The following is a 72,089-nucleotide window of genomic DNA, read 5'->3' on the forward strand; positions in this document are numbered from 1 at the left end:
GCTACTCCGTAAGGAAGGGAACACACAAAAACTCACGCAAACACTAACAAATACAGAAACTGACAGATGCAGGAACACTCACACAGCACATGCACAGTATTAAAGTTAAGGCAAAGGTTCACAGGGTTTCGTTCAGGCCGGAGTCACGGAGAGATGACACGAAGGCCCTTGTATTCCGTGTTGCCGCGGCAGTTGAGTGCCATGGACCGATGACGTCGCGAAGTTTCAGTGGTGCATCAGCAGGCAGCCCCAAAGTTGTCTTCAAGGTTTGCCGTGGTGCGTCATTGCGGGGTGCGTCATGTACACACACAGTACATGTCCAATGTCCTCACAAACACTGCAAGCGTGACAATGAGTGGAGGCAACTCGGCGCGTCTTGTGCAAGTAGTGGTTTGGTAAAAGCGACGTTGAAGAGAATGTGGTGAACAATTGCTTCGTCGCAGGCCACACGGCATTAGGAAAGTGCAGGGGGGATCAATACTGTACAATTGCTGATATTTTTTTTTATCTTCCGTGTATATAGATAGTTGCAACTGCCATGCCACAGGGTACGCAAGCGTCGCGGAGTTACGTCTAGAGAAGGGATCGGGATGATGACGCTAGACTGGTCGTGGGCCGCACAAGCTGTTTCGCCGGCCGCCACACTCCCATTCAACCCCCAATGCCCAGGTAGCTACTGTAGCACTACGTCGTGAAACAAGCTGGCAGCCTGTGTATTTCATTCCGAACCATGCGCTACAGGCAAGAACTGTCATACAGCCGGCGCTGAAAATAAATAACGAAATACCAAAATAGGAGCCTAAAATAAACCTATACTAAGACAGAAATAAGACCTAACAATGTATTACCATATCAGCAAGACCTTAGATAACAATAGCTACACAGACACGACAATGGACTCACGCTTTCGGCTCCTGTTGAGTTTCAGACACATCTGTCAACAACCGATTCGTTAGAACTAGTGGCGTGGATTGTTAAAGACAATTTGAAGCACGAGGGTGCAGAGAACACCAGTGGCGTACTATTTACGTAGTTCTATGCCCTTCTTTTACTTTGTATTTCAAAACTGTGAATGGTACTGGCAATGTATCTTTATGCGAAATGCCCAAAGGAACGAGCAGTGAGTGTCGTTCGAACATCGAGAAACTATGGTGGTTGAGATCTTTACGGGTGCTAATAATAAGCCCTCTGGTCTGCACACAACAGGGCCTTTTTATTGTAGCAGACAACACGGAAAAACCCCGTGCTGTATGCTAAGATAAAAATTTAGTCCCTTAAAGATTTGCAAGCTGACTAGCGGTAGTACCCGGCGGTGCCCTGGTGGGCCATTATATTAATGACACTATTGGGTATAATGCGTTTTCATTTATTTGTTACTTGTAATATTTGGCTTGTTCATCGTGAAGTGGTACCCACTCAGGAGCTCCTGCCTGCTGTCAACACGGGGGCACCAACCGCAGGCGCTTCCTTGTAATGTGAACCGACTGGCACTCGTGTTTTACTGCAACTCTAGCTAAACAAATTGCACCGAGGTAGTGCGCTCGAGCGAATGAGTCAGTGAGTGAAAAACGTTTTATTGAGCCGGTGAAGTGGCAGTGGTTCCCAATTTCAGAAAGCTATGTGATGAGTTGGCGGCCTCCGCTCTGGAGGAAAAATTGTGTGCACATCCAGATCGCTGTTAGTCACCAGGCTCTCCATAGCTCGTGGGTGGAAAGAGTGGATGGAAGATGGTATTTTGCTTGCACTCTTAATAGGATATGAGGAAGAGTGCGAGCCTGCAAACAGAACTTGCATTCGGCAGGAGATTGCGCTGGGAACATACAATGGAGGCCGACTGGGTGAGGAAAGGCATTCTTACTCATGAAAAGTGCTATCGGTCGGTCGGTCGGTCGGTCGGTCGGTCGGTCGGTCGGTCAGTCAGTCAGTCAGTCAGTCAGTCAGACAGATAGACGGGCACTTCTCTTTATAGGTATAGATAAATACAGGACAATGTTAAATCGCGAATGCGATAGAATCGTATTTCTTACTTGTACTCGTTGAGATTGCGCCCCGGTGAGCCAAGTAAGCCAAGTAATGCCAAATTGGAAATAAAAGCGCATTTGTTATTCATTTTGTAGCATCGTTTTCGCTTCGTAATACCACTCTTATTAATAGCTTCGCAGGGAATCATGGGAGCAGCGCGGAGTGTCACTCATTTTTTCCGTGATATGCCCATAAAATAAAAAATAAATGCGGAGAATTAACGAGAAAATTGTCTTTGCCGCAATGTGTATTCTGCTGACGTAGCAGGACGCGAAGAAATCCCGAGGAGTGGGCCGTATGAAGTGTCACTGGAAAACAACGTACTTTGTAACTATACGGCTCACCAATTCCCTAATCACTGTGCCAAAGAGAAACCATACATCGTTCTCAATTTGGAGGTTGCTTTTAAGTCAGTCATACCTCGACGTCCGCCATTATCCTAATGATGTGTATTTATCGTTCGCTCACCTACAAATTCGTCTACAATTTGGTTACTGATAAAACAAGATATTTGAACTAAGCAGTGTATGGCGCTTAATAGTTGGTTGTTTCTTATTAGTTGCAGAAATATAAAGCCAGCCCCCGTTCCTGAAACTTAAAGGCCAGAAAACTCAAAATTGGTCAAAATGTAGCCAAGAGTCCCTCGTTTAATTTTGATTTTAAAGTTCAGAGGTGTAATGCAGCTTTACACGTCAGAGCTAGCTACACTCGTGCTATGGAGGCATGTCATTGCTCAAGGTTCGATGCAGTCTACACGATCTGAGAATCTTCGATGTCAGCAGAAATCTCGCACACAGGCTCATTAAATCTAATCAATTAAATCAATTTCTGCCTTTTCTTGAAAGTCGTGTCTATCAATAGTTCCTTGCTTTGTTGTGTTGGTATGTGCGCCCCGTCCTGCAGTGCCCACTCATTGGATGTATCACGATTTTTCTGCGTACATTGGCATCGGGATTTTGTTCTGAATGGAATTGCCATGTGTGTAGGCGTGTATAGTTTATTTTTTTTGTTCCCTAAAGTGTTGCACTTGTAATCACTGCTCTGTATTTCAACCACTCCTGCTATAGCCGTTAAAGGGCTGCAGTATGTGAAAATAAATAAATAAATAAATAAATAAATAAATAAATAAATAAATAAATAAATAAATAAATAAATAAATAAATAAATAAATAAATAAATAAATAAATAAATAAATAAATAAATAAATAAATAATTGTAGGGCATTCCCATCCTTCCTCCACTGTTACGAAAAAAGACATCCTCTTCAGCTTGAGCTGACTACGAGGCGTTGCGAAAGTGAGAACAAACATCAATTGCCTTGCGGAACTTAGAACACCATCGACGCAAAGGAGCCCAGTGCTTGCAAAGGTATGTGGGTTTCTCTGCCCGTTGTTGAGGAAGCCTTCCTGTATCTTGCACACAATATTATTTCCACTCAATTAGTTATTTTTGCGCAAGGTTTTATTTGGGAAATTTTATTCGCACCAGAGACCAGCAGCCCATTGTTTTGCGCTTACTGGTGGTGGTGGTGGTTTTTACGCTGCAGTCCTTAAAGGGGCACTGACACAAAAATTTAGCATCTTGTTTTTTTCGTTGCGATAAGTTGCTAGTGACCTACTTATAACCTGTAGAAACCTCATTTGCTTCAGCGTGCGACGGTTGTTTAATTAGAGGGATTTTAAATGCGGCCAGTCGCAGTTTCGGTTTCAGCGAGTGCCGCGAAACGATGGATTTTGTGGATTTTGTGTGAACAAAGCTGACCACGTGACCGTCGGAGGGATATCACAGAGCAGAGCCGCCGTAGCACTGTCGAATCCGCATCGACGGCAGTTTCTGCGAATGCCCCCACGTACTGATCTCGTGAGGCGCTTAATTAAAAAGCGACCGTGGATGTGACGCAGGCGCTGCGAGTGCAAATGCTACCGCGGCCTAAGAACGACGCGCGACGCTCGAGGCGGTGGGTGGCAAGACGCGCGCTGGGAGCAGCCGGCCGGTCTGCCTACAGGTCCGCCTACAGATGTGTTCGGCTCAGCACTGCGGCGGATATTCGAGTGCCGCTCTCGTAAGCGGTGCAGATGACAATTTTTAATGCAACCCGCCATCGCATCATTAACTCCTTTCTCATTTAAGCCACTATGGTCGGGACTTGGGCACAATTTCGTGCAGCGGTAACAAGCTATCACTCGAGCTACCTGCGCCGGCCTGGGCCACTTCGCGGCCGTGGCCGCCGCCTGCACAGCGACCGTGCGGCTAGCTCAGTGGGCTTTTCGTGCCTCCGGCGCGTTTTCGCATCCAATGGTAATAAACAGTAATAGAAACAGAGTGCCTGGAATCGCTGTAGAACTTTGGTCGCGGCCAGCTGCCCGATTAGCTGACGAAATCACGGCGCCTCCGCCGCCAACGATCGGGTCGTTCGTTCTCGAGAGCAGAAGCTCCGCCCTCCGGAACTCCGATTGGAGCGGCGAGCCGGGTGAGCCCGCGTAAAACGCCGGTAGTGCGGAAGCGGCAAACACAAACTCGTGACGTGTTTGGATGTTGTTTATTTACAATTGCGCGTGGTCCTCTGCTGGCTGCTCGGTTGCGTTTCGCACACTTCAAAATTGATTTTAAATATGTTCTAGGCTGTATTCGCCGCTGATATTTTGCAGATGATGTATATGTGTTCCCACCAATCTATCTCCGACGTTATCTCGCCTTTAAAATTTTGTGTCAGTGCCCCTTTAAACAAGTGCGCACGTCAATCAAATACTCATTAAGTTAGTGCTAATGCGGTATTAATGTCCACCTCAGACAGTCAAAATGTATAAAAAAAATCATGCACCCCTTCGTCTAACGACGACGATGGTTGAACGCGAAGCTTTGTGGTGATGGATCCTTTGGTTGGTCAATCCCGCACTGCGAGTATGTGCTTCTCTGGAGGTACGTACATCTTTTCAAGAATACCCATAGCAACTCTCGGGTGTGCAGTCCGTAGGCCTAACGTTTGCGCTTGGGGTGTTCGGCGCGAGTCGGTACCTGCTGCTTGGCGTTGCCGTGTCGACATGGAGCGATTGCATAGACGCCGGATTCATAACGCGAGGGACCGAGGTTCGATTCCGGCCACAAAAGTGCTTTTTTCTTTCTCTTCACCCACGATTGTTCATCATCATCGTCAGAGAAAGTTGGCTTTCATGCAGGTTGTATTCGCGTACAGCGGCATCACTGAGGACACCAAAGGCTCGCTTTAATAAATCCAAGTTTTATTTCAGTTTAAACATCAACGACCATGAGAGAGAGACTAAACATAAAAAAAGAGCCTAAAAGAGCCTTTAGGGTGGCCTCCTCATTCCAGGAGTCCATTGGCACGGGACGCGTCTTCTGCCCTCTCCACCAACTTGCGCTATACGTCGAGGGAAGAGCTGGCCAAGGCGCTCTCCCAAAGCTCATAAGTGTGGAAGGGATTTGGCGGGTCAAGTGGGCTTTGTGTACAGCCTCCGAGCATATGAACAGTGTTCCGAATTCCCCACAGAAGCGGCACAAACGGGAATACAGGGTGGGGGCTGTATAGTGGTTTCTGCTAGGGTACGAAGTATGCTATCGTGTCCCTTGGGTAGTTGTTTGTGTGGTGGGGCGCAAGTTTGTCTCTGTTTCCGATAGTGCGCGGTAACCTCAGGAAACGAGACTAGAGGAAGCGGACGCAGATCTTCGTCTTCAGGTACTCGGCCGGTCAATCCTCGAGCTGTGAAATGGGCAATCTCGTTCCCTGAGGCTCCAATGTGCGCAGGCGCCCAGGGTATCTTGGCGGGTCTTCCTAGTAGCTTCTGTTGCAGTATTTTACGCGCAGTTTTTTGTATTCTCCCGCAGGAAAAGTTGCGACAAGCCTGTTTAGAGTCGGTAATTACGGTCTCAACTTGAGTTTGGGTAAGCGCCAAGGCAATGGCCGCTTCCTCGGCGAGTAGAGGGTTGGCTCGGTCCAGTGATACGCTGGTGCAGTGCTCTTGGCCCATAATAGCTATTGCTACTGAGGCCACCTTCCGGGATAGAGGGCTGCGTCCATGTATGTCACGGCAGGATGCCTTCCATACTGCTTTGATATAGCACGGGCTCTTGCTTCTATCCGGTCGGCGTGATGCACTGGGTGCATGTTTCGCTGGAGTACAGGTACTTTAATGTGACGCCTGATATGCGGGATGTCTGTGACTTGGGGTGTTGGGTGTTGAAGCGGAATCGATAGCCCAAGTCTCGAAAGGATGGATCTTCCGGTTTCTGTAGTGCCTAATCTTGCCATCTCGTGGGATAGATGTGCCTCGATGAGTTCATCAGCTGTGTTGTTGAGTCCTAGACGAAGCAATTTGTCTGTCCTAGTGCTGACTGGTAGGCTCAGAGCCTGCTTGTAAGCTTTTCTTGTAATGTCATCCAGTTTCTTCAGTTCCGTTGTTGAGAGCAGATCATAGGGCATTGCGTAAGTGATCCGCGAGATGACGAAGGCCTGTACGAGTCGGAGTGTATCAGATTCGCCCATGCCCTTGTCTTAGTTATTATGCGCTTGAGCATGTGTGTGACTTGCTCCGTCATGGTCTTGGTCTAGATGATTGTTATGATATTTTTCTTGTCAGCCTAAAAGGTGACGCCCAGTATCTTGATGCTTTGAGCAGGGGTAATAATGTGCCCATCTATGTGTATGGCGATGGTGGGTGTCCCTGAAGGGTTCTGTTTGGTTGAAGACACGAGCGATATTTCGCATTTTTGAGGGGCGCAGCTCAGTACACATGACCTTGCATAGCCATTTACTACGTTCGCTGCTTCCTGTAGGCGCTCCTCCATTGCTCGAACTGAACCCGTGGTGGACCAGATGGTTATGTCGTCCGCGTAGAGGACATGATTTATACCCCGAATAGAATTAAGGAGTGCATGTAGTCCTATGAGAGAAATGTTAAAGAGGAGGGGAGATAGTACAGCCCCCTGGGGAGTTCGATGTCCTCCTATTTGAAAGGGGTCCGTGGTGTGGTGCCCTACTTTGAGTATGGCTTTCCGATCTGTGAGGAAAGACTTGATATACTGGTAGGTCTTGACTCCGCAGTCCAGGGTGTTCAGCTTCGCCAGAATGGCCATGTATTTCACATTGTCGAAAGCACCCTTTAAATCCAGCGACAATATAGCCGTCGGGGAGTTACGGGTTGCGGGTCTCACTGCTCCTTCTTTGAGCTGGAGCAGTATATCCTTCGTTGATAAATGGGGTCGGAAACCCACCATTTCTGGGGGCAGTTTTCCGGTATCTTCCAGAAAGGATTGAAGTCTTTTGAGTATGATGTGCTCCAGGAGTTTTCCTATGCATGAAGTAAGAGATATGGGTTGGAGGTTCTCTTTACTGCGTGGTTTTCCTGGTTTAGGGATCAGCCGAACCTCCGCGGCCTTCCATTCCTCAGGTATTGTTTCTTCCTTCCAGATATTGTTGAAGTAATTGGTGAGATCCAAGAGCGACGGGTCGTCAAGGTTAACAAGCGTCCTATTAGATATGTGATACATTCCTGGAGCTGTGTGCCTTCTGAAAGTCTGTATGGCTGCGGTGACTTTGTGCAGTTGGATGTCTTCGTCAAGCGCCGGGTTTGGTGCTCCTGAGTACGATGGTAGGGGTTCTGTTGGTTGCGTCTGAAGATACCTGCTCTTGAGGGCTGTGAGCAGGTCTTCCGTGTGTCCAGGAAATTAGTGTATGATTTTAGCCATGTTGTGCTGGGACTCTGTTTTGCTAGCTGAGGAGTTGATCAAGTAGCGGAGGAGCTTCCATGTTTTTGCAGTGGTGAGGGTGTTGCGCAGGCCATCGCATAGAGAAAGCCAGTTTTACCTACAGAGAGTTGACGTACTTCGCAGCTTCTTGTGTTAGCTGTGCGATCCGTTTTCTTAGCTTTCGATTATGTCTCTGCCGCTTCCATCTCCGATGCAATTTAGTCCTGGCTTCCCAAATGTGCAGTAAATGAGAGTCGATGCACGGTGTGGCTGGGGTTGTCTTTATTATCCTGATGGAGTTGTTTGGTCCAGTCCTGCAAAGAGATTTCGACTTGGGTTTCTTCGGCAGGTGAGCGGTTGCTCCGTTCCTCTCTGAGCTTCGTCCAGTCCGTGAGGCGAACCATACCTACTACTGCTTTGTAGTCCGATACTATTACAGTGGTAGATAGAATGGCGGGATCACTGCCTTGATATTCGCCCGTTTGGATCCATTAAACTTGAGGAACGTTTTTCGTAAAAGTCCATATTCTTGATTTTAAGGGCTCAAGGGAAAGCCGTTCGCTGGTTTCCATGTACAATGCCAATGGTGTAGCAGAGGACGCATGAAACACATAAAGACGCCCAGACAATATGCCGACAGATATGCCCAATGGTGACGGATATACTGAATTCCAATGACGCATGCCTGACTGCAGTTTGTAGAAAGCAATCCACTATTGAAGGGAAGCGGCGAGAGCGTGGCTTCTGCGCTCCGCGAAGCGCCGGCGAGAAGTCGCGAGAATCGGGAACACCCGGCACCTGCGCAATGGCCGCATGTGGCGGAGAAGCTGCTCTGTCGTCTGCTACGACGCTCCTCTGCGCCGCTAAGTTTACGAGAGCTGAGGAATCGTGTACTTGCAGGATATGAGCAGCCGGGCGAATCGCCGTAGCCAATGACAGAGCGGTTTTTCCTCCCTGGAGCGGTCAGTGCGCGTATGCCGGCTGTCTCCGATTCTCGTCACTTCTCGGCGCCGGCGCTTCGCGGAGAGCAGAAGCCACGCACTTGCCGTTTCCCTTTAATACTAAAGTGCACTGTACGTACATATGACTCATTTCGCGTGGAGGGCGTGCGCAGATACGGAAATATACATAGCGACAAATTCATGTCCAATTTATACCAATTTATGCAAGAAACTAGACCGCACACTAAAAAAGAACACCTATACGCATAAACTTTTGCAATTATTTCAAGAACAAGTGGTGGTGGCGGGGAAAGTTTTTTCTAATATTGGAACTTTGTCAGTGTTATAAATCTCCTGACGTACGCCGTGTACGTCAGGAGACGGGGCCGGAAACACAGTGTCTGATGCCTACAATTTGTGCATTTGTGAAGGATGCCCGAAACGTTATTTTCCCTATTTTCCCAGGGTATGCCTTTTTGAGACCCTAATATTCCAGTTCCTTCGGAAGCGTTCTATAGCTCTAGGCCTCCCTTAAAGTTTGTAAACTTGGCAACAGCGACCGGTGCTCCTCAATGCCAGTACACCGCAGACCATGGGAGGGAAGAACGCGGCCGAACAAGCGGAATGACAGGTAGCGAAATTCACCATCGTCGTCAATTCTCCTATTACACGGCAAGAGGAAAGAGCAGCGGCGCAACGGGTAGGTGACAGATCGAAGCCATTTAAAAGCGCATTGTCAAGGAAAACGTGTCAAGGGGAAAAATTACACAGCATTTTGAGAAGGCGTGAAGGAAGCAAAGCTTCTCCCGTGTTCAACTGGAAATTCGCATTCGCAACTGATAAGGAGAGCTCAGGTTCCCTTGTACTTTTAAGTACGGTAGTATTTTTGGGGGCTTCTTAAACTAAAAAAATGGTATGGGCACTTGTCTGTCTGTCTGTCGTCTATCGGTCCCTCGATTCAGCCTTCCGGCCAAAAGTTGAATGAATAGGTATAGGTGTATATAGGAAAAATATTTCCGAACCACCAAATCTGGAAACGCAATTTATACTTGTTAACGTTGTTAAGGAAAATAAAAACATAAAGCATATTTGAGGCAGCACATCAATACATAACTGGGGCTAGCAGTCTTCGTTTAATTCAAAATAAATGTTTGCTTGATATTTGCGATAGAAAGTAGAAAAAAAAAGACGCGTTGAAATCAATACTTTGACGCAAAAATACAAAGAGAGCAGGCGACGAGCCTGGACCACTTGGTGGCGTTCCAAGTTAAACAGTAACGAAATGTTCCGGTAGATGGCGCGTGAGCAGTGGAAAGCGCGAGAATAAATCGGGATCAGCAAATCTCGTCCGTGCTTATTGTAGGAAAAGGGAAACGGGAGGGGAAGAGCGTGGCACGAGGGCACAGGAGAGGAGAGGCATTTGCGTGCAGTGGCGGCAGATGACTATCGTCTTTCAATGACATTTTCAGCGAAGGGAGCAGATACGTGCCCAATTTTGTTTAGTTAAATAACGGCGCTCGGTAAAGTAAAGTTTTCCAGCCATTCGATGCGGACAACGCCGTGTTATGCCTCATAAAACATATAAGGCCTTCTCCTTAAAATCGTCGTACAGGCACTGCGGAAAAACAGCTTAAATTATGATAACCACACATTACGCAGTAACAGTGATGCCACGTTAGACACTCTGTATAAGGCGGGGGCTATAAGTAGACACCAGGCAATATATCAGTGGGTGCTTTTTAAAGACGATAGTCCTTCTTGGGCTACTTAAACCCAGAAATTTTGGTCTGTCTGTATGTCTGTATGTCTGTCTGTCCGTCTGTCTGTCTGTGACTCGATTCAGCCACCCGGTAAAAGCAAAACAATGCCTGCGCAATAGTCTTATATAGTCACAGCTAAATCTACCCGTCTATGTCCGGTGTAATGTTCATACTTGTCAACATTGTTGAAGAACAAGGCATTAGGCAAATATGAGACAACAAATCAATACAGAAGTGACATTTGCAGTGTTCCTTTATAAAAAATCAAACATGCTTGACTATTGCGAAATTAAATACTTCATCAACTGCAGAAAAAGAATTCACTCTGCCTTCGCCTGCTGTCGCCCGCGCCACTATAGCTTCTGGCGCCATTTTAAGAAATCAACCGGCAACAGTTACGCAAGGTTCCACTAGATAGGTTCCACGTTCTGCTTGCAACGCACGTGGAGTAGGGAAACGCGGTTCTATAAACGCTGAAGTAGAGCGCCTCGATTAACGCTCGTCTTCGCCGTACGGCAGCGTTCGCATCGAGACACCCGGTTTGGAGCAGTGGAACGCGGGAAATTTAAAATGATTTAAGCAAACCTTTGGCGTCTTTACCTTGGGAGGAGCGCGACGCAAGAGCAACATGAGAGGTTAGCGGGAAAGCGAAGGAAGGCATTTACTTCGCAAAAGCCGACAAAGACTATCGTCTTTTGACGGCATTTGCAACGAAAGGAGCAGATACGCGGCCAATTTTTTGTACTGCCCATGTACACCTGTGGCACCGACTCTGTCTTCACGCAAGTAATTTCGATAAAAACTGTTCTGTCGTCCTGACGCCATCACCGGAGCAGTGGGAGGCCGTGCTGACCAGCGCGGTCCAGGAGAACCAGCGTGGTCTTGTGACCCGGGCTCTTCGTGCTGCGGCAGGCCATGGCATCCCGGACCAGGGCCGCCAACCAAAGGGGCTGATCACCTCAAGACCAACGCAAGGGGATCATCCTCCGCTCCTTTACCATTTGTGGAAAATAAACGTTTATACTACTACTATTACTTTCATCAATGACCTCCATGGGGGTGCTAGACGGAACTAGACGGAACGTTCGTTCAAATTTGGGGAACTTTATTTGCCACGTGTGTCAATCAGCCTGTGGCGATTCATTATAATGCGCCCCCCCCCCCCCAGATTTGTGGTTCACGGACAATCGCCACATCACTCTCTGGAATGGTCTATGTAAAAGGTATAGTGCACAAGGCAGTAACCTGGGGAGTAAAGAGTTTAAAGCCTGGGGTCAAGATTTCCTTCATCTGCGACGGCACCCTTAAAGGGCGTACTAGTCTCCTGTCCAAAAAAAGTGTTCTATCTCTTCTAGGGTTTTTCCTTTTGTTTCGGGAAGAAAAGCCAAGATTAAAACAAAACCCAACAGCAGCACAGCACCAAACAGCCAGTAAGTGCCGGCCGTGGTTAGAAGATGCTGCAAAACGTAGAATTCTTTGATCAGTAGAAACGAATAGCCGAAGCTGAATGCTGTGCAGAAACCCGAGGCAAATCCCCTGACACCCAGCGGGAGAATCTCTCCAAGCAAAGTCCAGGGCACGGCCGCCAGGCCAATGCAAAAGGCCACGATGTATAATGTCATGGCCACGATCGGGAGCCAGCCGTATGATCTCCCGAAAGCCTCAGCGCTGTGTTCCTTCAAATAAAACGAGTATCCAAGGAGGAAGAGACTGAGTGCTGTAGCGAGCGTCGAGGATAGGATCAATATTTTACGGCCCAGGCGGTCCATAAAGACGGCGCATGCCGCCAAAGCGTAGACCTGAACTGCGCCGACTATAATCGCAGCATCTGTCGGAGACAGGGACGCGTTGGCGTCTTGAAGGATGTCGTTGGCAAAAACAACCAGAACTGCCATTCCGGCGGACTGGTGCACGAACATCACCAGCAGGGCACACAGAAAGGGCCGGTAGATGTGCGGCCTCACCAGGTCCCGGAACCGAAAGTCTTCGGTCTCGTAAATTCTACCCTCGATGGCGGCAAGCTCTTTTCTGCCCTCGGGTCCGTGGTAGAAGAGTACGGAATGTAACGCCGCTTCACGGCGGCCTATTTGCAGTAGCCAACGGGGGGATTCCTTTGGCCAGAACAGCATGATAGTCATCAACACGGTGGGTACCATCATTGCAACTGCGAGGAGCTGATAGTTTAGCCATTTTGCCAGAACGAAGGTAATTAAAACACCCACAAACATAGCTATGTGGCTTCCCGTATTGAGACGCCCGCGGATGTGCGCTGGAGAGATCTCGGAAATGAACAAAGGGACCGCAAGCGCCACCATGCCAACCCCGACCCCCGTCAGAGTCCTGCCGGCGAACAGAAGAAACTTGGAGCTGCCGAAAATGATGCAGAGCCAGCCGCTGAGAAACCAGGGGGACGACGCAAAGAGAGTCGCTCGACGGCCAATTATGTTCACAAGTTGCCCTGGAAGGAAGAGGAGACTGGGTATAAAAATCAATCAATCAATCAATCAATCAATCAATCAATCAATCAATCAATCAATCAATCAATCAATCAATCAATCAATCAATCAATCAATCAATCAATCAATCAATCAATCAAACTTGTTTTATAAGATTAGTAGTGTCACATTTGCACACGGGATAGAATAGAACGCGGAAAGGTTATGCAACCTTATATGCAACGTTGTATATCGCGATGTGTTTCAAAGGTTTAATTGAGGACATTAGTAAAACTGCTCATACTAATGCACCTAAACGGACAAACTGGGTTGGTCAAAGCAATAAAATCGCGAAATAACTCTTTTAACAGGGAGCAACGTTCAGGCTTTAGTTGTGAAAAGCTCGTACTATCGTGCTAAAACAAAGATAGTAGTGCCATAAAGAATTCTCATATTAGCTTACGTGTTAACCGCAATACATCTATAGCAACCCTAATTAATATACCAAATCTAAAAAAAACACCTGCCAGGAAAAAAACATGCAAATGTATAAGGCTAAGAAAGAAAGTCTAGCACAAAAATATATGTTTCGGAAGAAACAAGATAACCCAGGGCAACAAATTGAAATGCAGGAATATTAGAGCCAAATGTGTACAAGGATCGATGCATTCCAGAAAAGCATCATCACAGAATTTATGTATAAGTTAGGCATGCAACAAGTAATTAGGTACCTGAAAGGGTCCATGAAGACAAAATACAACCTTGACCTCTTTGAAGGAACAAGTCTCTGGTAACCCACTCAGCTCTATTTCAAATCAAATCAAATGAGATCAGATCAGATCAGATCAGATCAGATCAAATAACATAAAATCATATGAAATCAAATAAAGTCTTTATTTTCGACATGATCATCATCAACCACAACAACAACAACAGTTCTTGATGTTGGGGGCACAACGAAAAAGCCGTTGATCAGCTTGACGGGGGAAGTGCCTGCTTACATTTCGGCAAAAATAAAAAAAACACGTTTGTAATGTAAAGAACGCAATAAATATTTAAAAACTTTCAGATTTCGTGGTACAGTGACCTGAATGGACCAGCGCTAAAACGTAGTTATCAGTAGAGGCCGGATTCTTAGGCATTAATAAGCGCGTTTTAGGCGCCGAAAATAGGCACGCAGAACAACGTTTCAGGCCTCCAACGTTGTAAACATAGGCACCACAAACTGTAGATAAGAGTAAATAATTTTAAACGAGGACGTGCGCGACCAGTATCTACGACAGAAAAACCAAAAATACTATTGCTTATGATGACACAAAGGCGCCATCAGTTGTACGTAGCTGTTGAATTGTCTCATGAAACTGCTGGACTAATGTCGATCCATTGACTTAATTGAACAAGCGCGCTGCTCAGTCATGTTAAATGGCCACTGTCGCTTGTCGAGCGTCGAATACAGTGAAAATGGCATAAGAATACCTAAGATGTGGAGAGGTGGGAATACGAATTAGAAAAAAAGGTGTAGTTTATGTCTGCCTGGTTTAATTATTGCCGACACGACAAAAGCATGCACAAGTGTTAAACGGACGAGAGAGGATGATTTATCAAGAAATTAGCACCCTCTTACATGAGGAATACTAGGTACAACTGTGGAAATTTTCTCGTATACAATGATATTGTCCAAATTGAACAGGCAAAGACGTTTTAGCATGTTAGACCAGGGAAAACTAGTAAGCGTACAGGCTACGCTCGCGAAGGTCCCACTGATAACAAAAGACGAAGTTGAAAAGGCTCTCCAAGGGCATGAAAAGTGCAAAAGCTGCAGATGACAATGCCCATAACCATGGACCTTTTAAAGGAGGGAGGATTTATTGTACTGGAAAAGCTTGCTGCACTATTTTCAGAAGGGCCTAAAGACTCTAAAAGCGCCAATAGCATAGAAAAATTCCAACAATTAAGATTCATGAGAATGGGGACACCAAAGACCTTAAAAGCTACAGACCCAGCAGCCTACTTTCAGTTGTATACAAGCTGTTTACCAAAGTAAAGGTTAACCGAATAAGTAACAGCCTAAATTCCCTTCCTCACGGGTTGGCTTCCGTTATGGCTGCGTGCAAGAAGGTGCATATCCACAGGGGGGGTTGTTTACTCACATGCAAATACAGTGAGAAGGTTTGTGCTACGCTACCGCGAAACGGCGCAGGCAACGCTGTCCAGAGTACTCGAAGCCGGCTTTTGCGGCCCGAATTTCTATCGCAAACCATCGCTATCATCATCACCATCATCATCATCACCATCATCATCATCACCATCACCATCATCATCATCTTTATTTCTACGTGCCCACCAACAGCCAATGGCCTTAAGCGGTGGTGCACAGGATGAAACACAAAATTTGATGCAAACACAACAACTATACATGCGAACTGACTCTCAACTCGAATGGTTATGACATGATTACGGGGCTGAATGCTATAGACGGTATTCGTTGAAAAGTTTAGCGGACAATTTCTTCGCTTGGCAACACTGGAAACGGCCACAGACATGGCCGATGCACCTCGGACGGGTCTAGGTCTTTTCGGTACAGGGCGTTTCGGTACAGGGCGTTTCGGTACGATCTTTTCGGTGCACGGACTTTTCGGGACACGGGCGTTTCGGGACATGGGCGTTTCGGTACAAGACATTTCGGTACAGGGCGGTTCGCTACAAAAGCGAATTCCGGCGAGCGTTTGAGGCAGCTAAATTGGCGTGCGCTGTTGACATGGGAGTTGCAAACACGCAAATCGAACCTGTTTATTTCAACTGCTGTGGCTCGTGTTTCTGCGTTATTTTAGGCCAGTAAATATTTACGCGGGCTTGCCAAAAAATGCCTATTTCCGTAACAGTATCCGCAAAATGTATAGCTCGTTCACAACTTCGTTTTTTTTTAGCGATCTACTCTCACCAGTATTTTATAAAACACACCCGCGACAATATCATCATGAATTTTCTCTCGTCTTTTGTAAAACATCAGCGACCGTAACTATTTTTTTTTTCGCTTTACATAAACTGCAAAAACTCTTGCGTAATTAAGCGCCACCACACGGGCAAAGGAACCTGTGTTTTTCCAACGAAATGACGGAGATGTTGCAATATTTTGACATTCCATGTTTTTGGGCGTTGCTTTCTCCTGATAACGCAATTTCCATGCCGGGTCATTATCTATTCATTACCAAAGGCACCTGAATTGGCTTTGTCGCAAAGCGTGTTCCGCTGAACGATCCTGTGGACAAACACGAGAAGAAATGCAGACGAACGAGCGACATACATCCTCGCTGTAAAAATTACTCCATGGCTACCTATTCGTCAGAAATATCTGGGAAAATAGATAGTTGAATAAAGCAAGACCAGGGGCAGCTTTCTGGCTTACCGCAGTTCTTATAGAAGTGACTACTACGGAGTTACTGAGCGTAGTGCAATGAATTTTCGCACAGCTAATGCTGGAGGGGGGGAGCTTGCCATGTGCTTAGTTTAGAACGTTGTTTTACGTGGTCAGTATGAGGGCCATTAATACTGCCCTTTTGGGGTGCATGGGCAGTAACTGTTGACACTTACACAAAAGCTATTCGTAGTTTCATATCCAAGTCGACTACTTGGTCAGTGAAAAATAGAACTTTTCTCTCACGGACTCACTAGGTTCCTGAAAAGTTCAATATTTGAGCGGGAACGTGACGATAACGTTTAAGAGAGAGAGAGAGAGAGAGAGAGAGAGAGAGAGAGAGAGAGAGAGAGAGAGAGAGAGAGAGAGAGAAATCTTTAATGAGTCTGGCGATGTCAGCCGAGCTAAACCGCCTGGCTTGCTACGCCAGATGAATGCAAGAAAAAAAGAAACGTATGCACTTCTGGTAAGCAAAAACTACTAATTTAATCAGATTGCGAGCAACGTTATACAAGGGGTACATCTTCGTTTGGTGCTTAGATGGCAACTGCCTCTCCCTCCAGGCTCGGTGTGCGTTTTCCGCTGCGCGGCAAGCATTTCAGGGGTCGCATTCGGTGAAACATGAATCACACGATTGAGGAGTAATGGCCTTATATGCCCTCCAATTATGGGCTTTGTGGGCGACATCAATAACAACAGCGTGATTGTTCGTTGATTTTCCGCCTTGCACGTTTCTGCGCTCTTCGGGGTACGGGGCTTCCCGTCGCCAAAGTAAAATGAGCGACATGAAGACGGAAGTTTGAAGTATACAGAAAAAAATATGTACACCTATTTACATTAGTTAAAAATGGTAAAAATGGGTAACGCATTGGGATGGACTACCAGGGAACGAATCCCTCTTCGGCGAAGCCGATGGGGCAGCGCACCGTAGACAAAAATACAGAAGCACTCAAATGTTCGTCCCCTCGCGGGGAAAGATTTTTTTATCTACATTCTCGCGTTTCCCATCCTGTCGTCACCCACGTGATCTTTTTCGCCCTAGCGCGTTCAGAAAAATAAAAAATTGGGCCCATCTCCCCGCGAGGGGGACTCGAGTAAATGCGTCGCATAGGGGGTGGGTGTATTGCGTTAACGTTTAGTGTTTGGGGAGTTGGTGGTAGTGAATGCGTTGTATCAGCAGCTTCTTGGCGTAGTTTGAATGAGTCAAGGATATAAGGCGCGTTCGTAACCTCCCATTCTGTGTCGGCTTTGTGGCGCAGTGGGTAGAGCATTATGTACATCGCGTTCCGCCCGCAGGGTCGAGGGATCGAAACCAGGCGCCGGATAGTATTTTTTTTATATAGTGTAGGGGGAGGGGTGCGGACAACGACGGTGCGGACTACGACGGACGTCAACGCGGGTGACATCGTGAGTTACTGTAATGCTCTGCATTTAAAAAAAAAATCCTGCCTTAGCCTCTCGAATGGGTTGCCGTGGCTAGCCGGAGCTGCAGGGCGTGACTAGCGACACGAACCAAAGGCGAGTGCTTAGGCAAGCTCGGGTTCAAGCACGCGCCATGCACTGTCCTTCCCCACTTCCCATGCGTCGAGAGAAATTCTCGGAAGACAGGCGATTGACCGCCACGTCGAACGTACATCGGGATTCCGCAGCCCCTTCGGTCCAAAATCTTGGTCCAGAATAAAAAAATTACGCGTTAAGGGGTTTTCGCTGCATGAACATGTCAGTTTGTTTTTTATTTTGTTTTTGGAGAGGATCTCCAGGATCTATTTTTTTTAAAGGCGGCATGTGCTCTTATTGCGATTATTTAACGCCTACTTATGAATTCGCATACTTTCCAGGTGATTTCTCCGGTAAATATTTGTTGAGGATAGTTCCTCGAACCTCTTTCATTTCTTTACTTTTCTCATAAATGGTCTTTGAATTGATTTTTCAATTGCTTAGACATTACTTTAAAATTTTTCCTGAGTACCGTATTCTTTTTCCCGAAAGTACCGAATGTGAGCTCCAGAGATACCAACGTGCAGGGATCCAACGACACTCCTATTCGGGGACGCTACTTAGACGTGCATGATCGCTGCGGAAAATATTTCTTACGCACTGAGCTCTCTTGCGTGCAGTTAAAAAAATTAAACACCTATTGTTTAAATGAGAAAGAAATGGTTTAAGAGCGCAGTTAAAAACTTCGGGTTGTTCACTTACATCATTTCACGCAAGTTGAGTTGCAGCAGTTCATGATAGTCTGCAGCATGCCTGTTGCAGTCGGTACTTGTTCTTTTTACACCACGCGTTTTTTTACACCATAATGTAGCGCGGACAACTGCTTCTGCGAACATCATTTAGTCGGCGACCATATTATAGCAATTATACTCTGCGACAAAACGCTAAGAATTTCAAATGAGCAGTCCTTGCGAAGATGAATATGTGTATGTATGCTGCAGCAAACATTGCAGAGTGCATTGGACGTCATTACACAAGATTTCCAACTTTTCATTGCCAAACACAATAAACCCGCCGCAGTCCCTGCTAACTACGAAGTCGGGACGGAAGCGTGCGGCAAGATACAATAGGTGCCTTCCGTAATGCATTGCTAATAACGCCTTAAGTACTTGCGTTATCAGAAGAAAGCAACACACAAAAATGCGAAATGCAGAGAAATCGCAACTTCTTCATCATTACGTTACGAAGGCACAGGTTCCTTTCCCCGTGCGGTGGCACTCATTTACGCGGCCGTTGTCGTAGGGACTCCGCAAAATGCAAAAGGAAAATAGTTACTCTCAAAGGTTATTGAAAAAAAAAAAAAAAGAAACAGGCAATAATAATTCGTCAAAAAATAAGTCAGAAAACACGATGATGCTGTCACTGATTTGTTATACAAAATACTGGTGATAATAAGTCGCTAAATAACAAAGTAATGAACAATTCGGTTGTCTAAATGCTACAAGTATCCCAGGTAATATTTGACAAATCAACAGAGGTTCTTTTGGCAGGGCCGCATAACCAATTGCTAGCCTAAAATGACGCGAAATTGTGAACAAGAACATTTGTAATAAATAGGTACGAATGGCGCGCTTGCAACCACCCCCCGTAAACAACGCGCGCCGCCCAAAGCGCTCGCCAAAATCGTCTTTGTACCGAAACACCAGTGTGCCGAAACGCCCGTGTCCCGAAAGGTCCGTGCACCGAAAAGACCGTACCGAAACGCCCTGTACCGAAACGTCCTGTACCGAAAAGACCGGAGCCGACCTCGGACACGGCGCAGCCTGGGCCACTGCGGCCGCACGCCGAAGAAAAAAAAAAAGATACCGGCGGTGTGCGTCATCTGCTCCGTTCCAATCCGATTCTAAACTGTGGCGCCAACAGAGATGTTATTAACTGCACTCACAGTGAACTCGGCGCAATACTTTGTGTTCGGCGAAGAGTTCGTAACGTGAAACACAGTCACGTGTTTCACAGTCGTGCTTAGCTGGACAAGTGCCGCCATCCCATTGAGCCCGACGTAACGAGGGACGGCGCACCGTGGCCACGGGCGCACTCACACGGTTGCATGGAGGAGAAGAGGGGTGCTTGATCTGCGGGCCGTGCGCACAACGTCGCCTAGCAACAGACGCTTGGCCACAGATATGGCGGCGCACACTTGGTTGCCTGCATGCATTCTGCGCAATTGAATACTGAGGATATAAGCTCGCTAACGAACGCAATAAATAGTATATGTGCCGGTTTCCAGTATAACAAGAATCGAAAAACTGATGAATATGTCCAAGCAGCTCTTCATTGTTTTCAAAGAACAAATCCTGGCCGACTCGGTATGGCGTTCCATGAATTAAAGAAAATTACACTTGCTCTCCTGAGGGTAGCTTTACTATTACTCATATGTCAATTTCCCACAGCCATATCTGGCTCCGGGCAATTTGCCGGAAATATCCCTCCTGGTCTGAACAGTTATAGTGTAACTGTAGACGTACAGTACACGTAATCATCGTGCGTGCATGCGCACGCGCATGTGTGTGTGTGTGCGTGCGCGTGTGTGTGTCAGTGTGGACTTGTATGTGTTTGTGCGTGCACACACTCACACATACACACACGCACACGTACACGCGCACACACACACGCACACGTACACGCACCCCCCCCCCCCCCCCCCCACACACACACACCTGTTCAAAAGGCCTGGAATTGGTTTTCGTCTTGCATATTCACTGTTGTCGGTTATTAGCAGTTGACTGCTCCCTTTGATTGAAAGAGTTCTCAATACAGAAGCTGACGCACGTTCAGACTCTTCGCGCTCAGCACAGAACCGACTTCGCAAGGAACGGCGCGACGCCAGCAATGATTTTTTCCGGAGCGGTATCATAAACTGCACTTAAAATCACGCCTTGATCTAGTATACGCGATTTTCAGTCTTTTATTATAATAAAAAGTTACGCACACGCAAATCTGGTACGGACAAGCATAAGAAAATGGCTGCTGCTTAGCTCCGCTAACCTTGGATATTCAAAGCAAAACCTTTCTCTCTCTCTCTCCACTTTATCGTGTCCCTCCCCATCTACTTTCCTTCCCCTGCACTGGGTTGTATGCAGGTGAGCTCCTTGCCGAGCTCAAAATATCCCCAGTGCTTTTCTTTTCCTTGTCCTCTCCGGCAAACCACAACCAACCAAATCAAAAACTTGGCTTAGTCTGGTTGAGTCTTGGTTTCGCTTGGTTAACCTTTGATTTAGCTGTATTGCCGACCACGTCTCAAAGTGGTTCGCTTCCATGCAACGCTCACAGAAGGAGGCCGGATGAACGCGGCGTTGGGCGGGGCGAACACGGCGTTCATTCATGGCGAACGCACCCCACCGTTCCTGTTCGCCGGGCGCGAGACGAGTCACGTTGCCCGAAACCACCCAGCGCCGCATGCACGGGAGGCTGCGGGGGTGGTTGGCTGCCTCGGCCGCAGCGGTGGTGGCGACCGCTGTTGGCGCCTGTGGGCGCCAACAGCGGGCCCGGCGAATCACGCAGTGCATTGACTCTAGAGGAAAAGCTGCCCGGCCAGCCCGTGCATTGAAACCGTGCTACACCCGGGCGCAGACATGATGCCACCCTCACAGCGTTGCCCGCTGTCTTTTTGCCTACTAGAGTTGGCGGCAGTAGTGGGTTTTCACCTAGTAACATACGCATTCCATCATGGCAGCCACCGTTGCTGTGTGTGCGCCGTGAGAACTTTGCTGTGCAGAAACGTTGTGTAAAGTTTTTCCTGTGGTAGGTAGCGAACTTTTGTGCCGTGCTGCCGCGTTAGATGCAGTTTTGCATTCTCCGCAGCGTAGAAGGGTAGCGCGTAGATTAGCGGGTACTTCGTACGCTCAGAGAGGTAGCTTTTGCGGGTGCGTCAGGGGAGCTAGGTCGTCGCTTCGGAGTTGAGCGGACGTGTTTTAAATGCAGAGCATTTCTTTAACTCACATGTAGCCTCCGATGTCCGTCCGCAACAGCTCAGCGCGCAGGCGCGCCCTCTCCCCAACTCCTCCTCTCCCGCATCACGCTACCCTCCTCGCTCTCAACAACAGGTCCGCACCCCTCCCCCTACACTATATAAAAAATAATACTTAGCGGCGCCAGGTTTCGATCCCACGACTCTGAGAGCGGAACGCAAGGTACATGGTGCTCTACCCACTGCGCCACAAAGCCGACACAGAATGGAAGGATACGAACGCGCCTTATATCCTTGATTCATTCGAACTACGTCAAGAAGCTGGTGATACAACGCATGCACTACCTGTGGGCAGAACGCGAGGTACATGGTGCTCTTTCCACTGCAACTCCCCAAACACTAAACGTTAACGCAATACACCCACCCCCTATGCGACGCATTTACTCGAGTCCCCCTCGCGGGGAGATGGGCCCTTTTTTTCGTGCTCCTGTGCTTCGGAGGGGCTTCATTTCGGCGGCCCGTTGCAACCGCTGGCCGTTGGATGTCGCCCGGCTTTCGCTCTGTCGGTGTGGGCGGTCGAGTGCCAGCTCCTCCCCCAGTACGCGTCTGTCGGCCGCACTCCTATCCAGCGAACTCCAAAGCGGTCGGGACCGCCGCAGACTTCGCTCTTCGCCGCACCAAGCTCTCCTCCGCGCTTCACCGTTCCCTTCGAGGCTTCTCGTCTCCCGGACGGAGCACTACTCCAGCCACAGTGTTCGTGGTGTGTTGTGTGCGAGGGAATCGACCACTGTGGAACTACTCTTCTCTACTCTTTCCTCACCTTTCTAATCTTTACTTTTCTCTCTCCTATCCTATTTCCCCTACTATTCCCGCTTCTGGACTGTGTTAAATGCATGTGAGCTCCCATGAGAGCTTAATAATATCACCAGTTCATTTATTTTCCTTCTTCCTTTAAAAATAAACCACTTCCCCTAATTGCTTTTTTCCCCCGATTTTTTCCTGGTGCCTTCCCCGTATTCGCGCATGTGCTGTTTGTGTATATATCCTTTTGTGTGTGGTAAAAGAGTTCAGTTGATATGCAGCGCTAGTCCTGTGTAGTCTTTTCTTGGTTGTCCCGTCTGTACCGCGTTAAATTAACATGTTTCCCACGCCCCTACTCCCCCCCTATGCGTCAGCTGATTGTTTTCGCAATCTATTGAGGTGCTCTTTACAACTACTTGCTTTTCTAGCAAATGGAAGTTCAAACTGTACAAAGCTTCCAAGAAATGCTTGTAAATGGAAATCGTATTTGTGACTGCACTTTATGCTAAACAAACACGCTTTCTGTGCATGTGCCTGTGCCTGTACCTGTGCCTGTCTACGAGGCCTCGGCAGCACATGTGTCAACTTTTTTCTCCAGTTGAAATGCTTTTAGGTAGTGGTCCTTGCATTAGCTTAGATTCAATAGCCGTGAAATACCCAAGCCTAATATTACTATGTTATGTGCATCATGAAACTCACTCAAGGGATTGCGGAACTATAGCTTTCAGTACTTCCAACCACAAAGAAAGTAGTGCAAGTGTTCATTAGTCGCTGCAGGGCTCGTTACCTTTTAAAATTTCATGCCCCCTCTCCCAGAATAAAGAAAAAGGAAAATTGTATGAGGAACTAACTATTTCCAGCAAAGCTATGACAGGTTTAACGCCAATAAACAGACAGGGCTAAAAGCCAAAATACCTTTTTGAAGAAAAAACAATATCATTATTAATAACTTAAGCACTGGAGAAGAGGAGAAGAACGAAATAAACAAATACAAGCAGAGGCAGCATAAAAGAGCAAAAAATGAACAAAGCAAATGCAATTCTACGACGCAGTTAGTCACGAAAGCTTGCCACGAAGGAACAGACACTTCAGGGGAATTTTTAAAAAATTAGAAATTAAGTACCCTATTTACATCATGTACACAGAAAATCAAACATATTTCAGTGGTTTTAGACAAGATCGAGCTGAAGTAGCCAAATCAGTTCTTGCCTTGGAGAAGCAGATTGAAGTGAATAAGAGAGAAAAACAGTCACAGGTGCTGAAGGGGTGTTACCTGCATGCAGCATCCTTCGTTTGCCCATTTTGTCGTTTTGCCTGCATGTTTTATGCCTCTCTTTTTTTCGCCCATGGTGCTGTCTCTGTACTGGCCATTTCCATGCCATGTTTTTTTTTCTCCCGAATTTTTTATCCTTTATTCTATGCCAGTCCTTTCCTTTCCTTACAAGTTTCCTGTTCCCATTTCCACATGTAGCACAGCCAGCTGGGCAGTTCTTCTTCTTTCCTTGGTTAACCTCCCTAGCTTTCTTCTATAGTTTCTTCCTTTCTTTAAAGTCGCACATTAGGTCATCTTAGCCTTGCTCTTACCATCACAAACGTCCCTGGAGGTCTGGTGGTATTACTGGTGGTGAAATAAAATTTGTTAGATGAGAATTGCTTGTACATATGACCTTCTTGCTTTTTCTGTGTTTATTTTTGCTGGTTCTGGCAGCCAAAGAGTAATGCACGTGTGAAAAGTAACTTGTGCGCAAGATTTTATTGGGCTCAGCTTGCACAAATAACTTCTCACACCTCAAACAAAATCGGTGGAAGGATGAGAAGGTAAGGCTGGCAATGTCAAATTTCTTTTTTTCGTTGCCGCAATTGCGACACGGAATATGTTCTATGGTGTGAAGCACATGATACACGGGCTGATGGCATTGTGATAGCCCATTATTTTTGATGAAAATAACAATGCTGGTGACCAGAATCTGAATGAGCATTAGCCAGAACGTTCATAATCAGCTACAGCATTACTGGAACTCAGCTTCGGTAATGCAACTTCGTCATCATCCTTGTTGCTGTGAGCACGCTGGAATGGAAGCGTGGAAATTTTCGACCAGGGGCTCTTAAAGGGACCCCGAAAAGCTTTGTGAAGGTGGCAATCAAATGCATTCAGGTGGTAGAACACATAACGGGGGATTTTTGAGCCAAGTTTGAGCCCCATACGTTGTACAGATAATTTGTAAACAATTTTTGAAGATCGCCTTTCTCAGCCGATGAGCGCGACGCCGCAGCGAGCCAACCGCGGCTGACGCAACGGCGACCGCGGGTGACGCAACGGCGATCGCTGCTGACGCAACGGCGAAGGCACCCCCTGATTCGCCCAATCACCGGCAAGGTCGGCCGCCGGCGGCGTCACTGCCATTGGCTTCCGGCTGCTCTTCCTCCTTCATGCGCGATCCCGAGGCAAAGGCGGCAAAGGCGGGTCCGCAGTGATTGACGCGAGCCTAGGCGCAGGAATGTAGCTAGCTGCTTTGAAGGAGGCAGAGAGGGAGGAGGAGTCGATCGGCAAGTGGGGAGAGGTGCATATAATTGCTTTTGGCGCAGCCAATACTGAATGTAGATCAATAATTCCAACGGCATTGCATCGCTATATTGGTGCTACGTGACAATACAGGCCTTTTGTAACTTTTACAGAAGGCTTTTCTGGGTCCCTTTAAGACCCTATTTATTCGAACTAACTATGGTGCACAAAAACTAGATTATATAATACCCCATTTTCTTAATACAAACCCGGTAATATTCGACATAGTTCTTCAATTTACCTCGCTGCTCAGACTTAAACGAAATATAAAACGACATTGTTGTACTTCAATTGTCTGGAAGTCTGCACTGGTTTCAACTTAAAAAAAATTCCATAATGTCTGGTGTGACACCTTTGCGGCCACCGGTTTAATGTTGGCATAAATGAGAAGGCTGTGCTACACATTTCGAATTCCTTCCTTCTATCGCGTATCGCATTCGCATATCGCATTCCTTCCTTTTATCTGGTGTATACAGCTGCAGAACGTCTCCAGGTGGCACTGGCTGAACCGACACGTGCAGATGTAACTGTCGCAAATAATAAAATTGAGAGTTCAATTTATTGTCCGCTTTCTTAATGACTGTCATATGCAATACACATTAAGTGTCTGAATACTCTATATTAGCGATTGATAGTCTCATGCTAGGCAGTCTGATTCACATGCAATAGTGGTTATGTTTGGCAGCTGTTTCAAAATTAACCACTATGATTGAACTAATGAGGGGCAATAACAATTTATAGGTACACTCAAATTAATTTTCTTTTCAAGGGAGTCATATATTCTTCGTCAACTTCGCCTTGCACAAAATACATGACGGTCCCATCGCGACCCAAGAAAGCGTATTTGTGTGTTACCTCAACATGCTTCCTAGGCGGTTTCTACTGAGACAGATTTCCGGCCGAACCCACAAGCATTTCAGGCAAAACCGCCGGCAGGCGGGGTGGTCCTGATAATTGGGCGTGAACAGAAGTGGCCGTTTCCACGGAGCAAGATCTTGCTCCGTGGCCGTTTCCGTTCATTTGCGAAGGCACCCAGGGAAGGACAGAATAATTTTTCTTAACGCCCCACCACACGGGTGCCCATGGGACATGAATGATGTTTACTCCTCCTCTTCCTCCTCTGTGCAGGTAATATGAGACATGGGCAATATGAGAGTAGAGGTGCAAGTAGACGTAATAAAACAACGTCGCTGATCCACCGAGTTTAAGAAATGTGTCATGCAAAGCATCATATATATTCTCGAAAATTTCAGATTGCGTGTTTCAGCGATCGAAGGAGCATGCACCAATCGCACGCACGAATACAGGAGATTTCTGCACCTACATTCGGGATTACCTTTCGGCTTCGCCTTGCCCTCCTCTCGAAAACCACCTTATTGTGCAAATAAAGTTACCATTATCATTATTAGTTGGCGGTTGTTTATCTCTCACTCAAGTAAAACACCGTTCAGTGAAAGTATAACAGCACTCGTAAACAAATACGCTAGGCGTGGTAAAATGTTTCGTACATTTGGTTGTTTTTAATTTACGAATCATATATGGTCAAAAGCAGCCGATCTGCCCAGCAATGTCTCGCGTAACATGATATGACCGGCTGACGGCGAGTTCAAATCGGCAGCAGCCACTACGGACATGTAGAGAAGGTGTCCTTGAAGATAGGCGGCGGCGGCTTTATTCCGTATCGTCGGCAGTCTTTGCAAGCTTGTCTTCGCAAGCAACGAAGTGACACAGCAGACACTAAGGCGTGTTAGAGTGAACCTTTGTAAATTACCCCCACATGAGTGACGCTCCTTACAATATACCGAAACTGAATTTGGCGCCTCAGCCCAACGTCCTCTTTTTTCTTAATATTTCATTTATTTTTGTTCGTCAAGCATGAATGCTTCGAGCAAACTGATAAAAAGCATACAAACTTGTAAAAAACTCAGTTATTGCCATAAAAGTTGCCTAATTTTAGCTTAGGGCCCTAATTTTGGGCCTCATTTTCAAGAAAAATTGTTAGCCATATCTTCAACTACTGATCTGGCAACTACAGCGTGGCATCATGGCGGCATCCGTGTTTAGACACGTTTTTGAGCCAGCTTTACCCGCCTGACGCAGTGCGCTTCGAGGAGTGTGCCGCCGGGGGTGTGTCTCCGATCAAAAGTTTATTTGCGCATCCTCCACAAAATCGCTGGACGAAAGTAGTAAAGCCGTGCTTAAAATCTAAGCGAGCCCAAAGAAACAGAAGGGAGAGCGAGCCCGAGTGAAGAAGACGACAGATGCGAGAATCCCTAAGCCGATGTCACGGCGACGCGCTTCCCAGCACCGCCCGTGGTCGCGCTTACCGCCAATTGGTGGTCAGATGTTTTAATGGCGCCCCTAGCTCCTGACGTCAGCTTTGGGACTCGTGCCGCTGTCGTCTGCTACACTCCGCTTGTGAGGGGCAGCAGTGCTAGTGCTATAGAAATCGCCGGTTTTGAGGCTTCAGCGCATTAAAAAGCGTATTTACAGCAATTAAGTTCTTTTTCCAGCTTCTCACACACCTCTGACTAATTTCAAGCTGTATTTCCTGTATCATATCTTGCTCAGCATGCGCCTCGTGTCAAACCCGCGCCTTTATGAGACGAGAGTGCGGCGAGTGTGCGCACCCTTTCTTGTCCCAGTCGCTCGGGATATAAACACTGCTACAATAAAGATTCGGCCTTCTTCCCATCGCACCCCTTCGTCATGCCCCACATACCCATCATACCCCACAAGTTTGCAACAGCGGAGGAGAGAGAGCAACTTTATTGGGAGTGTAGCGGAAGCCGCTCGGCACCCGCGCGCAAGCGGCTCCCGCCGACGGGGACTTTTCCTTTCTCTCCAGTCTTCCGCAGGCTTGACGACAGTGCGCCTTTGTGGAAGACGCGTATTGGCGATGCCGCCGCCGGCTTACTACAGGGGTCATTCCCCGCCCTCTTCAAGGGTCGCCTTTCTAGGGAGCGCTTAAGTTGTTGTCCGGCCGACTCCTGGCATTAGTCCTGGCGCCGTTGTCGTATGCTCGCTTATGGAGGCGAAAAGCAAAAACGCCCGTGTGTACGAGATTTTGGCGCACGTTAAAGATCCCCAGGTGGTCAAAATTAGTCCGGAGCCCTCCACTACGGCGCGCCTCATCGCCTGCGTTGCGTCGGCGCGTTAAACCCTACAATCAATCAATCGTATGCTCGCTTGGGGGGCGTTTTTTCTCTGTTTTGAAGGACGGGGGGAGGGGGGGGGGTTCCTTTTTTCCTCGTCGGGGGAATCTCTCGGCGTACGCATCTTTTCGAAATAAACAGTCTTGTCTTGAATCTGCAAACCAGCTCCACGTCTGCTTTCTCGCCTCGTTCAGCAGCCGATATTCCGGTCTGCTACAAAATTGGTGACCCGAACAACGCTTCAACGAACACGCCGCCATGATCTCCGACGACAACACTGCTATACTCGGTGACAACTTAAAGTAGCCATGAAGAGAAAACACAAGTTTGGTTCATTCGAAAGATTGCCTCGTTAGAACCATAACGACACCACTTATAACGCAAACTTCGCTCAAATAAGCTACATAATTAGGAGAAAAGGAAATGACCATGCGACCCACCAGCTCATTTTCCGCAACAGAACCTATGATGTCACTCGAGAATGCTCTGCGATTGGCGGAGGCCGGCAAAAGCAAACGCATGTTAGGCAGGGCTTACAGTTTGCATAGCGAGCTAAATGCCCGTGAAACATACTGCACATTCTTTTTATGACAAAGAACGGTGGAGTAAACGGTTGAAGTTCCGAACGAACACGCAAGCGTGTGCGCCAATGAGTACGAAACTACCGCCAGCCGAGCTCGACATCTCGCCGTCGCGCAGACGAATTTTCGGGTTCGAAGCTCTTAGGGGCCAACGAACCGTTCCAGCACGTACAGCCGCGACCTTGCTTGGTATCTTAATCCCTTGACAGGAGGTTGGCCGTCATATCGCCAACCAGCAAAGGTAAAAATAGAAACGAGGGGAGTAAGGAGCAGCAAGAAGCGACGAGATAGTGCCAGTCGTCGCAGAAGTTTCGAATCGTGTTGGCTTGCTGCTGTCGTTACGAGCTCGTTTCCAGTTTACAAGCACTGAAAACTTCAGTTTGTTCGAGTAATTTACAATGAAATTTCGTTGCTGCGTTTTGAAATGCCCATGTAGTACGGGCAAATCGTCGAGGGAGTGCGACATCCCCGCCGGTGAGGAGATCTCCTTTCATGTACTGCCCAACGACGAAGCTCGGCGAAGCAAGTGGCTACGTTTTGTGAACTTTGCAAACGGAGGAGAAAGAGAGCTAAAGGAAGTACGAGTGTGCTCGCTTCATTTCCGAGGAAGTGATTACGGCAGGGACCCTTACGTTAGCTCACTCCTGGGACATGCTGGCGCTCGTCGCCGACTTCGTCAAATCGCTCTGACCTTGGGGGGAAAAAATGCCGTAAACACCGCCCATTGACGCTCTTATCTTTCTGGTCGAAGCAGAGAGCTCGCGCGAACGGCTTTCCATACACGACACCGGCCAACTGACATAAGCGATACTGCTACTGAAATTGAACTATTATTAACCGTAATAAAAATACGGCACATACGTACCAGTCTGTATTCGTCCGTCGCGACGGGGCGGACGAGGCAGCGGTGCCGACGGCAGGGCGTTCGTCTGTTGTGGCTATCGCGGAATGGTCGCTTTCCCGTCCACCGCGTATCCCACAACTCTTGCCGCTCGTGCACTTAGAAGCATTGAGCGTTCAAGTGGTGTGAGTTTATTAAATGCAAGCCCGAGCTCCTCGGCGAGAGTTTTGTTCTCCGGATCAGGCGATTCCATGTCCAGGGCTGCGGGTGCACTAGGTTTTACTAGTATTTTTAAAATGGCCGCCGTCTCGGTGGACTCCCGCGTGTGGGTGCTATATGGAGTCGACATACTAAGTATCTGTTTCATGGACCGGCTTGTATGACGCCATTGTTCACGTCACGGAAGTTGCAATTTTAGCGGGAGATTTAAAATTTTGGCTTAAATTGTCTTATTTATCAGTGAATAAAGCATCATTTGCTTCTGGGAAAGCGCTTGGGGTACTATGAAACACCTAATCTTTCGAATAAAACAAACTTTTGTTTTCTCTTCATGGCTCCTTTAAGAACGGCACCGGAAGTTGCCGCTGTGCCTTATCACCGTAGCCGGATGTTTCTCCGCGCGGCGCAACTAGGGCGTTACTGGGAATATTTTGAACATGGCGTGAGCCGTTCCCGTGATTTTTTGGACTTAATATGCTTATAAACGACTCCAGTGACGACAAACTGCGTGAGACAAGGCAGACGATATCACGCATTCATAGCAAACCCCTTTCAAAACGCGCGCGCACTGACATCACGGGTCCGGCGCTTTGGCGGAGTGATACACTACATGAGGTGGTGCCGTTCTTGAGTTGTAACCGAGTATACCTCTCCATGCCTGCAGTCTTTGCCACAGAACTGAAGCTACCAAATGTTTGGCCTAAAAATCCACGAGTTTGGTTCAGCCAAGTGGAAGCCTGCTTTCAGTTCCAGCACATCACTTCGCAGTCGACGAAGTACCGTCACGTCGTCGCAGCTCTGCCCTGAGAAATCACCGACGCTACGACGACATTTTGGTTTCACAACCCACACAAGGAGAATACAACACCCTCAAAAAGACGGTGCTGGACCACCTCGAGGCGCCTGAAGAAAACAGACTTCATCAGCTCTTATGTCGAGAAGAACTGGGCGACCAGCGACCTTCCCAACTGCTGCACCGGATGCGGCAACTACTCGGTGTGCACGCGCTTCAGGACGGCCAGCTCCCACTTCTTCGTGAACTTTTTCTGCAACGGCTGCCCCAGCCGGTGCGCGTGGTTCTCGCAGGTTCAGATGAGACGTCCCTTGATCGGCTGGCGCAACTTGCTGATCGCATCACGGAATACTCTACTCCAAACTTCGCGCCCATAGCTGCTGCAAGAACACACGAACAACCAGATCGACTGTCGCGCCTTGAGTAGAAAGTGCAATAACTTACCGAGACCATGCAGCAACTTTTGCTGTCTGGCGCTCCACAACAGGGCGAGCAACGACGCAACCGATCCCATTCAAGACAGCCAAGCTCTTTCCAGAGAAGCCTGTCACGAGATAGACAGGACAGAGTTTGCTGGTACCACCATCGTTTCGGCATGGGTGCTAGCCGCTGCACTCAACCTTGCTCGTTTCCGGGAAACGCTCCGGCCAGTCGTTAACGGCGGCTTACGACATCGGCCCTCCACCCAGCGGCCTGTTCTTCGTAGTCGACCGCGTAAGCAACTCGCGCCTGCTAGTTGACACAGGAGCCGAAATCTCTATTGTCCCGGCAACCCCCGAGGATCGCCGACGTAGGAAGAACATATCGTCGCTGCAGGCGGCCCTACACACACCTGACGCTGCACTGTTCAGACTGCGGTTGTAAGCCATGCTTCACAGACACACAATTTTTTTAAGCACAGAGACCGTGCTACCAGGGAAATTGCTGAAGCCTTCCATATCCGGATTAAGGGTTCTGATTGTATAAGTCACCCGTCGCTGAGTATTCTAGATAAAGAAGTGGAACCTTACCTTTTCAGGAGAGAGGGTAGAAGATGAGGGAAAGAAAAAGAGAAGATGGGGCGGTTGTCGTCATGTACCTCCATACGCATGTGCGATGGTCACACGTGCTTGATTGTTAGGTCTTGGTGTGGTATAAATGTGTTTTCGATTTTAATAAATCTTTCAGTTGATAGTAAGCGCTGGTGTCGTTTCCCTTTCTTGTCCCTGTGTCTGTTTGCGCTTAAGTTTCACTCATGAATGTTCACCAACTAGCTCGTCTCTCCATTTTGCTTCAGTTTATTTCTTGTTCCGCGAGCTCTTTTTCTGTGTTACCTAACCTCGACCTCACTAATCCCGCCGCGTTGGCCCCCATCATCACCCTGTGTGAGTGCAAAGCGCGGTTCTATGGCTGGTACCTGAGAAGACGACTCTGTCCACCAGAGGTTCGGAGCCTCTTCGGCTTCGTTCCCCGTTCAGACTCTCATTCGACAAGGGTGTGCAAGATGGTTAGAGTAAACTAGAGTAAACAAGTGTAAACTAGAGTAAACAAGAGTAAACTAGAGTAAACAAGTGGCGGTCATTTCCTATGTACATGCGCTGTCGCATCGCCTTAAGAAGATGGCTGACAGATTCAGGGTTAGGGTGGTTTTCTCGGCCAAGAACAAGCTAGGCAGATTATGCAGCATGGTGAGCAGCAGGCTCGATTCCCGAGACAATATTCCCCCACGCGGCTGTTTGATAAAACACAGACTCCAACTTGTTCGGTGTATGGCCAATGTTATGTACTGCATTCCAATGTCCTGTGGCCGGTTTACGTCGGCCAGACCGGCCGCTGTCTCAATGTACGCTTGAGGGAACATCATTCCTCCTTGAAAGGAAGGCCCTTCACACACCTGGCGCGGCACTGTTCAGACTGCGGTTGTAAGCCATGCTTCACAGACACGCAATTTGTTTTTAAGCACAGAGACCGTGCTACCAGGGAAATTGCTGAAGCCTTCCATATCCGGATTAAGGGTTCTGATTGTATAAGTCACCCGTCGTTGAGTATTCTGATAAAGAAGTGCAACTTCTTAAAGAGAGGTGGTAGAAGATTAGGGAAAGAAAAAGAGAAGGAGATGGGGCTGTTGTTCTCATGTACCGCCTTACGCATGTGCGATGGTCACACGTGCTTGATTGTTAGGTCTTGGTGTCGTATAAATGTGTTTTCGATGTTAATAAATGTTTCAGTTGATAGTAAGCGCTGGTGTCGTTACCCTTTCTTGTCCCTGTGTCTGTTTGCGTTTAAGTTTCACTCATGGATTTTCACCAACTAGCTCGTCTCTCCATTTTGCTTCAATTTGTTTTCGTCTTGCATTTTCGCGGTTGTCGGTTATTCGCAGCTGGCTGGTCTCTTTCTTCGAAAGATTGCTCGGTACAGAGGCTGACGCCTAGCTCTGGCTTTTTGCACTCCCCAGAGGGCCAGCTTTGCAAGGAAGGAAGCGACGCCGGCAATGGTTCTTCCGGAGCGGTATCAAAAACTGTTCCTTAAATCACTGCCTCAACTAGTGTACGAGATTTTATCTTTTATTAGACATGAAGTTACGCACACGCAAGATCTTTTGTGGACAAGCATCACAAGTCAACCGAGAGCAAAGAAACAGTAGTGAGAGCGAGCCCGAGTGAAGCCGGCGACAAATGCGAGAATCCCTAAAGGCAGCATTTGACAGTGTTGTCCAAGAAGCAATTCTAAGGGAGGTAGCGTTTGTAGGACAGCGATGCCGAATGCAAGAATGGCTCAATTATTCCTAAATGATTGGTACGCCTACATGACAACCAAAGACGGTGACACGACACGACATGTCATCGAGCAAGGTTTCCCACAAAATGGTCTTCTGAGCCAAACACTGTTCAGCATATGCCTATCCGCATCACAGAGGTATTACCTCAGGGAGTTCACATCTCGCTGTATGCTGATCTGGGCTTCGGGCAGGAAACATAGAAACATTCGAGCAAAAGTGCAGAAGGCGCCGTTCGCCACAGAAAAACACCTCAGTAGCTGCGGGCTGCTTCTGTCTCCTGAGAAGTGCGCTGCCATGGCATTCACCAAGCGCGATGTATCTCGACACCCACTGGAGATAAATGGCGTGCATACCCTACCTTTGCAATCGCGAATTCCTAGGCATTACAATTTACCGTCCGCTGTCCTGGGCTCTCCATATCAGGCGACTAAAAGAGCGACTCCTTTCGTTCGTTCATATTTTGCGGATGATGACACGAGCACACGGGGCTGCTCAGTGTCGGCACTCTTGCGGCTCTACAAAGCGCTCTTCGTAATCCTCTTGTGATATAGCCTTCCGGATTTACATGCTATGTCCAGCGCAAACTTGAAGGTCCTGGAAAGCTTGCAAGCTGGAGCACTGCGAATGTGCCTGTAACTTCCAAAATGCACCTTCACGATAGGAACCATACGTGCTTTTCTGCGACCACTCTCCGTTCCCAAGAATTACTCCGTGCTGGCCTTCGATGTGCAGTGCGCAAAGGACATGAAATGTGCCTTCAGTGGCTATCAGGTCCTTCCGGTATAACAAACAACATCGTCTCCGCTGCGGCCGTCAGAGAAGCCCGCGACCTAAACTAGGCCGTCTGAATCCCGTTTCCCAACGAGGATAGCAAAGCAGCTGCATTTGACCAGAATGGAAACTCCAGCTGCCGGCTTGGCAGGATCCTCTGAGAAGATATGCGCCTCTCCATGTGATAGACCCTAACTACGATTTGTGGCATCCGCGGGGTCTGCCCAAGCGCACTGAAGGCGTGCTATACCGGCTGCGACTTAAGGTTGCACATACCCGAAGGTTCTCGTTTAATCTGTGCTGGGTATAGTCGTCATTGTGTCCAGTGTGCTCTAGTAATGAAAACATTAGGCACATTTTAAGCCGCTGCCCGCGATATTCTAGTCAAGAAGCAACATCATCGAAGGCACTTGTGCGACTCCAACGTGGAGGTGCTCTAGAACTTTCACACTTCCTTGGACCCTGGCGAAGTCATGACGAGGCAGTGCTGGGAACAAAAACCTTGCTTTCTTTTTTTGTGGAACCCGGGCTGAAAGAGGTCTTGTGAACCCTCTGAACATGTGCATTTTATGTATGTGTGCATCTCCCCTCCCCCTCCCCCTTTTTCTTTTCTTTTCTGTCTATTTCCCCCGTCATCTCAGTGTATTCACTCCCATCTGGAGTAGCAAGCCCTACCGTTAGTGGGGCTGACCTCTTCGGCTTTCATTAAAGGTTTTTATTTCTCTCTCTCTCTCTCTAAGCCGACGTCACGGAGACGCGCTTCGCAGCGCCGCCTGTGGTCGTGCTCCCCGCCAATAGCGTGAGGGGGAATAGGGGGAGATGAAGCGATAGTAGAGCGGAGTTAAAGGAGGATTTGCGATGGCAGCAAGCGCCGCGCGTGCGCAGCGGCAGAGCGCGGCGGAACTTTGCTGTGTGACTCGCTGTGCGGGTATTTGTGTGTATGTATGTAGCCGTGTAGCCGTACCCGCAACTGGGCTAGCCGTGCTCCCCCATCTGCGAATGAGGGGAAGCCGACGCTCGCTCTGCACCCCCTGCTCCGGCGCTTCTTGTGCCTACAGAGGTTGATGGAAACGTTCATTTTGTAGCTCAAGACAGTCATGTACTGAAAAATAGGGGAGGCTTTTCGAATGATGCTGCATGAATGATGCCGCGCAAAACAATTTTCACCCAACAGTCTTCATGAAACAGGTTTCACAAATTTCCCACAACACCACGGTATTGTCTTGTTTCTACCGCGGTAGGAATGGTCTTGTTCGGCACTATCTTGTTCTTACCACGGAATAAGAACAAGACGGTAGTAGAAACGTCGCTATTCGGCAGCCAGATAACGCCCCAAGCACTTGGATTATGTTAAATGGACCCTGCAACACTTTTTTCAACTTTTTTTTTAAATCTTAAATGTTTGCAGAACGTAGAAACCCTACACACCCAGTGCTTAAATTAGGGGATCGCAATGTGCCTCGGCCAAAAATTACTGCTCTATACCCATCAGATAACTTGGAAACTCGCTGAAAAGATTTTTCTCTCTTTCCTGGTCTTGCCGTTCTTCGACGGCCCGAATTACGTCACTGAGGTGATGTAGCGGCCGTTGGCCGGTTTCCAATCAGTTGCAGCAATGAACGCTTTTCGATAGCAACTTTGAAAATTAAGCCACAAAAACAAAGCAGAAACGAATGGCGTGTCTGCTGCGACGAACAAATCACGCAGTGCCGCTCCGTGCTGGCGATAACTATAGATTTCGCAGTCCTTCAAGGCGTGAAGTAAAAAGTGAAAGCGTTTATCGAAAGTTTTCCAGGGTCCCTTTAAGCTAGTGGCACCTGTTCCGGTAGAAGAAACTTCGCGGCCGCCGCAAAATGCATGTGGCCGCGATTGCTACGAAGCTTTGTAGCCCGCGTTGATTTTTTTTCTTTTGTGACATTATCTGGTCCGCGCTTACCGCAATGGGCCGTTTCACCTGCTATACATATTGTTTCTCCGGGCACAAAACTAACAGAAAAAGACTAATAATAATCAATCAATCAATCATGTTTATTTACGTGCCCAGGAACAGCCAGAGGCCTGAGTGCTGGCGCACGGATAGTTACATGAAAACAAAATACAAGAAACTTATAGGAAGAAACAAACAAGCGACAAGACACACAGTGGGGATTGGGAAACTTTGGGGCCCGGGGCCCAGAAGTATTAGCATCATCATCGTAATAATAATCATCATCATCGTCATTGGGGCCCTAATGACGATGATGATGATTATTATTACGATGATGATGCTAATACTTCTGCTTTATTATGCGAAAATTTTCGAAGCCCATGTTATGCTCTCTGATCAGTGATAAATTATCTATAACTTTATGCATTCCGGAAACTAATTTCTTGGTTTTATGTCTAGTATTAATAACGGATTTTATCAGGCGTAAACGTTAGTATGGTTTGATTGCCAGTTCACCGCAGATTAACCATTAATCGAAGCGCCGTGTCGGCCTGCACACGCCATGGTACAGAAGAGTATTTTCTTACAAGAAGCATATTTTATTAAGCCTGAAAGGTTTTAGTTTTATTGTAATGTTGTCCACCTGCGTATATGGGAGGGCTCAAAGTCCGCGCAGGCAACTGTCACTTACAGACATCTGCCAAACATTTAGCCGCCACGGCTTACGGGCCAAAATCCTGTAGTTACCCGCGCAGACGAGAAAGCATAAGGTTAGAACACGCACCTCCTTTGAAGGAGGTTGGGGGCGAAGGGGGGTGGCTCAGACGTGTCGCGCAACGCAACCTTCCTATCGCAGCACGATTAGCACAAAGACGATAAGCAGAAGAATGTTGCATTTTGGGCTGGTAAGTGGTCCGCTTCGTGCGTGGGTTCTGCGCATGGCCGTCGAACTTTCAGCAGCGATGAACTCCTGGTGTGCAGCTGTGATGGTCTTGCTATACTCGGTGACAACTTAAGAACGGCACCAGAAGTTGCCGCTGTGCCTTATCACCGTAGCCGGATGTTTCTCCGCGCGGCGCAAGTAGGGCGTTACTGAGAACTTTGTGAACATGATGTGAGCCGTTCCCGTGATTTTTTGGACTTAATATGCTTATAAACGACTCCAGTGACGACAAAAAAACTGCGTGAGGCAAGGCAGACGATATCACGCATTCATAGCAAACCCCTTTCAAAACGCGCGCGCACTGACGTCACGGGTCCGGCGCTTTCGCGGAGTGATACACTACATGAAGTGGTGCCGTTCTTAAGTTGTAACCCAGTATAGTCGGCAAGCCGATACATATTAACAGGTCCCGTTTGGGTTGGAGAACGACAGGTGAGCACGAGAGATGGCATCGGACAACTGTTTAACAGGGATAGAATGTCCCGGCTCCCGTCGGTGCCGCGCAGCAGTTCCAGCAGTCAGTAGTTGGTTGTCGATCGGTCGGGTCGTTGTTCAGTCGTAACTGGCAGTGGAAACACACTGAAGCTTCTCGTCTAGATTCGGGGTCTACGACGGAGGCGAGTATGGGTGGACCTCTCGTTTTAGAGCCCTCAACATGTCTCCCGCGTCCACTGTTTTTCCTGCGCTTCTTCGGGGGTTCCTCTCCTCCTGCCGCCGCGCCCAAGCGGGACCAGATCTGCGGGGAGCCCTTTGGTCTGCGTCGTCCGCCGGCTCATTCCAAAGCAAAAAGCGCCCACGGGGACAAACAGCTTACCGTCCCCGATTCGCGGCGGAGGTCCGTTTTCAAGAGGGCATCGAAGGGGTCGCACGCAGGATGCGTTTTTAAGTGGACACAGCTTTCGTCATCCCGAAAGGAAACAGACGTTGTTGTTGCTTTATTTAGCGTCCACGCCGGAGCTCTTCACACCGCCTAGGCCTGCTGATTCCCCAGCTCGAGGGGAGCCGCTAGGGTCGGGCTGGCCCGGCGGCCTCTGCAGCGTCCACACGGAGTGGCGCCTAAAGAATTACGCTACGAATGGAGTCGCGCGGACATGTAGCTTCCGCAACGCTTGTTCCCAGACAGCCTCCAGAGGCTACAGCACAGAGGCGCGCGCTGAAGCCGAACGACCCCGCGAGTGGCCTACGCAACCTTGGAACATTTTAATAATCATATATACGCTGACCGTTCAGTGAAAAATATCCAGTCGATATCAATCACGCTTATGCTATTCAACTAATCCACTAGCTTTATTGAACGGGTCGTCATCGCTATGAACTTCCTTGTCAAGCGCTATACATTACGATTTCTGGCAGAAACTGTGTATAAGACCGTAGAGCTGTGCTTAAGTTGTCAATAATTACATATAGCGTCCCTCGGTCTTAAACAATTTACTATGTTCTTCAAACATTATTTCATTATTCGCATGCCTGACCCTTTCTTATACCGAAACGAGCGCGCGCCGAAACATCCGCGTACTTAGATGTCCGTGTACCGAAAAGGCTACCGAAACGACCTGTGCCGAAAAAGACTGGAGCCGAGCTCGGGGCCTTTTTTATGTGGCTTCTTAGGCCCGGTCAAGCTGTGTACCCACGACTTTTGGTCCAAGACATCTTCTCATAAACCTCGGGAAAATACGGGAGAGGAGTAGGAATAACTAAATTAAATTGAAATGGACTCGAAGGTTGTCAACCATAACGTGAGCGTCCCCCCCCGCCTCCCAACCAGTCACAAGTTAGTCAGCTTCGGTGTGAAGATGAGGCTGAAGCTCCTACCTTCAACTTTCAACGCAGGCAGCGAGCACACTCAAGATATTTTTTTTTTTCATATGATCGAGCGGGGGCCCGGGGCTGCAGCCCCCGTAGCCACCCCCTTAATCCTGCCCTGAAGACACACACATATTGAAGTAGTGAAAATGACAGAAATACAGCACAGGCGGAGCCTGGGTACAGGTAAAAAATAAAAAAAGAATATGCCTATGTTGCTCTGCCTGTCGTAAAGGCCACACGACAGGCAGAGTAACAGAGTTTGAGAGTAATACAACAAAAACAACGGCAAGAGTGTAGAGACAAATGATAAGACGAACATATGACAGTAAACAGTTTCAAAAATAGGCAACTATCAGTTGGATAGACACAACCGCAGAGAAACCAAATTCCAGAAAAAAAAGAAAAGAAAAGAACGACAGACATATCATAGATGTTTAACATACTGTATTCAACAGCGCTGTACGGTAAATTCTAAAGGATTTCTGAAAGATATCAAGACGTTCAAAGAAGCGGTTGTAACAATTCTGTATTCTGCGCACAGGAGAATGATTGGAGTTGCGTGCAGCGGTCAAGAACGGGCGGTGCGACCTGGTGGGCCTTTGTGGTACACTGAACTCTAAACAGTTAAGCAGGTCTGCGCAAGAAAGGTCACCATGAACAATTTTGTGAAGAAATGTAAGGTCTTCACGCATACGTCTGCAGTTCAAGGAAGGGATGGAAGGGACTATGGGTAAGTCAGAATCAGGATGAAAACTGAGATTGTGATGACGGTGCTTAAATATGGATAAAAACTTCTTCTGCACACGTTCTATTAATTCACTACTAGATTTGGATATGCCGTTCCAGGCAACAGAAGCATATTCTAACTGTGGTATACATATTGCATTGTATAGCATTAGAAATGGATCTGGAGAAGAGAATTCCTTTGTAATCCGACACACATTTTCAATACTTCGGAGCGCTCGCTGGGTGATGAGCCTAAAATGAGGAGAAAAAGAGAGGGTACTATCGAAAAGCACCCCTAGGTCCCTAATCTCCTCAACCCTTTGCAGAGGAGCTCCCTCAATACTGTAGGAAAACAGCAGACGGTGGGTTTTCCGGCTGTAGGTGACAACCTTTGTTTTAGCGGGGTTTAAAATTAGGCAGTTTTTCCTGCACCAGACCGCTAATTCCGACACATCCCTCTGCAAGGCACAGCAGTCCTGATCACCGCTAATCTGCCTAAATAGTTTGACATCATCAGCATAGAGAAGAAAAGAAGAGTTTGTTAACACTGTTGACATATCATTGATAAAGATAGAAAACAATAATGGACCCAGCACCGAACCCTGAGGTACACCACTTGTTGCAGGGTAAACACTAGACTTTTTGTAGTTAACATCTGCATAAAAGGACCCGTCAAGGAGATAGTTGGACAACAAGGCAACAAGGCTTGCGTCTACACCGGACTTAGCTAGCTTGTTAATTAATTACTGATGGTTCACCACATCAAACGCCTTACTGAGGTAAAAATAAATAACGTCCAACTGGCCGTTTTCACAAACTGCAGCAGATGCCTGTGTCATAAAGCTTGCAAGATTTGTGACCGTCGATCGACCCGAGAAAAAGCCGTGCTCATTTGGTATCACAACGTTCTTGACGCAGGCAGCAAGAACTTTGTGCAGAGCTGACTCAAAGAGTTTTGAGGCGACACAAAGGAGTGAGATCGGGCGATAGTTAGAAACGGCTGACTTATCACCTGACTTAAATATTGGAAAAATTCAAGCGATCTTCCGTGCACGAGGAAATTTGCCGAAAAGTAAGCAGTTATTATAAATGGAAGTTAAGACAGGCACAAAAATGTTGCCGTAAGCCTCCATGAGGGCTGCTGGAATTCCATCTGCACCACAGGAAAATGATGGTTTCATTCGTTGAAGGCTATCATTGACAATTTTTTTCATCGAACATAAGTGTATTAAAATTAGAGTTATTAAACGATAGGCGTTCGTTGTTGCCATCTGGTGGTTGAAAGACAGAATGAAAGTACTGAGCAAAACTGGTGGCAACACCCTCAACCTCTTCACCACCAGAATTAAGCAGGCTAATGTGTTCTTTAGACGCCTTAGAACGGCCGCGTACATACCTCCAGAATTCAGCCGGTTTCTGAGACGCAGCAGCCTCTAACAATTCTATATAGAGCTGGTGGTCACGCCGGTAGGGGATTTTACAAAGTGATCGATACCGACTAAACTCCGCTTTCCACTTGTCAAGCCCAGAACGCTTGGCCTTTTTGTGGGCGCTGTCCTTAAGTTTAAGCGAACTTCGAAGTTCTTTAGAAAACCAATGGGGAAATTTGGAAGGAACAGGCTTATAACAAGGGATGTACTTTTCCATGCCACTTCAGACTATTTCGGTAAAACGTCGAACCTGTTCGTCAACATCATTAACATCAAAAACACTAGACCATTCAGCAGATGAATAAAAGTGATACAGCACAGCATAATCCCCACGCTTGAAAGCATATCGCAGGACTGCACAATTGTCAACACCGCCAGAGCGATGCTGGATCGCGACCGAGACAGAGACAATAAGAGGGGGGTGAAACTTGTCGGGGTGCACAAGAGATATTTCCGAGGCACACACTTGTACGTTTTTTAAGTTTGAGAAGCACACATCTAGAACATTACCACAAGAGTTTTCTATGCGGTAAAACTGCTGCATGGAGGTGAACGATTGAAAATCTAATAGCAAGCTACATTTCTGCGCTGCATAATGGTTTTCGTGCTCAAAGGAAAGACTGTTCCAGCGAATACCTGGGATGTTGAAGTCCCCAAGTATAATGAGCTTATGGTTGGAGTGTGCATTTGAGACATTTTCTATGGATATGAGTGTTCGATTAAATTCAGAAGGTAATACATCCCGGGATATATAGAATGCACCGATGAGTAGCTTCTCGCCCCTCGTGAGGCCTACCTCAAGCCAGACTGATTCGTCTAGGGTCTCGAGATCAGCACGCCGCATGCATTGCACTGAAGGATGAACGGCAATGAGAACCCCGCCACCTTTTTGTTTAGGTCCAGTTAATTTTCTATCGCTTCTAAAGATTTGATAGAAGGGAAATAGTCGGAAGACGAGATATCATCGGAAAGCCAGGTTTCACTAATGACAATAGCAGAAAATTTAGAGCATACAATATTTCTAATAAATTCAGAGGACTTAGTTCGTAGACCTCGAGTGTTTCGATAGTATATGTCGAGACTATCGTACTTACTGATCATTTTCAGTTATTTCACAGCTGTGCAGCATACCAGGGTGGACCTTGCCTTGAAACGGCTTGAAAAGGCAGCCTTTTGGCCACATAGACGGGTCGCTCAGGCGCCTAAAACAATCCTCGTTTACAGTTACGCAAAAAGAAGAATAGGAGTCGTACTTGGTCCTAAGGCGTTTGCACGACAATGGCGTAACTTGCACAGTTGACCAGTGGGCCAACAGTTGAGCAGATGTGGTGTTAGCCGACAGTTTTGAAACAAAGATGGCGCTGGAGCTCGGTGGTTGGTGTACCACAACCAACTGAGAAGCTTCCGACGCACCCACGCGGGGAGGGCTCCTTTTCTTATGCAAGTTCGTCGGCGGGCCATTAAACGCAGTGTCGGACTTTGGAGGCGGGGGCAGAGGGTAGACCGAAGGGGAAACCAAAGTGCTCAAGGCCGTAGCAGGTTGACTGCTGGGGCGGTCAACGAACGGCGAAGCGGTGGTAGAGGACAGGAAGGGGGCACCTTCACCAGCTGCACTGGCGGCGGCTTCAGCGAACGACGACCTCGTAGGGATACCATACTGCGGTGACGTCACCGGCGACATGAAAGGATTAGCAGGCTTCGGGGAAGCAGGCGGAGAAGGCGGGGGACGCGCGAGCTCCCCTCGCAGGCAGCGAACCTCCTCACGCAGGGAAGCGACGATTGCAGCCTGCTGGGCAAGCCCAGCCACATTGTCCCGTCGCAGAAGCCGGTTCTCCTCGCGCAGCTCGGTAACTACATCGCCGAGAAAGGAAAGGCTGACGCAGGCTTCAGAGAGGAGATTTCTCAGGGCAGCGACCTCTGCGCATAGGTCTGCAGAAGGGACGAAGCTTGCTCCGACAGGGGACGCCACTCGTTCGGCCGAAATGTTCGCTGGCTGACCGTCTTCGCTTGCTTGCTCACCGCGGTCGCTAGGCCTAGCGGGTGACGCCGCAGCCACACAGAGATTACACACGAACGGCTGCTCACCGGAGATCAGACACTGCAGTTCCTCGTCCGGAAGAACAATGCACTTTCCGTGCGCACGGCGTTTACACGCACAACATCGAAAAAACTCCTGCCTGCCGAAGAAAGCGAGGCAGCACAGGAGACACTTGTCCTTACTTGGCGCCATCATGCGGCCAATAATAATAATAATAATAATTTATTGATTGAAAGTGTTTATTGATTTCATAAAACAGGATAAATATGCGGGTCTGTAAAAGCCACAAGGGCTTGAAGGGCAGTTCCCGGCAGCGAGCAACACGCCGTAAACCATACACCAACCGATAATTGTCACTTTGATGAGGCAAAACTTTTCAGATATCCTACAAACAGAGAAATGTTGTAAGACAATAATTTAGACAAAAAAGCACTCCTAAAGGAGATAGGGAAGCTCTATAAGACTGTTTTTAATTTTCCTTCGACTATTCATCGAAAAGAAGTCGTCTGGCAAAGAATTCAGGACCATTCAGGACTAATTGTGCTTTAGCCTGTTGTAAGCAGATAACTATTTGTTTGGTAATTCTGCGTTCCAAAGGTATACCTTTGGAACGCAGAATTACCAAAGAAATAATGTAAGATCCGATCGGTGGACCCACTGGTAGCCTCTCCGAGGCGCAACATACGTACCCCCGAGAAGACCACCAAAGATGGAGCCGCACTGGATGAGTGAGCCGAACCACGCGCCGTCGTTCGTCGTGAAGTTCATGTAGAGCCGAAGTTCCGGCAGTGCTGGCGAGGAGTAGGTGATCGAAATGCCCCAGGCCACCGACGCCAGGTAAGCCGTGAGTACGGTGGAATACAGGCGGTACTTGGCGGCTACCGCTGCGCTCTTTTCAGGTGAAGCTAGGTCTGCCGTCATGATCCCATTTACGGTGGAAGGGGGCACTGCAGAAGGTTACGGTTCCAGCGCGCTTACTATTTTTACGCTGTCAAATGAGCTTTGAAGAAAATACGTACCTTCAAGTTTCGAAGCATCCGCTGATGCGAAGCATACCCTCGAAGTATGAAGAAGCTCAATTTTGTAATTTCAGCTGGCGCTCGACATAAGCGCTCTTTCCAACGTCGACCATTATGGGTTCAAACAGAAAGGGTTACAGCTGAGAAAAAGTGCGTCAATGAAAGTAAGAACACGAAAGCAGAAGATAAAAGCTGATGAATGGAAGCGATCCTGATGCGGGTGCTTATTCCCGTCAATAGAACTGCTTTATGCGAGGAACTCTCCAGTCTCTAACAAAAGAATGAGAGGTGCTTAAAATCGGAACAACATCAGGAACAACCGCGAGCACTCATTCACAACCGCGATTGGACCGTGCATGCTTACTATAAGTGCGATTGTTCGCGGCTGCAGGTGCGATTGCTGACGCAATTGAATATGCGTCAGGTGCAGGACCAGCATTCCACCTTCCAAACCATGGCCAACCGCAATACCTTTATTTTTCTAATTTATTGGTCCTATTTCGGCCACAGTTATTCGCAGCGGGGTGGTAGTGGTGGAATGGGTCCCCTGAGCCGAGTGCTGTGTCCGTGCTGTGTGTAAAATGTGAAACCTGTTTTCTGACAAGGCGTTCCGCTGCCAACACCCCCGTCGTTAAACTCCTCGAAAATCTTATACGGAGGCCTTTCAGGCCAAATGTTTGATCTAACGACGTGTCTAGGCTCGTGTACAAGTTTCAATGAGCGCTGTACCTCTGGAACCACCATCCGTTATTTCAGCGAAAGAATAACTATGTTCAGCATACTTTGGTGTGCTTGGAGGCTTCATAGTTTGACGGATACCTTTTAAATACCGTCTTTCGACAGAAAAACTTGAAAGGAGGGGTAAACAAGTAATACTGAAAGATGGCGACGAGCCGACGGAGACCCACAGTCCTTAACATCGTAGTGGAAGAGGAGGGAAAGACGCTCTTTAATGACAAAGATGAGTCAGCATGTCAGCGAGCTTGGCTTGCTACTCCATATGAACATGAGAGGGGCGAGAATGAAGGAAGCGAAGGAAGCGAAGACACAAAAACTCATACAAACACTATCGAACTCAGATAAGCACACACAAACTGATAGACCCAGGAGCACGCACATAACACACGCACAGTAAAGTTAAAGCAAACGTTCACAGGGTTTCGTTCAGGCCGGAGTGATGGAAATGACACCAAGGCCCCTGTATTCCGTGGTGCCGCCGCATTCGCGTGCACACGGACTGATGACGTCTCAAAGTTTCAGTGGTGCATCTGCACGCAGTCCCGAGGTTGTCTTTGTCGCCAGCAGTCGAGTGTCAAAAGGGGTATACACACACGCCGTACAGTGGGGTCCACTGTTAAAGGGAAACGGCGAGCGCGTGGCCACTGCGCTCCGCGAAGCGCCGGCGCCGAGAAGTGGCGAGAATCGGAGACAGCCGGCACATGCGCACTGACCGCACGAGGCGAGAGAAGCCGCTGTGTCGTCTGCTACGGCGCTTCGCCCGGCCGCTGACATCCTTCGATTGCGAAATCACTCAGCTGTTTCAAGCTGATCGGCGCAGCGGAACGCCGTAGCAGACGACAGAGTGGCTTCTGCCGCCTCGTGCTGTTTCAGGGGGTCAAAGTCCCGTGGCATGTAAATTTCGCGGGCCTGTGGGTGCGGTGCAGGCTCTATAAGCAACACAAGGAAGTGTGCCGGACGTGCGGGCAACTTGGACACCGCAAAGATGTCTGCCCGCGGCCGGACGCCAAAATTTGCTTCGCGTGTGGAAAGCCCAACCCAGGGCCGAACCACGAAAATGAATGCCGACCCCGTTGCAAGTTATGCGGCGGCCCGCACGCTTCGGGCACCGGCAACTGTCGAAATAAGTACAAGACTCCCTTCCTGGTCCGCCAGCGCGAACAAGAGCGCAAGATGGCGGCAAAATCCGGCCAGAGAGGCAAGGTCCGCTTTCCTGGAAATGGAGAGTTCCCGAAGCTTGGAGAACAGGAAACACGTCACGAGAGCCGCAGCAAGAGCCGCGTGCGCGGGAAGAGCGGCGATAGGCAGAGGAGCCAGTCGCGTGACGTCGGCCGGAAGTCGTGGGCTGCGGTCGCCACGTGCGGCGGCGGCGGCGCTGGCGGCGGGAGCGGAGCGCAGCAGCAGCGCAGACGCTCGCGCACGCCGGCAAGGAAGCAGGACGATCCGATGACGGCCAAGATGTCGCAGTTGGAGAGCACTATCAAACTGCTGCAAGAGACGATCAAGCAGCAACAGGAAGTCATCAACAAGTTAACGACTGCCCAGCAGCAGGCGCCGGCCACGTGGTCGTTTGGTGCGACGCCCCAGCCCGCGACTTTCACGGCGCTGGGCGCCAAGCCCGCCGGTCGGTCGCCGACGCATCCGCCGCCGCCGCCGCCATCGCTGCCGCTGCCGGTGACGACGAAAGCGAAGCCACCCCCGCCCAAGGTGCGAAGACGAGCCGCCATCATAGACTCGGACAACGAGGAAGACGGCCCTACGACCATGAACGAAGACGCCGCGGAAACGGCCTCGACGGCCGGCCGCCCCGCGGACGACGGCATCAACTACGCGATCCGCATTCGCCAAATCAACAAGAGACTGGACAAGCACGACCGTGAGATCAGGACCCTGAACGAGAAGGTGACCCGGATCGACGAGAGAGTGGGTCGCCTCGAGGACTGCATGGAGAAGGGATTCGCCGAGCTCCGCCAGGAGATGTCGGAGATGAAGAACTCCATCGTGGAAGAGTTGAAACAGTTCATGATGGGCTGGATGAACGCCGCCGGCCAAGGAACCCAAACGCCACCGGAAGCTTCGCCGCGTCATGGATAGAGGGCCCCAAGGAGATCAATTGGTGGTGTGGCACTGGAACGCAAACGGGTACCGGTGCCGCAAGGCAGTGCTGCAACAACACCTGCGATCGCTTGACCCAAGGGAGCTTCCCGACGTGATAGCGGTCCAGGAAACACACGCCGAGGACCCGAAAGTGACGACTTTGCCCGGCTACCGTGCATACGCCTGTCCGCCCAGCGCCCGGACCTGTGGGAAGGGCGCGGCGCAGGGCGTGTGCACGTTCGTCCGCAAGGGAATCACGAGCGTCAACCACGAAAAGTTCCTGGGCAACAGAGACTCCGCCATCGAACTCTGCGTCACGGAACTGGTGATCGCGGGCAAGAAGGGACAGAATAAGAAGAAACACTCGACCACGGTGTTTGTGGCAAATGTATATAGTAACCCACAGCATGGAAAACAGCGGTTCAAAACGTTACTACACAAGATCCGCGACGCGGCCCACGGGGCGAACGCGGCGGCGGTGGTGTGCGGGGACTTCAATGCACAGCACGAAGAACTGGGATATACACGCACCACGGTGAAGGGACGTTACTTGTTGGAGGACGCCGGCGAGGCGGACTTCGAGCTACTCACCAACCCGACGCAACCAACGCGCATTGGAACGTCGACTGCCCGGGACACCAACCCCGATCTCGTTTTCGCGCTCCTGCCTCGCGGCGGGACGGCGCGGTGGCGGAACACGGGTTGCAACCTGGGCAGCGACCACTACATTATCGAGGTGACGATCCCGCTCGGCCACGCGCGGGCGGACGGCGCAATCAACAAGAAAACCAGGCAGAACGTCACGGACTGGCACAAGTTCCGAGAGACAGATCTGGGAGAGATCGAGGACGTCGACCGGTGGGCGGCCAACCTGGTCGCCGCCGCCAAAGATGCGACGACCGAAGTCGAGGTTCCGGAGGAGGCGGACAGGGTGGACCCGCGCCTCGCACATCTCATAGAAGCGCGACGATCGTTACAACGCAGGTGGAAGCGCCAGCGTCACAACCGCACGCTGCGCAAGCGGGTGGCGGCTCTCGGTCGTGAGATCGAACGCTACAGTCGCCAGCTGTGCGCGCAGCAGTGGTTCGCGCTGTGCAGCGAGGCGGACGGCCAACTCCATCGGGGTGGGACGTGGAAACTCCTACGTCACCTCATGGACGAGACCCAAAGCAAGGAACACCAGAGACATCGGATGGCGCAGATCCTCCACGCCGCGGCCGGCCAGCTGGGCGAAGAGGAGATGCACCGGAGACTAAATGACAAGTACCTTCCGTCGACCCCGCACGAGGAACACCCGGAGTACGCGGGCGCTCCCAACCCGACCCTCGATCGCGACATCGAAGAGTGGGAGGTGAGGCAGGCGACGCAGACACTGAACTGCCGGTCTGCCGCTGGACCCGATAAAGTCACGAATAAGGCGCTGCGCAACATCAGCGACGCGGCCGTCTCGTCGCTAACGAGATATTACAACAAGTGCTGGAACAGTGGCCGGCTCCCTCCGCAGTGGAAGACGGCCAAGACGATCCTGCTCCCGAAACCAAACAAGCCGCCGGGTATAGAGGGCCTGCGTCCCATCTCGCTCACGTCTTGCGTGGGCAAGGTGCTGGAACACGTCCTCAACACCCGGTGGCAGCGTTACTTGGAGGATGGCAACCACTACAGGGACGCCATGCTGGGCTTCCGGTCGCGCCTGGGGACCCAAGACGCGATGTTGCTGCTGCAAAGAGAAGTTCTGGAGCCCTCCGGAGGGATACCGAAGAAGGACAACCGAGCCGTCGTGGGCCTGGACCTGCAGAGTGCCTTCGACAAGGTGAAGCACTCGGCGATCCTGGCCCAGGTGACGAAGCTGAACATGGGACATTGAACCTATGACTACATTCGCTCCTTCCTGACCTATCGCACGGCCAGGCTGGAGGTGGGCGGAGACCGACTGGAAGAGAGAGAACTGGGCAGCGTGGGCACCCCGCAAGGCTCGGTCATATCTCAGCTCCTCTTCAACCTGGTCATGATCGAGGTGGCGAACCGCCTCGAAGCGCTGGGACCGAAGATCAAGTACTGCCTGTACGCGGACGACGTCACCATTTGGGCGACGGGCGGCAGCGACAACGAAATCGAGACCGGACTGCAGGCAGCGGTGGACGCCGTCGAGGCCGCGCTCGAGGGCACGGGCCTCCGGTGTTCGCCGCAGAAGTCCCAGCTACTGATACTGCCCCCGCCGGGGCGCTGGAGGAAGCGGGCCGCCGAGGAGGCCGAACGCAACATCGTAGTTCGAGCCGGGGACGGGACACCCGTCCCGCACGTCCAGGGTCTGCGGATCCTGGGGATGTACGTGGACGCCCACCGCACCAACGGCACGGCTGCCCGACACATAACGACGAAGATGGGGATTGCGACGCGCCTGATAAAGCGCGTGGCGTCCCGTTCGAGGGGAATGCGAGAGGCGAGCCTCCTGCGTATGCTGCAGGCCTTCGTGGTCAGTCACGCAGCGTACGCAGGAGCGTTCCACCGCTGGACGGAAGCGGAGCGGCAGCGGATCGACGCGGCCATCCGCAAGGCGTACTCGGGAGCCCTGGGCCTGCTGAACGGGACCAGGACGTCGGCCTTGCTGTCTCTGGGGGTGCACAACACACTCTCGGAGATCAGCGAGGCCCAGAGAACAGCCCAACTGGCGCGCCTGGGCCGCTCCGCGGTCGGGCGCCGCATCCTGGACCGAGTGGGCATGGGCGCCCCAGAAGCGCCTGACACTGAGTCAACGCCGCTGCGGGACGAGACGACCAGACGCCTGATGGTGTATCCGCTACCCAAGAACGTGGACCCCACCAACAACGCGGAGAGGCGAGCGGCGCGGGCAAAGGCGCTGCTACGCAAGTATCGCGACGAGGACGGGGCGGTGTACGTGGACGCCGCCAGGAGCAGGAGCCGTCCGAACACCTTCGCGGCGGTGGCGGTGACCGCCGCCACGGGGGAGCTAAAGACCGCGTGCAGCGTGTGCGTCCGGGGAGCGAGCCAGGCGGAGGAGGTGGCAATCGCCCTGGCCCTGAGCGCCCCGGGTGTGCACACGATCCTGAGCGACAGCAAGACTGCAATCCGCAACTTCGCCAGAGGAGCGGTGTGCGAGGCTGCAGCGAGGATCCTAAGAGACGACCGGGGGACGACGCCGGTCACGCTCAAGTGGTTCCCGGCCCACGCGGGCCGAGACCTGACACCAGACGTACCGAACCGCAACGAGGAGGCGGACGCCGCGGCCCGTGGTCTCGCCACGTGCCGGGACGCGGCGGCCCCCGCTTCCGACGAGGCGGCGACAGTAACGGCAGAAGAGGATCCCCTGACGGACTACGGCGGAATCCTCAAGTGGCACCGCGAACAGCGACGCGGCTTCCCGCCCCCACACCGGGACTTAACCAGGTGGGAGGCGGTGAGGCTGCGCCAACTACAAACAGAGACGGTGTTGACCCCGGCGCTCGCGCGCCACGTGTGCCCGGAACTCTTCGAGAGTGAGGTGTGCAGCATGTGTGCGCGGGCGACGGCTACCTTGGCCCACATCATGTGGGGCTGTGACAGTGTTGAGGACGGTGCGTACCCGCCGCGTGTGAGACAGTGTGTGGGCTCTGCGGAGCCGAAGGACCAGAGATGGGCCGTCCAGCAGCCCGAGGCAGCTCTGGCCCTGCAGAGGCGAAAGGGAACCCCTAGAGGGAGCCCGAGTAGTCCGAGCGGGGCCGGGGCACGGTAGCCTCGGGATCTAGGCCCGACACACGCCTATAGGACTGTAGACGTAGTGTAAGACGGGGGAGCACCGCGCCCTGCGTGGCCGGATTTGCTCCCTCCCATGCCGGACGCTTTGAATAAAGTCTTTTCTCTCTCTCTCTCTGCCGCCTCGTGCGGTCAGTGCGCATGTGCCGGCTGTCTCCGATTCTCGCCACTTCTCGGAGCCGGCGCTTCGCGGAGCGCAGTGGCCACGCGCTCGCCGTTTCCCTTTAACAGTGGACCCCACTGTACATGTTCTATGTCCTCACGAACACTGCAAGGGCGAGCGTGAGGGGACGCAACTCGGCGAGTCTTGTGAAAGTAGTGGTTGGTAAAAATGTGATAAAAAATTCTATATGAACATTCTTGGCAGTGGCAGGCGCTGTCGCAGTAACGTGCACTTGCAGTTTGGTGAGGAGTAAGGGAGGAATGGGCGGGGAGAAAGTATGACGAGAGAGTCGGTTTTGCTCTAAGATGCCATTGAACGTGACTAGACGATCTCTGGAGGAGCGCGCGTCGTATCGGGGTACGATTCTTACACCAGCCCGCAGTACCGGGACACGTGTTAAAAGCAGTTTAAATGTGGCTCATTTAGAAATAACAAGTTACCACTAAAAAGTACAAAGTTTAGCACTATGCACTGGGCCCTGAATGACAGTTTTTCGATGATACCAAGGTAGTAAAAAAAGTGCTGAAAGCGTAGTTACACCAGTCTGAGTTGCGTACAAACCACTCTTAGCTTCGTTAGAGTATTTTAATCTGTGCCTTTGAAAAGCGCGCACAAAATGCGGTGTATTGGAAGGAAACCAGATGGCGCCTCCACTCCGTTCGTGAGACGCTCTGGAGAATCCGAAACCCGAAACATGACCTCGGACTGCAAATATTTGGCAATCAGGGACTCAAAGTGAAGCGTTCTTATGCCATGTGGTAGTGTGGGAGTTACTAATCCAACAGTTTTTATTTGATTTATTGATTTTAGGGTTTAACGCCCCGACGCAACGCAGGCGATGAGGCGCGCCGTACTAGTGAAGGGCTCCTGATTAATTTGACTACATGGGAATGTTTAACATGCACCGAAATCTCGTACGCACGGGTGGTTTCGCTTCTAGCCCCCATCAGAAAAGCGGCCGCCGCGGCCGAGAATCGAACCCCCGACCTCGTGCTCAGCAGCGCAACGCCTTAGCCACTGAGCCACCGCGGCGGGTAACAGTTTTTGCATAACGCTGAAGCTTCGGGGTTCTCAAAGAGTAGCAACAACATTGAACCTAATCTTTTGTGTGTGTTTTTACGGTAAATAAAGGTCCCCGAGTAAAAAATGGTATTCCACAAAGAAAACAGCAAAAAAGGCCCTGTTGATATAAAAGCTGGTACTACACTTTTAGCCAAAATGGGAGAAAATAAGACTAACTGCAGCAATTACGCCTCGCGAGGAACATTTAGTCCCCAAAAGACCAACCGCGCCAAGATTAGGGCGGTGTGCAAAATGAAGGGACCAAACGTTGGTCCCTCGACGCGAATGGGACCAACGGAAAGACTAACAGCGCCCTTTGCTCCCGCAACGTTGCTGTTGCTCCCCCTGGCTGGGGCCCTCCGACTCGTTTCTACTTGTTCGGCGGCCAGCGGGGACGGACGTGCGAAAGGTGAGCTGCGGCGGCGACGGCTTTTCCCCATTCGCCCTTTTTTTGAAGTTCGTGAGCTTGCATCTTAGCGTCAGAGTGCTAGCTATTTTTTAAAACCAACGCCAGTCGATTCGCTGTGCGTTACTGCCGACGGCGACCTAATTTTTATTTGTTTCGGTCAATATTTACCCAATTTTTTGCTTAACCCTACAATAGTAAAAATGCAATTTCTCTTTAAACAAGCGGCCCAACCGCATAAATAACCGTCCCAGCAAGAGCAGCGTACAAAAAGGAAGCTAACCGCTAACTTCTCTTCTTTTGAAATTGCAGTTTTAATACATTTATAGCCAGAAATGTCAAAGCGTGGTAACACGTGGCCGAGAATCTTGAAGGGCTCTAACTTTTTAGGCAAACATATGAACACTAAAATAACAACATGGTGCTGTTAGGACACAAGAATTACTCGCAGACATATTAAATTTTAATTGAAAACGTGATATTTTAAGCAGGAAAATGACAAGAAGTCTGGCAGAACGCCGGAACTGCAACGGACGCGTACACTCTGAGGCTGAGTAGGGCAAAAATAGTTGCACCCTCGTAACCGCAACTACGTCCAGAATAAAACTAGACAAAAACGGTTAAAATCTGATGTAAATTGGCTGAGTAAGGCATTTTTCTCCATATTTTGCGGAACCCGAACTTGTAATCTGCCGGTCCACAGCAGAATGGCAAAATGAAGTCTTCCTCGAAGGCGCGGTCTGACCGCCGTAATAAAAATCCTCTAACAAAATCGTAGTATCTTTATGTATCTCACGGCAAGGTTTTTTTTTTTTTTTTTTGAGAATACAGTGTCATCTAATGGCCCCTTTTCCAGTACCGGCCCTCCTTGTGGCCGCCACGGCGAACCTAACTGGCAGTAACGCCCCCCGCCCCCCCCCCCCCCCTTAAAAAAAATTGTTTGGCTTTCGGGGAACTCGTTCACGAAACATTCTCGTCCTGCAGTCCTTCCCGCACCCACCCGTCACCCGTGCCTTTCACATGAATTTCACAGTAGCAGGCGCACGCTCGCGTGACTCATCTAACGTGGCCGAAAGCTTCCTTCACTTTTTTTTCATTTTCGTTGCTCCCTCACTGGTGGCCAAGCGCTCGCAGCGTGGTCAGCCTCAAACATTTTTGTCCCTTTCCTTTGAAAGCCTTTTTTGTGTGCACGTACGAACTCACTGTGAACTGTCCGCAAATAGGAAATAAAAACGTGCAGCCATAGCCACTCCCCATGCAGAAAGCTGAGAGGACGCCGTTTTGTTTGTTTCGCCCGAGGCTATTTCTTAAACATTGAGAAAATTTGGCTCTTAATACATTTTTGAAATAAAAACGCATTCTTCGACACCGACATCACAGCCAGAAATAAATAATGACCTTGTTCTATACAAACCCGCACCATCAGCGCAGGAAAGCAGGTTTTCTTCCAGTAATTAAATATTTCTTCTTGTTTTCTTTTTATTTTTGATTGCAGTCAAACCATTTTGATTTAGAGCTGGTGCTGACAGGAAGCGTCTCTTTCCCTACATGTCTTGTGAAAGAGAGGGAAGAGGCCCTTGTTTCGTGCTACGTAAGCCTCTGAGAATGATAGCGAACCTGCATGCGAGAAATGAGCAATCTTTCTATTTTCTGTTGCCCTTATACAGTGGTTCAATGCGTTGAGTGAGGGAGCATGAGTCCCCAGGTTCTATTGCTGGTTTGAGTGGCGTCTTTTCTGCTGGAGTCGGAAAAACAACAATGTCTGAGTTTCGCTTGTTAACTACCGTGGTCATGGTCTTAATCAACCCGTAGTCTTATACTCAGTGCAATTCACACGCCACATTTGGCTGCACTACATAAAGCGTTGATTTTGCTTCTTTTTGCTTTTTGAGGTATTTTTTACGGATGCTTGTTAGGGCTGCTGGAAACTGCGCTTTTCTCAATTTTACGTCCTACCACGAATAACACTTGTTTTTTTTGCCCTATTTATTTCCTGCAGGAGCGTGACGACATACGCCCATTGCCGACAGCGTCACGGAGGATGGCTGTCTCCTCTCAACGGACAAGTACCTCAAGACAAGTGGAGCACGCTTGCGCCAAGGACAGCAGCCATGTATACCCGGAATAGCCCAATACTGGGCGCATCGCCTCAACAAGGTGTGCCGTACAGGCCTTCGAAATAGAGACTCCAACATCAAGAGTAGAGTACGGTTTACTTTTGTTGTGTATGTTGCTTACACAGTGTTGCAATAAAAAGCCTAAAAGTAACATTTTCTTTGTCGTGAGTACTTTGTCGTGAACAAGTGGCCAAGAAATACTGCTTCTGGTCTCTTGTGTTTACTCCTGTCTTCTGAATTGTCGGCCTAATGGAACGACAGTCACTCATGGAGTACTTGCACGAGCCAGCACATCGTCTTTTAGTATGCACGGTTAATCCAGAGGGGAGCATTTGCAGGGATGAACATTTAGTCTTGAAAGCATCAATTGGTCTAGGGGGAGTAATGGGAAAGATTAACGATTGATACTCACAGGACCAACGGTTGGTCTCCAGTCGACTAACAGGGGTGACTAACAGTTGATCTGCAAGGGACCAACAGTTAGTCTTTATGGCGGACCAACAGTTGAACCATCAGGGGAGTAAGTGTAGAGGGACTAACAGTTGGTACCCTTGCCGTTAGTCCCAAAAAGGACTAATTCTAGTGGCAACGCAGTTAGTCCCCAAAAGGACTAACGCCGATGCCCCGTTAGTCCTTTTTGGCTAAGAGTGTATAACAGTGAGCACTTTTTCGTTCGTGCCGCTTCAAGAAAAGCCACATTCGATGTTCCCCCTCCCCTAAAAGCAAACGGGAGGACATGAAAATGGTAAGAAAGTAAAAGAAAATAATTAAGGAAGTATTAAACCACAATAAAAAATTATCTTCTCGATGCTGTGTATTCTGTTCACATTCCTGTGTTTTTTTTTTGTTTATTTTCTGGGTTTTTCTCACGGGCATAAAGAGTTGACTGATTTTGGGGGCAAAGACGACGTTAAGGCCGCGTAAGCTTGGTGAATAGCTTGGGCGACAAAGATATATATCTGTAGTACTAGTTATTTAATGAGAGACACGTGCATTTGTCAGCTCCTGCCTCCCCCTCCCCCCCCCCTCCCCTGCGTTCTCAAATACGTAGGCTGGCACTTTTTAAGACAGCCAGGGAAAAATTCAGCTTCGGAAAATAGAATAGACAGAAAGCTGCGCAATCAGCATACCCGCTGGCCCTCTAAACTATTGTTAAGAGCAGATGTTTTTCGACAGCGTTTACGTTCTAGCCCGAAGTATTTTCCTTTTCCCGTCATTCCTTGGTCTATCCGCACCAAAAGCCAAAGGGTCAAAAAGTAACAATAAGAAGGGAAAATAAGGGAAATTAGTATAAATGGCAAGGCGGAAGATAGAGGAACATTCTGGGCAATGTGAATTTATTGTATCGGTGGCAATGGTGTGGGCCGCCGGCCGGCTAAGCGCTCGAACGCGGCCCATGCTGCGCCCTCCTGTATTGCTTAGCGGCAAGATGGCTTGGTAACTTAGGCCACAAATACTTGCGAACTAGTACAACGAATATTTTTCGCTCAGGACCATGTGTTTTTCATGCGGAGCAGATGCTTGCAACGTCAACGCGACCGGCGGAACACACGTCGCTCAATAGGTGCACCGCTCAGAAAATGCGGCCTTATTACTGGCATCCAGTGGCGACTTTTATCGAAACATGATAGGATAAGCCCCCCCCCCCCCCCCCTTAACCGCATCGCTTATTTTTGCTGAAATAAAAACTCCAATACCTTGTCTTCTGAGAAGTGTTACTGCTGGGGCTGAAAGGCAAGTAACGATTTGTGAAAAAAGAAACGATGAGTCTATCTTCCAGCAAGATTCTATAAAAAAATGCAATCGGGGATTCTGTTTTTCGCGTTTAAAGGTAGGCGCTGCAATGGATTGTTGAACGTCTAAAAGTGGGAGAAATTGCTAGCTTAGGAAAAAAATCTGCAGAAATTTAGACAGTTGTGTACTAATGCGTAGCATTCTTATGCCCCTTGTCTTGAGTGTGAGTTGTCTTTAGCCAAAGTTTTGGGTTTTTCTAAATCCCTGTCCGACCAATAATCCCCATTTACGCTATTATAACTATTACAGGTGTTACTTCCGCCAAATCTCTATTTTTGTAAATTAAGGGCGTTACACGGTTCGCCATTTTCGCTTTTTTTTATTTTTTTTTTCTGTTTTTTTAAAACCCTGTTGGCCAATTATCTCCATTTACACTATTATAACGATTAATGGTTAATTTCCGCGAAATCTCCCTTATTGTTGAGATGCGGGGCGTTACACGATTCCCCATTCTCGCTATTTTTTATACTTTTCTTATTTTTGGTTTTTCCAAATTCTGTTCGGCCAGTTATCTCCGTGTACGCAATTACAACGATTAAAAACCTCCGCGAAATCTGCATTATTGCGGAAATGCAGGGCGTTATACGTTTTGCCACCTTCCGTATTTTTTCTTCATATTTTTGTTATTAATTATGCTTTCAAAATTTCGTCAGACAAATTATCCCCATTTGCGCTATCAGAATGGTTACAAGTGGAACTTTCGGGAAATCTGCCTTTTTGTGGAAATGCAGGGCGTTACACGGTTCGCCATTTTCAGTAGTTTTTTTTACATTTTCTTATTTTTCTGTTTATCAAAATTTTCTTCCAGCTATTATCTTAGTTTACGCTATTTCAACGATTAAAAGTGGAACTTTCACGAAATCTGCCTTTTTGTGGGAAGGCAGGGCGTTACGCGGTTCGCCATTTTCAGTGACTTTTTTTTTCTTACTTTTTTGGTTTTTTAAAATTCTGTTCGAGCAATTATGTTCGTTTACGCTATTATAACGATTAAAGGTGGAACGTCTCAGCCAATCACAGAGAGGGTGGGCCATGTAAGCCGTATTCGGTTATGATGAACTAAAGCGCTGTTGAAGGAAGTGCAATTCAACCTTTCATAAAGCATCTTAAACAAGTGTACTTAGCGAATCCCATAAAAGTAAACCAGTGATGTGCATTCTTTCGGCGTGGTAACCAATACGTTTGTGAAGAAAAGCACGTAAGGAAGTCTGTGAGGATTGCTGCGAAGTGTGAGATTGTGAATCAAAGCTGAGGAAAAACACAGAACAAGAAATATAAACAAATTTTAAATCTGTCGTAAACTTTTTATTCCAAATAACTTACAAGAATGCTCCCATTCAGAGAAGTCCGTGAAAGACAGGAACTATAAAATAAGCTCCAGACGAACTCTTGATGCCGCCTCAAAGCAGCACGTGAACTTTGCGTTAAACTTAATTCAGACGAAGTGTGGTTTTATCAACAAATCACGTAACACGTTGAGCACCCGTGGGATCACGTTGATGCCATCACGTGTCACTATTACCCGAGCGAATCCTAGTGACTGTCCGAAAGCGGACGGACCCGTAACGCAATTTACGTAACACACACACTTTCCAGTGACGTGTCCAGTTGTAACTTCACGAATTCTCTGGCCTCTGCCCCATACCAGCTTCTTCACGTCGTCTCATGCAGTGCACCGGCAAACGATGTCCACGGGAGAAACCTGGAAAAGATAAAAAGTGGCTTCAATTCCAGGGGACACTGGGCGGTCGTTGCGAGGTACGCACACACGAGCACCAGACAATTTCTCGGTTTTGTTAACTACCGGGCGGTCGGCGCGAGGCTCGCGCTCACGCGCGCGATCTCGACCATTTCTTCGTATTTTTAAGTGCGATTACGAGTTGCTACAGAGCATCACTCCGTTGCCTCGAATTGATACTCGGTTCCTCGCGTTATGAAGTTGGCGTCTATCCGATTGATCCAATTCGACATGGTCGAAGCGGTCTGGAAAACTTAGGCGACAAGAAAGGAAGCCGTCACGAGGAAGCTTCGCGTTTAACCACCGTCCTCATTTAAGGCGGGGTGCATGAATTCATTTTTTTTGCTATGTAATATTGTCTTATTGGCTTCCTAGGGCTTCTGTCGACTGCCAGGTTCTACTAGGTACTACGTGGCTTTCCAAAGTTAGACTTCTTGTTCAGTGTCAATAATAAAATTAATGATCTCATCATTACAATCAGAGCTATCAATTAATGGGCTCTTGTAATATAACTTATATATTCTTTTTTTTACAAATTATTGAACTGTAATTTCTCTTATTATCTCTTTGATATTACTGTTTTGCGCTACGCAGTAAAAGCGTTACCAGGTTTTCAGGTAATAACAATTTCTTACTACCACCTGTTCACACTAACTACGGTAAGAAAATCACTTGTTTTACAGCTGTTAAATTTTGGAATAATTTGCCTACGGCTTTCAAATAATCCCCATTCCTTGCTTGCTTTGAAAAAACCTTAGAGGATTTCGTTTTGTATTATTAGGATCTTGTTCTCTGTTATTTCTTCTTGTGTTATACCCTAGGTTCCCAGGGACCTTTGCTTCCTTTGTATCATTTACGAACTGATTGTACTATTTTTATTTTATATATCTACTATTAGAGCTACCTTTCTGAGTGTATGTAAATAAAATGTTAATTTCTTGTGTGTTTTATACTGCGTATTCATTTGTCGGTCTCTTAGGCCTATTTGCTGCTTTTACGCAAATCATTCGATGTATTCATAATCGAGGGTCCCCCTACAGTATATTTACTCTGGGGCCCTCGTCTGCATACTAATATGCTTGCATTCCTTTTATGTAACAAACTTTCTGTTTAAAAAATAACCATCATCATCGTTATCGCTGACAGCGCACATCCTAAAGCCTGCATAATACAAAAATGTCGTCAAGAATGGCGAAGCATCAAATGTTTAATAAATCCTTGTCGACAACTGTCTTTCTTCATAGGATAAAGATTCAGATTACATGTCGGGGAACAAAAAGAAGCTCAAAAGTGATATGTATGCAACTTCGCAATGTTTTTTCTTCAAAAGAATAAATTTAAGCTGTAGTACACTGCATATTTCCTACAGTCGGCTTTTTCTCCGCAGCATGTTTTCGGCGCGGTCGCATGAATGCTATGCGGACAAGATTTGTGGCTGGCCCGTTCAGCGATATTGTCTACGTTGAGAATAAAATATATTCTCCAGGTGGAAGGGGATTATGGTGATAGAAGAGAAAGGTTATCTGCATACGTCCCTGCGAAAGTTCTTTGAGCGCTTCGATCTCCTCCGGCCTGGCTGTTTCACATTGTTGCGGGAGACTGCAATATTGGGTCAGGCTCTTGTGTTCGGGCCGTCTTATCGGCCCCGCCTGATATATGGCGCCAGACAGGCTGTACGAACCGGTGGCTTCGCTAGGCAAGGAAGGGGGGACCTCGCCAATGGAAGGGTTGGGATTCAATCGATTCGGGAATCTTGAACAATTCGCTTGCTGCCTTAGGAAGGAAATTCCCTTTGGTGTTGCGCCAGCCCTGAATAATTGCAAGAAGGCGGCTCATTGATATGCACGGAATACTAAGACAATTCTACTTTGGCATTGAACAACGGTTATAAACTCTGTTGTTGCTTATAGATTGTCAAGGTTTCATGGTCACTTGCTTCACGACGCGTTCGTTTGCGGGTGTTTGCAGATTTGCTAGAAATGGCATGTGGTGGCCTGTGTGGGTTTAGGTGTTCAAGAGGCAAGGATCTTGCTCAGCGTGGCATGGTATGCTTTACGCGACTAAGTTCAGGCGCAAAGGCTAAATGCGCTGAAAGAGAGTTGACCTGGCATAAGCGGTATTGTAAGAAGCCAAATGCAGTTTACGTCAGTTCTTCTAGAGGCCCTATTCTATGGCGTGTACTGCAGCACATATAATTTGTGTAGGATATCATTAAAGACATACCGCAGCGTTCAGAACCCACAGTTTTACGGCATAAGCTGTCTGGTAGATGCAGCAAAAAATTCTGTATGTGTAGTGATAAGGTACATTCAGGTTCGTCGTCAAAATAAAGAAGTAGTTTGTGAGTCAGCACACCATGTTAGTTTTGGTGAATTTTGGACAGTTTAAACCTTGGATGACAAAAAAATGGAATAAACTGAAAAGTAGGTGAAGCGACATTGTTCCGCGTCAGGAGCGCAGCTGGCCGAGCGATCTTTATCTCATAATGGCAATGGAAGTGCATTTTACTTCTTGCTGTTCTTGCGTTTGGGTGCATCAGGTTCTCACGATGTTGGGCCTTACGCAGGGGCTTCGGAAAGTAAGGGCACAGCGATGTTTGTAATCGCTCTTCGCACACATCGATTCGCCATTAAAACTGCATTACAGCTGGTGCTGCGCTGTCCCAATAAATCCAGATACAAACGCCGCTTTTCTTCAAAGGGCCTCCTTGTCGTCCGAAAGTTTTCCCCGTTCCATATTCCTGTTGTTCTCAACAAACATCAGCTACAACCTTCCCCGCTGCACCCGCATAGAAGCTCTCGAAGTAGAACGCAGCCGCCTTTCTTCGTGATGCTGTCGCTGCTTCGGAGAACACGCTGTCTTGCGGGGCCCCGGTGCGCTGCCGCGGTTGTGACAAATTTCTCCGTCGTCCGCATGCGTCTTCCTTTTCTTCTCAAGCTTCACCTGCACGTGTCGTGGTCGCTCCCGTCTCTGGTCATGCACTCAACGCGTTTGCGTCCCGCTTCCGCCTGGTGCGTTGTTGTTTCGCACCTTTTGTGGTCGACAGCGTACCATATGTGTTTTGTTCTCATTCAGGCCCCCGCAGAGCAGTGCCGCTCTACGGGTTATCAATCTTACGGTATTCTTACAAGCTCTCGGTGTCATCCGTGGAATGCGTTCTTCTCGCTCCATTTTTTTTTTCCCCGGGCGGGCTTAAAAAAAAAGGCGGAATGCGTGCAGAGCTTGTGACAAAAATCATGAGTGGCCGGGAAGGGAAGGACGAAAGGGAGAATGCAGTAAAAGAAGCAGCACATCATAATAAATATCGCGATGCAGATTAACTTGAAGTATGTCGAGAACCTAGTCTCTTATTTGCTTCGCCCCTTTGCTTGCTCCTCTTTGGTGCTGTAGCTGTGCGTTGGCGTGTGTTTTATTTAACCAAGTTTAGTTAACTCTTCTTATTACAATTTATTTATTTTTACCCCTGAAGGATTACAAGAAGCGTTATAGAGGGGGATGGCTACATTATTAGTAGAATACGAGGCACGTTAAAAAAGGAACACAAAGAAATAAAAAAAAACAAGAAGGCATGAGTCAAGACACTCACGTAACGTTACAATAACAGGTATAAAGTGAATATAACCAACAACTAACAAATACAATGCTATGCCAAAATTCAGAGTATATCTTAGTGCGCGCGCATTCGCGCCACCATCATGAAGGGAAAAACAGATAACTTCAGCGGATATGGCTGAGGAGTGTATGTTTTAGATAATGTTTGTAAGTTCGATGCAGAAAGATGAGTGTCTGTTATGGCAGGCAGATGATTCCAATCAACAAAAGTCTTAGGAAGAAATGAGTTACTGTATGTCGTTGCGTGTTAGTGGAATGCGAACTATATGATTGCGCTCTACACGTGTCGAAGTATAAAAAGGGGTGCGACGCAACGTGAACGCAGCGGATTGTTATGGTAATATATCTTATGAAAAATGCGTAGTCAAGAAAGCTTTCTGCGAGAGAAAAGGGTGAGTGTTGGGTGAGCGTGGCCTTCATGTTAGTAACGCTTGTTGTGCGACGGTAGTTGGATACAATGAAATCGACTAAGCGGTTCTGACTGCTTTCCAATCTATTTATTAATGTAACTTAAACGGGGTGCCAAAAAGAAGAGGCGTATTCTAGGTTAGATACCTAACAAACATACCTAATAAACAACCTAATAGACATACCTAATCAACAAGCTGGAATGCTTACAGAATAAAGCAGCAGGCTTTGTCACTAAAAATTACTTCATGACATCCAGCATCACAGCTAACAAAGCATCCCTCTAATTACCCTCTCTAGAAATACGACGACTGATAGCACTGCTCTCTCACTTCCATAGACTGTATCACACCCCATCGTCCTTTACAGCGTCCCATATCAAGGTCGCTAATCTCATTTTTCCGCGATCGATCATCCGTTAAAAGTGCGCCCCATGTTTGCACGCACAAATCTTCTTCGACAATCGCCTCTATTCTTGCCATTTATCATTAGAATAAGCTGCCACCACAAATTGCATGTATTAAAGATCACGACTCGTTTGTCAACCATTTGAAGGGCAGTTTAAACGTGCTTGTATAGGAAAGTAGGATTGTTGTGCCTTTGACAAGATGAACTATGTGCTTTATATCCTGTGATTTTTCATTCTTGTGTTCCTTTTATTGGTCTTTGGTAACCCCTACTCCATGTTCAAAATTGCGCTTGCTGTTTATTTTGAGTAACTGTGTTGAGATGTTTGAACTATTTTGTAACCCCCCCCCCTATGTAATGCCTGCAAGGGCCTTTAGGGTATTTGAATAAAAAATGTGTAGGCCGCCAAGCTTTGTTAGGCGCTCCACGTGTTTACAAAGGAAAGGAATTTTGGCGGTGCGAGACACAATCATAGGCGGCACGGTATGGACGTGGAGGTACTAAGCAAGATTCGGTGCAGGGATCATAGGATGGTTAGGTGCAAAGTAAGGCCAAATCTCAAAAAAAGAAAGAAGGGAGCTCGTAAAAGTAAGAAACCAAGCGTCAAGTCAGTCAGAGACAGGACGCAGGAGTTTAAAATAACCCTTCAGAACAAAATCGCGTTTCTAGACGGTCAGAACGAGGACAGTGTGGACACCCTAAATGATAACCTAACAACAGCAGTCACTGAGTCAGCAGCGGCCAATGAAGAAGAAGCACGTAGGAAGCAAACAGGAAAACTTGCTAGGAAAACAAAGGAACCTGTTACGCAGCTCCAGAAGATGATATTGTCGAGTACGGTGGATCAAACTGAGCTAAATGAGCTGTCAAAATTGGTAAACAGAAGTAAAACAAATGACATTCGTGCGTACAACATGGCGCCCATCGATGAAACGTTAGAAAAATGAGAATGCTTGAAAACAGCAAGGAGGAAGGTGGTTATTGGCAGAGACAGAATGTAGGCACTTAGTGATGAACAGGGTAACATTACGCCCAATATGGAAGAGATAATAAAAATCGCAGAACGATTCTACACCAGGCTATACGCCAGCGACGCTGGAGCGGGGCAAAGTACCGAGAGAGAGAGAGAGAGAGAGAGGAGAGAGAGAGAGAGAGAGAGAGAGAGAGAGAGAGAGAGAGAGAGAGAGAGAGAGAGAGAGAGAGAGAGAGAGAGAGAGAGAGAGAGAGACATCTTTAATGGGCAAGTGAGGTCAGCCAGGCTGGGCGTCCGACTTGCTACACGAAATGGGGGTGAAGATGTGATGAAAATATATGAAAACTCTCACTTCCACATGAATACTCAAACACACAAACGCACACAGAAAGCACACACACAGTCAGGCGATATAGTCATTTGTCTACCGAGCCTACAAGCGTTGCTTGCGATGTTCCACCAGTAACGGAAGAGGAAGTAGAAAAGGCACTTAAGGGCACGAAAAGAGGGAAAGCGGCAGGCGACGACGGCATAACCATAGACCTTCTAAAAGAGGGTGGACATATAATTTTAGAAAAGCTTGCTGAACTATTCTCAGTATGTTTAAGGACTTTAAAAGTACCAAAAGCCTGGAAAAACACTAACATAGTTTTAATTCACAAGAAGGAACATAACAAACATCCTAAGAACTACAGATCCATCAGCCTTCTGTCGGTTGTAAACAAGGTCTTTACCAAGATAGTAGTTAGCCGCATAACCGCCAGCCCAGACTTCCAACAACCTAGGGAACAGGCTGAGTTTGGACAAGGATACTCTACAATGAATCACATCCATGTCATCAACCAAGTAATGGAAAAATGCACAGAGCATAATAAACCACTTTACATGATATTTATGGACTATGAAAAAATTACACCATCTTCTCGTAGGGGAACCCTGAGTAGTATGCGAAGCAGGCATAGGGTCGATTCCAGTGCCCATTAGTTTTCAGTTCGTCGTTTCCATGAGGTTGAGGTACGTAGCTACCGTTATATTTACAGTTTGGTTTCCATGGTAACTACCACACTTTTTACTTACCGGAACTGCGAAATGGGAAATTGCGTTGACCCCATGGCTGTTTCGCATACTACTCAGGGTTCCCCTGCGGGAAGATGGTGTAATTTTATTGGAGAAGGGTGGGGGTTGTTAGATTTTAAAGGCATTAGAGAGAGAGAGAGAGAGAGAGAGAGAGAGAGAGAGAGAGAGAGAGAGAGAGAGAGAGAGAGAGAGAGAGAGAGAGAGAGAGAGAGAGAGAGAGAGACGTTGTACGTGGTATGAGTTTGTCTTTATTTAAGCATTATCACCACCATGTTCAACGTAGGTGACGTCAAGCTGTGGTTGGCGTTCCGCTTTGATTATGACCGCCGTATGGTGTGTGAAATGTAAAGTTAAGGGCTGTTGTAGCGGATGAACCCTAAAGTTGCTGAAGATGAGGTCGATGCACGTTCCCCGGATGGTTATGGGCTGCTTGTAATCACTGCCCGCCGAGACCCGCCGACGCACGCCGCTGCCGACGACGATGAAACGTCGAAGGCGCGTGAAGCGTGCTCGTCGCGTGCCGGCCCTTGAAGACACCGGCAACACTGTCGCTCCAGGAGCCATAGAAGGGTAAGACGCCACCGGGCGTTCGGCAAGCCGAGAATGCGCAGTGGGGGTGTGGACGGCGCAACAACGACAACGACAAGGGAGGGACATAGCCCCGACCATGAGATACTTCGGATCTAAAAGCGGTCGATTCAGTAAGCACCGCCGCAGTGATGGATGACTTAAAGGACCAAGGAATAAAGAATGCCCACCTACGACTACTAGACGACAAATAGGAGGAATGCACTGGCAGATACCCTTCACAAGCAAAGTGATAAATTCCCGATCCGAAAGGGTGTGCGACAAGGAGATACCATCTCACCAAAAATGTTCACAGCATGTCTGGAGAGTATATTCAACAGGCTTGACTGAGAAAACTTAGGCTTACGGCTAAACGGCGAATACTTGAGCCATTTAAGGTTTGCAGACGACATAGTCTTGCTCGGTAAATCTGCACAGCAACTCCAAAACATGATTGAGGAACTACAATCAGAGAGCTTCGCTGTGGGGCTAAAGATAATAATGAATGAAACCGAGGTGATGCTAAATGGACATGCTGAACGCGCCTTTTTTAGACAAGGAGACGAAACACTGGAACAAGTACAATAATATAACTACCTTAGCCAGATGGTCAGTGCGGACCCAAACCACGAGAAAGAAATCAGGCGCCGAATAGGACTGGGATGGGGTGCATTCGGCAAGCACTCAGGAAGAATGAAAAGTAAGATACCCCTATGCCTAAGAAGACAGGTATTCAAACAATGTGTCCTGCCGGTGATGACATACGGAGCGAAAACTTGCCGACTTACTAAACAATTAGAAAGCAAGCTTAGGTCCGCTCAACGTGCCATGGAGCGAATAATGTTAGGAGTAACGCTTAGGGACAGAAAATGAGCTACCTGAATTAAGGAAAAAACTCGGATAGATGATATAGTTCAGGTTAAGAAAAAGAAATCGACCTGGGCTGACCATGTTGTACGACGAACGGACAACAGGTGGACCACAAGGACAACAGAATGGACACAGAAAACGGGACTAGAAGAAGAGGAAGGCCATAACTCGATGGAGAGATGAAATAAGAAAATTCGGAGGCAAACAATGGACTCGGGCAGCACAGGACAGAAATGAGTGGAGGTCAATGGGGGAGGCCTTCGTCCTGCAGCGGACCTAAATAGGCTGTTGTTGTTGATCATGATGATGATGATGACGGTATGAACAATACTTTAAGACAAGCCGCCCGAGAACCGATGGCCGGTGAAATGTTTGCTTTTAGATGCGAACGCATCTCATTCACTCGCCTTGTCCCTGCATCCATCCCGCGTTGTCGGCGTCCAACCCTCCCCCATTCTCCCCGCCGCGCCAGCTGCGCTCTCCGCCGTTCACCCCCTCTCCTCTCCGACAGCGAACACTCCCTCGGGAGGGGCATTGGATTGGATTGGATTGGCTTGGCGTGGCTTGGCTTGGATTGGCTTGGCTTGGCGTGGCTTGGCTTGGCTTAGCTTGGCTTGGCTTGGCTTGGATTGGATTAAAGTGGATTGTGTTGGATTGTGTTGCGTCATAGCCGCGGCAGACACACTGGCGCCGGCGCGTCCCCTCACCGTTATGCGCGCTATAGCGCGGTGCCTGCGCCGCTCCGCTCCATCGTTCCAGCGCCGTTCCTCCGCTGCCCAACGCTGCAACGTGAACCCCCTATGCGTCGCATCTACACAGGGGTTCCCGCGAGGGGAGGTGTTCTTCGGCTTTTTTAGTTGTTTGGTTTTCATTTGAGTTATATTTGTGTTTTGCTGAACCCCTCTGGGTTTCTGTATGAGTGTGAGAGGCGGGTCACGTGACTATTTTGAGCCCACCTAGCTTTGTTTGTCACGGTGACCAATCAGTAGCCTAGGGTCAGTCAATCAATGAGCCATAACCACTCTCAAGTTGTGACGTCCTATTTGTGGGCGGGGTTTTAGTGGTAAAACCGAGGAGTTTGATGTTTTTCGGGAGGATTGGAGGAGAGAGGAGACAGAAAAGAGAGGAGAGCGTTGCGAGCCCCGCTCGACGCGGGCCTTGCCCGACCTCTGTTATGCGATCATGAGCCTTTAGAGTTGTAAATACGTAGTGTAAATAATGTGTACATGTTGTACATCCTGCTTGGAGTAGCTCATCGTTTGCCACGTGCCGTCTACCACGAGCCATCGTAGCCCGCTGTCACCTCATCGGATCATCGATCGTCGACTTCTGTGACCGATGCAGCGGAGGGTTACATCTCTTTAATTTAACTGTCGTGTTCCATGCAGGAGAGGGAAAAAAAAGCAGCACACGTGTTGTTCCGGGCCCTCTACAAACATGAAAACTTTATATAACAATCAGCTGCCGTCTCTAAGGCCACCCTGCTCTAAGGCCAATGTAGCTTTAATTTGTATCGGAGCTTAAAGGACCTCAGTTTTCAAAAATGATAAACGATTTGGCTGAGCCAAACCTGGAATATCCGGTGAAAGCCGCATGCATTTTTGCTTATAAAGTGTTTTCCAGTACATCGCTGTGGGTATTGGCTACTGTGTGCGTACGTATAACTTTGCTAGCCTTCGGAGTGTGTACACAGGATTCAGGTATACGCGCGCAGTTTTGCTCTGGCGTATCTTCCTAGTGCTTGCGCTCTAAAAAGTTACGAATCGATTTATCGATAGAACTTGTTGGCTGAGGAAATTGATCGAGTTGATTAGCAGTATATTTCCCTGTCGGCGAGCTTGATTCCAGTTGGCGGGGTTATCTACGCTTGTGTGGGCACGAAAGTGCCATGATAACCCTTTTACTCGTTGTGTATTTTCGTCCTCAGATCATTAAACATAAATCCATTTCTTTCTGTGTATACGGGTGTGATGGGTTGTAAAAAACATTGCCGAAACTCTTGATGGGCAATTGACAGCTAATGCGTAAGCCTTGTTCCCAGGGGTTGATGCCCGCCAATGCACCTCTACGTATGTTCACCTTGAAGGACCTGGGCACTATGGCCCAGGGTATTTTATTTTAAGGTCTCTTAAGAAATATTGGGAGTTTTATTAAATGCATTTGACACATCGGATCACCCATTTATTACGAACGAAGTTACAGGCGAACAAATTTCTGGGGAGTGGGGGTGGCTGGGAGAGTAGATTCGCCAAAGACTGCTTGCGGATCAAAAAAGACAGCGACACTGAATTTCAATTCTTCGTTACATCATGTGTTGGCTTCCTCTTACACAGGTCGTCAGCACCTGAAAGGCCTACGTCGACTCTCAGTGCACGCGCCCACACTTACGCATTCGTGACAAATAAACTGTCAGCGGCGGACGGAGATGAGCCGTTAATGAGGGTGGGTTGCTTCCTTTGTGGTCTAAGTTGGTTTCGATGCACGTACCCCTGCTGCTGCTGCTTAGTTTCTTATTTTAACAGCGGAGCTGTTGTAGGTAGAGCATTTCCTCCGCCTGCTGTAGGTCGTGCGTCACGCAGGGGTGAGAACAGGTGGTGATGGTGATGATGACTGATGATTGATAGTGGTATCCCCTTTGGAGCGGGTGATGACGCGTCATATTACAGAAAAAATCTAAAAAGAAACTAAAATGCCTATACGTTACACTCTCCATTTAGTACTAGCGCTGCTCTTAGCGCAGGCACAAAAAACTTGTTACAGGTGGAAGCTGTCCTAGACAATATTCCCCTCTCTGCTTTTCGTGCACCAGCATTGTTATCTTCTTTTCGTCGCCTCGACAGCCTTGAAGTTAACTCCCTCTGTGCTCACGGGTGTTGCTGTATACCATTTGCGAGTGCTTTTCGATTGCTTTCCTATTATTGTGTTGCGGAGACACTGAAGCTAATCCCGGGCAAACAACGCGTTCTGAAGCGCTATTGCAACTTGAAACGCTTCCAGAGGACCCCTCTGAACAAATGAGTGCACTATTTCAGCTCCTTAAAGATGTTCATGCGCGTTCTGTGCAAAGTTCGAATAATCACGCTGACCTAGCTTCTGACGTAAAAGCCATAAAAAACGGTCAAAGAGACGTCGAGACGAAAGTAACCGGAATACTAAAAAGACTAGATGAACTAGAAAACAAATCCAAAAATGCCGAGAACCTCAAAAGCGTAGAACCTCATCAAGCATGCATAATATGGTATTAGAAACTACTGCTCAAAATAGCTCGTTACAGGCTCGCCTGGACGAGCTTGAAGATAAGCCTCGACGTGACAATTTAGTTTTCATGGGCTTTTAGATGTCAAAGAATCTTGGGAAGAAACTTAAACAAAGGTGGTCACTGAAATTACGTCCGTCATAGGTTCATTTTCGCCAAACTCGATTCAGCGCGCACACCGACTGGCTCATTTTCGCAATACCGATGCCGCCCTATTATTGTGAAGTTTAGTGACGCCAAAATTAAAGATAAAATATTGTCTGCACGCTCCCAATTTAAAGAAAAAGATATTGGCATTAGCGAAGACTGCTCTCCCTCTACGCGCATCACCCGAAAAAAAGTCTATTGATTTGGCAAAAAATCTGCCACAATCACCACAGTTTAACCTACGTTACAATAAGCTATATGTTAACAAAAAATGCTAGATGTTTGATACTAGCGCTGGCCAGGTTATTGAAGTAGAACGGCCTGGTCGAGGTTTTGAAAATGATAACAACCAGGCACGTGTCCCTTCTTAGGTGCGCGCGACGGGTAGTGGCCCTAGATCTAACTCAAGAATTTCTGTTCTGTTCTGTTCACTAACATCAGAAGCCTTCTTAACAAATACGATTCTTTATCTTCCGCAATAGATACCTGCGATCCACAAATAATTGTGTTGACTGAAACATGGCTCCACGCACATGTGCAGGACTCAGAAATTTTTCATGAATCGTGTCATTTTGCAATTTATCGTTGTGATCGAACTGCGCATCGGGGTGGCGGTGTTCTGTTAGCGGTATCGAAAAACATATCTTCGTCTTGCATACACATTAACACCACCCTTGAAACTATCCTGGCTTTGCTCACTATTAGCCATCAAAAAATCGTCTTAGGCGCATGCTGTCACGATCTAGACCCGCGTTCGTGAACCTTGGAGGGTGGGGGTACCCTCCAGCCGAGAGACGACATGCAGCGTGCTGGTGGTGACGGTGACTGACCCCCGAGCAGCCGTGCTCGGCGGTGTTTATTGCCCGGCCACACACAAGGTTGCCCACCGAGCCTGGTGGGGCCACTGAACTTAGCGGCCAACGAATATCAGGGATGGGGGGCGCCACACACTTGTCACACCCCTCACCCCCAAGTTTGTTTGTCCTACACAAACGCAAAACACCTGTCCCCCCGGCGAGTACCGGTCCGGAGGTCTCCGCAGTCTCTCACTCCGCCGGAGCACAGGTGTCGAGGCCGTTGTGGCAGCATTAGGTGCCGCCTGTGTCGCACTCGCACCAGCTGTCAGCATTCCCGGTGTCGAAAGACTTGCACGTGGCGCCACAGTGGCGCGAGTAGCACCAGCCCCTGGTGCTGTGCTGGCAGTGGTTGGTGAAGCTGGCTCCCCTTGAAGGAGTCCAGACTGAGGCAGTGCAGCGGGCCCGTGGCCAGGCAGTCCGGCTGCACCAGCAGGGGCGCCAGCACCTGCTCGGGCGCGTACGGGTCCCCGCACAGCATGCACAGCATCAGTCGCAGGTCCGGCCGGGGCCCCGTGACCGCGGGCAGCGCCTGGTAGATGTGCAGCCGCTCGATGCTCTCCACCAGTGCGCACAGCGCCTGCTCCAGCCGCACGGGGTCCAGGCCGCCGCCGTCGTCCACGAAGGGGCACTGCAGGCTCTTGGCCCGGTTGATGCCCTCCTCGCACATGAAGTCCCCCTGGCCCGCAAACACCATGACTAGGGGCAGGCCGTGGAAGGGCAGCCGGTCCTCCTGCTCCAGGTTGGCCAGCAGGGTCTTTTCGAGGCTCTCGCGGATGTACTCCAGCCCCGGCTGGCTGGCGTACACGCACAGGCAGCCCTGGGGCAGGGGCTCCGTGCGGAACGAGTTGTGCGGCAGGCCCACGTCGCCGTCGATGATCCTGAAATCCAGCGCGTCCTGGGCCTTGTCGAGCCGGAAGCCCTGTGGGAGCGCCTGCCGCATAGCCTGCGCCACCTGCTGGGCGCTGGCCCTGGCACCCAGCACCACCAGGTGCAGCAGGCGGCCGCTGATGCCCAGCACCCCGCCGCCGTTGGTGCCGGCTTCTCGCCGGTGCAGCAGCTGCTCGATGACGCCGTCCATGCAGTCGGGCTGGACGGGGCAGTGCTCCCTCTGGCACCTGAATGCTTGCCGCCATGCCGGTGAATGTCCCCACCTCGGGCTGGAACAGGGGCTCGAACTTTGTCAGGAGGCTCGGTACATCTTCCGTTGCACGCACTGCTTCCTGGTACTCCGGCAGCCGCACTCCCAAAGCCTGGATCCAGTTCCGGCCCAGCAGCGTCGGTGACGGCCCCTTGGTCAGGTACAGGGGAAGGGTGGCCTCCCTGTCGCCAAGGCGGACGCTGACCTGGGCTTGACCCTCGACTTGGGCGAGCTGTCCGGAGTAGCTGCGCAGCATGACGCCCGACGCCTCGACGGCCACGCCAGGGAAGGTGCGCTTGAAAGCTTTCCCGGCCATGACCGACACACTGGCCCCTGTGTCCAGCTCCATGGGAATGGGGCGCCCGCAGACTTCGACGGTCAGCCAGTATGGTGGCACCGGCGGCTGCACTGTGGCCGCGTGCCACATGTCGGAAATCTGCGGGTCTTCGGCCACGACGTGAAGCCTAGCCGCTGCACCCGAAGCTGCTGCCGCACGCCGCCGCCGCCTACCCTTGCGCCGACTCCCTCAGCCGTGGGCTGGCGCGGAACCTGTGCTCGACGCCGGCTGCTGCTTCCGTCCGTCCGCCGTCGTCCCCCCTCGGCACGCCCGAGCAATGTGCCCAGTTCTTCCGCACGCAAAGCACTCCGCTTGCGCGAACTGGCACTGGGAGGGGGGGTGGTCACCACCGCAGCGAACGCACGTGCCATGCCGTGCCGCCATCTTGTTCACCGCCGCCTCCGCCGACGGTGAGCCGGCTGCACGCGCTAGCTCGCCCGCGTCCTTGGCCGCAGCCTCCATCGCCAGCGCTGCCTTCACGGCGTCGTCCAGCGAGGGGTCGGGAAGCTCCAGGAGTCGCGTCTGC

General features: G+C 48.9%; 1 protein-coding gene across 1 annotated transcript; it reads right to left on the reverse strand.

Moving 5' to 3' along the window:
* Positions 1 to 11,621: 11,621 nt before the first annotated feature.
* LOC144179773 (facilitated trehalose transporter Tret1-like) lies at positions 11,622 to 43,953 on the reverse strand. Its single transcript, XM_077708211.1, has 2 exons — positions 43,722 to 43,953; positions 11,622 to 12,884 (listed from the first exon to the last, which is right to left on the reverse strand). Exons 1-2 carry the CDS (start codon positions 43,951 to 43,953, stop codon positions 11,743 to 11,745), a joined length of 1,374 nt encoding a protein of 457 aa, XP_077564337.1. The 3' UTR covers positions 11,622 to 11,742.
* Positions 43,954 to 72,089: the final 28,136 nt, after the last annotated feature.

The sequence above is a fragment of the Haemaphysalis longicornis genome, unplaced genomic scaffold, assembly GCF_048455015.1.
Source record: "Haemaphysalis longicornis isolate Haplotype H1 unplaced genomic scaffold, Haemaphysalis longicornis Haplotype H1 scaffold_4, whole genome shotgun sequence".
Lineage (NCBI taxonomy): Eukaryota > Metazoa > Arthropoda > Arachnida > Ixodida > Ixodidae > Haemaphysalis > Haemaphysalis longicornis.

Coding starts and splice junctions, on each gene's coding strand:
- LOC144179773 (XM_077708211.1), bottom strand. CDS start 43,953: ATGACGGCAGACCTAGCTTCACCTGAAAAGAGCGCAGCGGTAGCCGCC. Junction 12,885..43,721: donor CTTTGGTGGTCTTCTCGGGG/GTACGTATGTTG, acceptor TCTTCCTTCCAG/GGCAACTTGTGAACATAATT.